This window comes from Syngnathus acus, chromosome 16 (genome assembly GCF_901709675.1).
Source record: "Syngnathus acus chromosome 16, fSynAcu1.2, whole genome shotgun sequence".
Classification (NCBI taxonomy): domain Eukaryota; kingdom Metazoa; phylum Chordata; class Actinopteri; order Syngnathiformes; family Syngnathidae; genus Syngnathus; species Syngnathus acus.
Window position 1 is genome coordinate 961,156 of NC_051101.1, and position 56,670 is coordinate 1,017,825.

Genomic DNA, 56,670 nt, shown 5'->3' on the forward strand with positions numbered 1-56,670 from the left:
ATAAAGTTATAAAAACCTTTGTCATTACCACCTATCAAAAATGTCTATGTCTTATTTATTGATTTGGTGTGTACGTATAATTATATGCTTAAAATGTTTCTTTTATTGATTTAATATGTGAATATAATTGTCTGCTTATGTACTTTATTCAATGAGGCTTGAGCATATCTGTTTTTGTAGCTAGGCAGGACTTTTTGTATTTCTACCCCATTCCTTCAGCCTCCATCTGCACCGACTTCATCCTCCTCCTAGCAGGCACGCTAAACGCTCCCTTACACAAGACCACTCTTTTCGTCAGTTAATTTCACTCCCTTGCTGATTATGATGGCTTTTATTTCAGCGCCGATGCGCTTTTGGCACACTGATAATTGACCATAACAAAAATGAAGATTAAGCGCACTAACAGTCCAGAGAGGGTCATGTAATAGAAGGAGGGGAAAGCACCAAAAGTCCATAATTGTGAAATATTTCCCCCTGCAGGGTCAACAGACTGCTGAGGATTCTTGCTAATCTAAAACAAACACCAAGCAAGTGTCAGTTTGAGCTATCGCCGACTACACGCACACGCGCCCACACACGTGCGCCCACACATGCTCGCACACACTCAGCCTGTATTGACTGCAATTTAACTGTCTGACAGTTTATATGGCAACTGTTAGTGCCTGTGAGCCAGACTGTCCTCTTAAGAAAGCAGCTCTGATTGGTTCATCACACATTTTCTTTTGAGAGGGGCATTATACTTAGGGTGTATTCAGACCAGAAAAGTCCTTTAGTCCGCTTTTTTGGTACGGACCAAACAAGCGGACTAAAGGACTTTTCTGGTCTGAATACACCCTTAGTTGACCCCCAGATGACACTGTGAAGGTTGCTTAATGACGTCACATCTGAAGGGTTTCTGACTCGCATTCCCTAGTCCAGTAGAGTCACCTATGGTAAAATGTTTAAATTTTGTCCTGTGCTTGTGGGAGAAGGTACAGCTGCCCAACTACACCCCCTCCCCCCCAAACAAAATTTTGTGTGCGTGTGTATGCGTGTGTGTGTGTGCGTGTGTAGAGACTACAACTTCACGCTGTCTACAAACTAGCAACTCGAAAACTGAAGCCAGTATTTCACTGTATTTATTTGGCCTGGAGGCAGCTCAGAATTTAGAGTGAAAGTGGTACATGTTATTTAGTTATTTTCTTCCTCAACCACAAAACATATTGCAGATGACAAAGAGGGCACTTGAACGTGTTTTGGACGCTATCTCCACTCGAAGGTATGACATTGTATGGCCGCTGGATGTCGCTGTTCTTGATGCTTCATTATGCAGCTACAAACCGCGTCACGTTGCCCCCATACAGTTACCCAATCAGAGAGTACGTTGTCTTGTTGGACGTAAACTAAGCGGAAGTGAACGAACCACCGGGAAGGCGACACAACAGGATTGTTATCAACACAAGGTAACACCTGTGTTATTTTTAAGAATTTTATGGTGACTTTTATGCTTTCACACCTTTGTTAAGTCACATACAAAGTTGTTTACATTAATTCTTCTCTGCGAAGAGGCTTAGAATAAACCATGGCCTAGCGTTTCGTGGTCGTTGTGCACGCTAATGTGCTAGCCTGACATGCCGAGCTTTAGTCGCACAAATAATAAAACACAGGTGAGGTGGGTAAATGATCAGTCTTTAAGACTTTAGTGAATGGAAAACACTATTATAGGATAGGGAATCCTTATAGCCGAGGAGGCAAGGGACACGCAGGACATGAAATTTCTAGTACAATTTACTTCCAGAGTAAATGAAGTAACGAATAAATAATGTGGTACCAAATGTCAAAGTTGGCGATTATTTATATTTAACTACGTTTTAGAACGCAGGCATCTTGTTTTAGTGTTATACACAATTAAAACATTTAGCTGTGAAAACTCTGCTACCATTTTGAGTTGGCTTGATTGAAATGTATTAACGTCGATGTACACGCTTCAAGGTGAAGCATTTATCATTCCCAAATTGAGTAACACTTCTCTTAAGCCATATACTGTTTCAATGTGTCTCAAACTTGCTTGTCAACCACCCAAATTATCAAGATTGAAATTACCCAAATGTCAAAACTACACAAAGGTTTTACTCCTAAAAGGTGTCCTTATAAAATAAAATAATAATAATGTAAGCCACTGTGGCGTTATGCACAATTTGAACCTGAATGAAGAACTAAAACCCATTTTTTAAAGCAAGCATACGTCGTATATGGCAAATCGATACAAAACATGCTGCTTCGATTAATACTGCGCTCATGGAAGAAGAATTCAAATGTATTAATTCATCAACATATATAGCTATATATAGCTTTTGTGCATGTGTGGATATTGTGATGTAGATTTGCTAAACCTAATTCCCTTAAACAAAGCAGGCAGGAACAGGCCGATAGCCATCAAATGATGGCAAGTTGTTTTCTGCACGCAAAACAACAATAAGGCTCTAGTCATCTGCCTCGTCTTGAGTCTGTAAGTTTCCTAATGACAAGGTGCGACTCGGCCAGAGTTCGCCGTATCGAGGATGCTATTTGCTCGTTTTTCTTCCTCCTAATAGCATCAAAGCATCTTATTTAAACTCCAGCTCATCAGGAAAATGGCTAGTTCTTGTTTACAATTGCGAAAAACGTGACAAAAGTCATTACATTATAAGCGCTTTAGCGGCAGCCTTTAATTTCCGCACAACTCAAGTAAAAATGACAGGTGGTGATCTTGAGTTATCACTTATTGCCTGCAGGACTTTTTATTTTGTTTGCCTTAATTGAGTGCGGCCCCGGTTAGGTTGTATTCTTGTGTAAGTTGCAGAACTCCGGTTCAAACCGACCGGACCTTTTTTCCCCCATCCAGACACTTGCAATAATAACAGTTAAGGCAACAAATAAACCGTAGGCCGCAGTGATAAAAGTGCAAGCTGAATGATTGTGCTCTCTGGGAGGAAGCTCTTATAATAGCTGATCCGAGTCCATTGCACATGATGCTGCTTTGTTCTTTCACTTTTAATTGGACGAGTTCAATCATCCTTCTTTTTTTGCTGTTCCCGAGTTATCCATAATGGTATGCTTGTGGCCAAAATGCCCTCGAGTACACCCATACGGGGACCCTTGGATACCGGTATCGACCGCCGTCCGTCGTGAGTACCGATTAGGGTTGTCAAGATACCAAAATTTCAGTAGTTGGTACCAATACCTGTGATTTTCCACGATTCTCGATACTAATTCGGTACCACGATTAAAAACAACAGAATCCACTTATTTTTAAAATCACTAATCCATCTGCTATAGCCAAGAAGGCTTGCGCGCACACCCTCAACATGTGACCAAATGTAATTTTGCATATTTTAGCCTTTGTCTGCGCACTTTGTCTATGTGTTTGACATTAAATACATTTGGTAACCTTATCGCCCCAGCTGACTCATGCCGAAATGACGGCACGTAGGCTTATTCGGGTTAACGTATTTATAATGTAACGTGGCACAACAGTGATAGTAAACTGAAAATCACTCACCTTGAATTCCCTGAACAAGTCTTTAAGGTGTTTGGCCATGTTGGACGTGTTTCCACCTTTGGTGTGGAAACCTCTCAAGAATTTTGTGCACGTTGGCTTGTTCGAATCTATAATTGCTCCGGTTGCATCCGCCTCGAATACAAAATATTTCCACACACGACTCTTTGAGCGACCTGGCTTCTCAACAAGCCGGCGTGTTGGACTTCCACTCCCACTTGCTGAAGCCATTGTTATGAAAGACCGAAAGTTTTCTTCTTCTTCAGCGCCGCTGACGGCTGCTCCGTGCTGCTCGCGTGCACATACGCCCCCATTCAGTTCTGGTAAGGATTGACACAGCTCGCCGAGTGAAAAGTTAAATATTCAGTTCCGACGGTACCACAAAAAAAAAAACTGGTATTGATGGGTTTTTTTGCCTGTTGGTACCGAATTGGTACTGGAAGTGTCTGTTCTTGTGACGACCCGAGTACCGATACCTTAAAATAAGGCTGGTATCGGTACGTGCCCATTCCTCATGAAATGTGTGTTCATGACATGGATGGTTTTGAAAATGCCTGCAGCTCAAGCAGAGGGAGTCCCCAAAAGTCTGTTCTGTGGCATTGAGCGCCGGCGGTTAGAAAGCTATTCCTTGAATGCGCGGCCGACACCTTAAGTGGCCGTTGGCGTCTCTCTTTTCTTGTAGATGGAGGCGGAGCAGATCCTGTCTCTGTCCGGCTCAGCGCTGGCCCAGGCCGTCAGCTCTCTGCTGGAGACCCCCGGCCTCTACGTCTTCTCCAACATCCTGGAGCTGCCTAACGTCCGAGAGGTAAGCGCCCCGCTCGGGCGATGCCGCCTGAGCAAAATGGGCTTTGGATCATTCGAGGCGCTGCCGTGTGCTCGGCGCATGGGCGACCTATCGGTCGCTAACCAAAGACAAAATGTGAGGATCAGCTGTAGGCCACGTGGATCCACTGGCCAACTCGGGTCCATTGTTAAATTGGCAAGTTAACGCTGAGCATTATTCGGAGTGCTAATAATGATCCACATGGTGGCAATTAAAATGATCTTTTTTTTAGGCAATTACCAATCCAGCACTCATTAGATGGTGTAGATGTACGTATCTTGCGAAGTGTGCATGATGAACGTCAAGCGGCTCCCTTTCTAATGTTTGCAAAGTGAAATGGCCCCGCGCAGTGGCTTTGTACTAATATGCATATTCATCTTGCGTGCCCGAGCAGCTAATTTGCAAGTACGCTTCTTTACTTTAAGCAAGATTTATTCCAAATCCCATCTCTCGGCTCATTCCCGTTTTTTTTCCTGTTCTGTCTTCTGAACGCCCGAAGTTGCCTGGATTGTGGAATTCATGACAAGAAACAAAAAACACCCAGCAAAAATGCACAATAGTGCCAATGGAAGGCGTCCTTGTTTGCGATTGGCCAATCCCACGTTGACCGCGAGCAAGCGGATGACTCGGGCCTTCAACAAATGGCCAAACCTCCAACGACTTGACACCCCGCTCCAAAAAGGTTGAAAAATGGACCTCTGACAATATGGGCAGGGGGGCGCCAAAGTGCTGCTATTGTATCCGGCAGGGCTTTGGATTGAAACTCCTCTCTCTCGGTTGGCATCAAAGCACTTTTCTATTTGATGGGGCTTTGGCGCCATCTTATGGCATTTTAAAGCAATTTCAGAAAGAACCCCAAACGTTTTTTATCGTCGTGGCAGATGGGCAAATATTTCTCTACTCAGCCGCTCTTGTTCCTCATTTCCTGCAATCTGGTCTTGGTTTTATCTTTGGCCAGCTGGAGAACGGCCCTCACGCCCCAATGTACCAGCTCCTCAATCTCTTTGCCTACGGAACCTACTGCGACTACAAAGGTACGATGCCACACGCGAATGACGAGCGCGTATCTCCCTTACATTTTATCACAGGGTTGTATTTTGTGGCTGCGAAGTGGGCGCCCAGACTCGCAGGTATGAAATAAACATGGTCTCGGGAGGGGCCGCGGGCAGCTTCTCACAAGCTAATTACTGTACTCCTTTCAGACAGACTCGTTGCTGTCTGTGTCAAAACAAGACGCACAAAAACACGACACTAACCTTCATGTCCCTCCTCATTATTCGTGGCCACATCGGGCATTTTCCATGAAGCTTGTTTGTCTAATTCTTGAACTGCAGATGATATGTGGCATCATATTTTCTGTTTTCCCGCCGAGCCTTGTTTGCGAAGCCTTACAGACTTTCTCGTTTAACATCAGGGAGGGTCTGCTCAGAGTTTATGGCTACTTACATTTTTTTTAATGACAGCATCTTAGCGGCACCACTTGTTTTGATAACACGAGAGGACTGCGGCAAAGAGGCGCACATTGGAGGCGCCTGCTTTTTCAAGTCCTCTGGTGCAATGCATCGCTGAGCAATTGTCATTCTTTCCCAGAGCGAGCGGCGTCCCTCCCGGAGCTGACGCCCGCTCAGCAGAACAAACTTCGCCATCTGTCCATCATCAGCCTGGCCTCCAACCTCAAGGTACGCGCACCAATGACCTATTCGCTAAAAAATTAAAACGTGGGTTATTTTGAACGAATCATCGGCGCTTTTACACGCGTGCTTAAAGCCCTATTCGGACGGGATTAGTTTTACAGGGGTATGCAGAGTAATCACCGTTTGAAATGTTCAATTCGGACGGGACTAGAAATCTCTGTAATGTTACTAAGCATGGGTGGAGTAAATGTGTTTACGCCCTGCCATTACCCCTTGTCAGCATGTGCATGCTCTTGTTTTAATAATTAAATAATAGTGATTAAATTTAAATAATTAATAATTAGTATGTGAAATACTGCCTTATCTAGTAGAATAGGTTATTGGGATCTAGTAGAATAGGTTATTGGAAGGATTTACATTACCTAAAGCAATAAGAAGTTTTGTGCTTCTGATAACTGTTGTGGACCTTTGAAGCCTTTTCATTGGTCTTCGGCATGTGCGTTCAGAACGTATGGTAAAGAATGTCGGGGAATTTTGACTGTCCGTAAAACTGAGTGCGTCTTCAAGCCCCTCCATGTTCTTAAAAGTGCGGCTAACTATTTTAAAACAGGATGTGATATTACATAAATATTTACTGAGTGTAGAGGAAACGTTGTCAATAGGGAGGTGGTTAGCTTGACTGTATTCGTGTGGTTCAAATTTTCATCTTACTGAAGCTCAGGGCGCCGACCAGAGGGCAAAATGGTGGAATAAGCAGGAGACAGGAGATTGACTTTTCCACTTTATCCAACATTCAAATAAAAAAACAAACAGAACTCCAAATAAGGCTGAAAAGGGGGTGTCTACACTGTTTTGATGGTGGCCAGTAGTATCCGATGTCCAATCAGGTGAGTTATGGGTTGACGCGTTTACCTGTGTGGGGCGCCAGGCAGGTATGGATGGGTCTTTGGATGTTATGTGGGATTAATTTATAGAATTATGAGTGTGGTTTCTGGAGCAGAGAACAACAGCACGTCATCCACCATTAAGGGTTGATACAAGGCACTTAAACGGGTGAAATTGAGCTAAATAACACACAGTTGTATAATGCGGCGTGAGCTACCCTTAGCGTGAGCACACACAAATGCCAGTAGAAAACTCAACAGGCACTGATAGAAAGATAATAAACACATCGAATGGCGACATCACGTACCTCACACGGACGCACACTCGATGGATGCACGGAGGAAGGCACAAACGCAACTTCAAAGACAAACTCGAATCTTACTCGCTGTAACTGCCCGACAGACGGCTCAACTCATTGGCAACTAGCGTTTTGGCTCGCGCTTGCCGTATGCGCCGCGAAAGCCAAAACGGACCGGAAACGTGAAATACATGAGTCTTTTTTACACTGGGGGTCGCATTCGGACGGGATTAACATTACCTACGGTAGTTTCACCGGACCGTATTATAGAAGGTAAAAGTCACTGTAATGTTCACTGACATGTCACGTTTGGACGAGACTAAATTTCCACTAAGAATACCACATGAAACTAATCCCATCCCAATAGGGTTTAAGAATAAAATTGCAGCCACGATGATGTACTTGACCAGCCTGAGTGTGATTTTGCCTCATTATTGCCTCATTTCATCCTATCTGACGTCCCGCCACGGTTCTTTCCTTGCTGTGTTCTGCCACATTTAATCTCACGACTCTCGACGAGCCTGGCAGACCGTTCCCAGCTTCCTCCTTAGCCATTTCAGCAAATGCACCATTTCCTCGAGAGGACGCCACGTGACGCGCTGCGCGTTGCTTTGTCCCCCTCAGTGCCTGCCGTACTCGCTGCTCCTGCAGCAGCTGGAGCTGAAGAACGTGCGCGAGCTGGAGGACCTGCTGATCGAGGCAGTGTACTGCGACATCATCCGGGGCAAACTGGACCAGCGCAACCAGCAGGTAGAGGTGGACTGCAGTGTGGGCCGCGACCTGGGCCCCGACGAGCTGCCCAACATCGTCAACACTCTGCAGGAGTGGTCAGTGACGTGACGGTCTCGTCGCCTGGCTCGGCCCCTCCTGGCCCCCCTCCTCCATGGCCGCACTTATGCTCTCCTCACAGGTGCGCGGGCTGCGAGGCGGTGCTGTGCGGCATCGAAGAGCAAGTCTCCCGGGCCAATCAATACCGTGAGAGCCAGCTGAAAGTCAAAGTTCAAGTGGAAACGGAGGTCAGTGGCGTCGCCGCCGCTGCCAGCCCTTTCCTCTATAGGCGACCCGTGATATTTCAGAAGAAATCCCCAAGTAGACTTTTTTTTTCCTGGCTCAAGTGCTTCAAGTGACGGGCAGTCCCCCATCCCTCTCTTACCAAAGTCATTTCTCCGACTTGAGCATCTTCCGTGTGATAAAGCGACGTGATGAAATGTCACTGTGACCGCAAACGACATGAGACTTGAGAAAACGACAGCACATTTTGTATTTTCAGCCACTAACGAGTGAACTTTCAAATTTGAGCTACTTTTCTTGTTTTAGGCTGCACACATTTGTACATTTTATGTCATGGGTAAAAATATGGAAAGAATGTCCATTTCAAATTGTTGGCCACGCAACGATAGTCAATTAACAGTTGAGGCCGCAGGCTATTATTGGCTCGAGGTTTTTTTCCGTCCTCTACTTGTGGCCCAAACGTCTGTGGTGACCCGCTGGTGACTCTTCCTCAGGTGTTAAACCTGCAGAAAACCCTGAAGGCCAGCGCGGCCTCACCTTCGTCGGGTCCCGCCCCCGCCGGCGCGGCGTCCAATCAGGATGCCGACCAGCCGGCCGAACCACGGGACCCTGCCTCCTCTCAGGAACTGCGACAACCGGGAAAAAAAAGTTCCAAGGTGAAAGGGTGAGTACCATCGAAACGTTTTCATTTGGTTGGTGACGCAATTGAGTGTCCTTCGTTCGTTTCCCTCCAAAAGCTTTAAAAGGCCAACGCGTCATATTTATGACATTTTATTGTTTGTGGTGAAGCGCTTTGGCCTTGGGAACACGTGCTTTCCAAATATGTATTGGCTAAGCATCTCCTCCAACATGAAATGAACGCCATGAGAGCAACGTTAATATATTGGTAAGTTTTTATCAAGAAACACTCAAAAGATAGCTGTCGGGCTCGTTCGCCTCTGCCGCCAGCTTCCGACCACTCATCTGTCCCGGATTGTAAAATGTCAGCACACCGTCCACACCCTTTGAGATGTCGCCATCTATGACTAATCTCTTTATTCATTCGTTTGTTTCAACGTGGTGGTGGCGGCTTGCGCAACTTAGGCTGAGGCCCCCAAGTTTCACTCCATGTTTTGAAATCCCCGTTAATGATAGCTTAACCTCAATCCCGTAATTAAAGCTAGTGAAGACGCCCGCTGGAAGGACTTTTTTTTTTCACCATTTAAAGCAGTTGCCAGGTGTCTCAATCAAAGTAGTAGCAAAGTTGTAGACAATCAATGACAAAGTCGGTTCTCCATAACGCCGACGTAGCGCAATGGCTAGGTGTATTCCTTTGTTTTTCTTGAAGACATTTGGCGTTCAAACCAAAAGCTGATTTGAGAACAAGGTGATAATTCCGCCTTTGATATCAAAGTACTGACACCTCCGGGTGTTCAGGAGAGAGGACCCTTACCCTTGAGGAAACTGGTCAACGAGGGGTGTCGCTCGTTGCTCATTGTAGCGCGCTTGCTCAACATTGTGCTCGTTTTAGCCGTCGGGTGACTATGATTTTGCCGACATTCGGACAGCAATTTGGAATGTCTCCTGTAATCCTTGCGACGGTCCGCTTAAGAATGCTGCATGACAGCCAACCAAAATGAGCAGAGCAATTGACAAATGAATATCAGCGCTTCTACCCTCCCTCTTATTTGTTCAAACAAAAACACAAAATCACCCAAATAACCCTTGGCCTTATTCTCTACTCGCCAGACTGCGAGGCAGCGGCAAGATCTGGTCCAAGTCCAACTGAAGATGTGACAAACGGCACCACCCATCGGCACGCTCACGGGACAAAAACAGAAGCGTTCAAACACAGTGATGGGCGAGGCCCTCGCCACCGCCGCTCCCACGGGGAACGTTTAGTTTTTTGTTTAGTCACCTAATGTCATCTGGATGGGATTGCGCCAACGACGGCGTCCTCTTTCCTGACTTTTCTTCTTTTTTTTTTTCTTTTTTTTTTAAAAGCATGAACAAGAGTGGATAGTCAGTCGCCTCGGCCCAAAAGCGGGAGCTTCTCTCATGCGTTTTTGTCATTTTTAATGCTTTCAACGCGCTCCCTTTGACTTGGGCTCCTTTTTGCCGTTTCCCCTCCCCGCTCAGTTGAGAATAAATTGTTGGGAAATAAAAAGAAAAAAAGACTAGATCTCATTCATGTCACTGTCACCTCTTTTAATACGTGCGCATCTCCAAAGGGGGCTGGCGCTAAATGTTAGCTCACCGAAGGGGGGCCGCCTTTAGACGGTCAAGCCGTTAATTAGGGCACGTCTCCGGAGATGCCCGGGCATCGCAAGCGCCAAGGCGTCGTGCCCATTTCATCGCGCAACAAGAAATTCAGGAAAAAATGCATTTACACCATCAAAAGATGATACGGGTACATATCACGGGCAATGTCATTTATTTCAATTTAGATCGCTACACTACACACAGTCAAATACTTCATTTCTTAAAATAATTGTAAAAACAACAGCATTTCACCATTTTAAGAAATGAGAATACCCCCCAAAAAAGCCAGTTTTTAAAAGACAAAGTATTGTAAAATCGTCAAGTCAATCGACGGCTACTTGTTCATGAGGTGAGTGGGCCACTTTGATTTGTTTGTGATAATCCGCTGCCATTCGGTCCTATCTGAACCGTCATAACTAATTCCCCCCTCCCCCCCACACACACAACCTGTCTGGTCTCTCAATTAGCTATTTGAGCCAAACATCAAGAACAACAGTGATCCCATTCTGTTACCGTGCATCTTGTCCTCCATGTTTATGAATAGGGCCGTTAATTTCACCCACTGTGATTGGGAAACAGAAATGACGCGGTTGAAAACACCAGCGTTATCTTACTTGAACTCGCATGGTACAGCAAGGCGATATCGTCCTACGGGTGTCGGACTAAAAACCACAAGACAAGAAAATAAATAAATAAATAAAATGTCGCCTTTTTGCAACCGTCCTTGGCTCTCGCCATAGATTTGTCTCTGTTGTCAAGTGAAGACATATTTTGCTGATGAATATTTGGAAGCTCGTTTGTGATTCAGTCATCGGCGCACACCCGGTGTGAGCAAAGAGCCATCCAAATGCCAGACAATTAAGGAACGCAATCATGAGGAAAAGACTTTGCATTTTCCAAGGCTTGAGGTGCTTTTGGAGCGTGACATGTTCATCACAGGGGCGGCTCGGTGGCACACTGGTTAGCACGTCCGCCTCACAGATAGGAGGGTGCCGGTTCGATTCCAACTCCGACGCTCCCTGTGTAGAGTTTACATGTTCTCCCCGTGCCCGCGTGGGTTTTCGCCGGGCACTCCGGTTTCCTCCCACATCCCCAAAACATGCTTGGTAGGCCAATTGAGCACTCCAAATTGCCCCTGAGTGTGAGGGCAAATGGTTTTGTCTGCGATCGGCTGGCAACCGGTTCAGGGTGTCCCCCGCCTACTGCCGATGACTGCTGGGACTGCACGCCCGTGACCCCCGTGGGGAGAAGTGGGATGGATGGATGGATGGATGGATGGATGGATGGATGGATGGATGGATGGATGGATGGATGGATGTTCATCACATTACCTGTTGGCCAAACGGATTTGTCAGATACACCACGCCTTGTTTGTAGATGCTCATGCTTGATGGCAGGGGGTAGTTAAAGTTAACGTAAATTAATGGGGCGTCCAACGCTGCGTGTTCGCTTCGGGGGGTGGATGATTATGCGCTGGATAGATTTCTTGTGCGCTGAGAACGTGCGGGCAGTGCGCGATTGCGCACGCGCGCAGCTTAGAGGGAACATTGGCTGCCACGACACTTTGCTGAGGCTCATGGGAGTCTGCGAGCTGAGGCTAATGGGAGTTTGCGGGTTGCTAATGCTATAATGATAGCTGCTATACACACGAGGCTAAGGGAAACATAAGTAAGCAGTACCAAGGTGTTAGATCGAACTTTAGTCAGTTCCGATCATTTTATAGGAGATAGTTTGAGAAACGCGATTGTTTACAGAGGGCTCATTGGCTAGTGCAGGGGTGTCCAAACTTTTTGCAAGGAGGGCCAGATTTGATAAAGTGAAGGGGCCCGGGGGCCAATAGTTTTTTCGGACATTTTTTAACTACAAAAATGTCATGCAAATACACACTGTTATAAAACAAATTTCATTGTCACAATTGTCTTTATTTTTCAAATGACAAAATAACCAAATATGAGTCACTCAGGCAGATGTGAACAACTCTAAAAACACAAATTCTGCCTTTCATTCATATCTGAAGAGTCAGATAACATTGAACAAACTGTATGAAATACCTTAAATTTACATGAGTTTAAAATTACTTTTGCCTCATGAACATTTTAAACGGGAGTTATAAGTAATGCAAAGTTGTCTGTTATTATTAAAACTTAAAACTAGTGAATTTTGCTCTTGTCATTTACATTATCTTTCAGAAAATAATAGTTTGTGTCAGGTCTACAGGTCCATAACATCAACAGTCTTAACATGGCCACTTCGTAGCTTGCTTTAGTAATATTTATTTTTGACTCACAGTCCCGTGTGAAGAATCGCTGTTGTGATGCCAGTTCAGCTTGGAGCTGCTTCACTTTATCAGCGCGGTCACTCCCTGTTAGTTGGTCGTTTGTGTTCGCATGTTTAGTCTGATAGTGTCTCTTTAAGTTGAAATCCTTAAACAAGGCAACCGTCTCTTTACAAACTAACCTTTAGGACAATGTAGTATTGCTCCAAATGTTCGTTTAATTTCCTTTAGAGGTCCGTTTGCGCGTGTTAGCACGATCGTGAATTAGCATATTTCCGCTAACTCGTTAGCCTGCCCAGTACTTCTTCTTTGCTGCGGGCCAATAAAAACTGGCGGCCCGCGGGCCGTAGTTTGGACACCCCTGGGCTAGTGGATGCATACCGCAACCCTCGTCAACCTCAGTTTGTTGCAGTATAGCTTTGAGTTTATGCGCCTTTTAATCCGGTGCCCCCTATATATGAAATCATTTCGAAATTAAAAATTCAATGAGGGTGCGCCTTATAATCCAGTGCGCCTTATGGTGCGAAAAATACGGTATTTCCGGACTGCAAGTTTGAAATAATATCCTGTTTTTGATTAAAGGGGTGGGAATTGAAATGAATTAATTCATCCCAAAAATGATTCTTCATCATTATCGTCAGTTGCGGCCCTATTTTGCAGTGAGTCCTTTACATCTATTGTGCGAAATCTATTGAAAATTAATTAATCAATAAGTGTCGGTTCATTGCGCTTGAATAGAATGTAATTACGCACAGTGGTGCCTTGATAAAAAATTAATTGGTTCTGCAACCGCGCTCTCCCCATTCCCCATTGGAATGAATTGAAAGCAACATAACCGTGAGAGTGTCCCCTCCACAAAACCACGGCTGTTGTATCAAAGCGCAGGGGCGTTTGTCCGCCTGTCCGAAACTTGCATGTTCCCACCGTCATAACAGCCCAACCAAGATGTGGCACCTGACCAAAATGCCTGACACCCACAATTTACCGTATTTTTCAGAGTATAAGTCGCTTTTTTTTTTAAATTATTCACAAATTTTCAAAATTCAAAAATCCGCGATGTAGCGAAACCGCGATAAACGAACTGCGACGTAGCGAGGGATTACTCGCTAATTTGAACTGCAACTGACGACGTCAGCGGCGCACACGTGGCGTTGTTTACATAAAGGACGAAGAATTTGATCGATGGATTTAATGATTTGGAGTGACACAGATGGTTTGATAAAATGGTTCTTTATATTATAGCTATTTGATATATATACGTATGTTATAGTTATTTGGATAACTGTTAATGTTACGTCAGGCCCGTTCTCAGCTCCTCGTTTGTGTTTGTCACGTTAGCATTCCGTATCGTTTAGCCTGTTGTTGCTGGTTCATGTCTGTTCTTGGTGTTGGATTTTGTCAAATAAATTTCCCCCACTATGCGACTTAAACTCCGGTGCGACTTATATGTTTTTTTCCTCTTTATTGTGCATTTTATGGCTGATTCGGCTTGTACTCAGAGCGACTTTTAGTCCGAAAAATACGGTACATGCACAAAAACTTTCTTTTTTTGGGGGGAGGGGGTGTACATGTGTGACTGGAAGCGCAGAGATGGAAATTGGGATGCTGCACAGCTATTAAATTGTTTGTTTGTGGATTTGTCACAGCAGCTCTGCGTTTGGCACAGCTCGGAGCCGTGCACAGGAAATTTACGCCGAACGTGTGGGGAAAGAAGGGAGGGAGGGAGGCGTGATGAATTTAGGTTTAAGACCTCAGGGAAGTAGAGGGGCTTCTGCGGCGGTCCAATAACTGCGGTCCCTCCGCGTATTTCACACTTTGGGAGAAAATGAAAAATGCTGCTGCAGGCGGGAAGAAAAAACAAATTCTGGAGGCTCCGTCGAAGTGGAAAAAGAGAAGCCTTACAGGTTCACCACCGGGATCCTGACACAGCAAGAGACAAAACAAGAAAAGGTGTTGAAAAAACCAATGGTAGTCTGAAGCCAGGTTGAGCGCAGCTGAAAGCACTCAAGCTGCATCCCGAGGGACTGAGAAGGAGTGCAGCACTATTGTTATCCTTATTGAGATTAACTCCAAATACTCTTGAACACAATCGTTCCGCGTCCCCCCCCCCCCTCCCCCCAGAGTGACTCATCAGAAACAAGACTGAATAGTTGTCAACACTCCTGGCCTGCAAGCTCCTCGGAGAACAAACGCTGCTCACTTTTATTAAGCGAGTTGTTACCTCTCCCGGTCGGAGAAGGAGGTGCTGTGCAGCGTCTGCTGGCTCTCCTCAGACGCCAGCGAGCACGGGAGTGCGCGAGAGAGGGGCAGGGCCACGCCGCGAGATAGCGGCGGCGGATGCTGCGAACAGCTGCGATCAGAACTGGAGGGAGGTGAAGAAAGTAGAATGTGGCCTTGAGTGTGGACCCAACCCACCTCTTAATACCTCAACAACTATCATTATTATACAGAAAAAAGAAAAAACAACAGCACACAACTCTTACTGTCATGAGAGCAGTACAGAATTGATACGTCGCAACTCACGTGATCAAAACAGAACAAAAATAAACACGTCACACTCGGCAGCAACGCTGATCATTTAACGTGTGTTGGGTACGCCAAAATTGGGTTGCTCTGAGCTACCAATCGGATGATGGAAAAATGCTGATGTCGTCAAATTTTAAATCTGCCGGAAACATTGCTCATATTCTAGATGGATACAGGCACAAAAGCGATTGGACCAAAGACCCAACACGTAGAGAGCCAGAATTTTGTATCCCAAAAAGTATTTTCAAAAAAGTTAATCATCCTGCTCGTAGTTTAAGTTTGGCTAACACGATCGATTGGGAAGGCCCTCTTCAGATTTGATTGACATGGCAATGCAGAGGCTAAAATCTGTCAAACATGCGCATGCTGGAAGAGAAAAAGACTGTTGGGGCGAAATGAAAACAATTCGGTGGATCAAACATGAGAATTACGGATGTAAACGCAGCTCAGTGCCCAGCATGAGAAACGAGAAAGCTTGTCGAGAACGGCGCAGTCGTTTTCACATCGACAAACGCATTAACGCTGCTAAAAACATTTCATGATGCTAATGTGAAACTGGCTGCTGGTGCTGGATTCACAAAAGCTTGAAAGGTGAGCTGTTCTACACGCAACCAAAACTCTCGTCTGTCGGAGACCCGCAATTTTGAATCAAGCCGTGTTGGCACCTGCATAACGACATTGGACTACGACAGCGGCGCCTCGCTTGTTCACAGTCGAAATGCTGCCTTGTGTTTCACAGCCAACATGTCACAAATTCGACTGAACTCCACCGGAGTCATCCTCAAAGGAGGAAGCTGCTCGGTTTTGATGCTCTCGGCAGAGCGTGTTGTTACGTCGACTGAAGTCAAATCAGTTCGCTACAAAGGGATGGATAGTTTTTTTGGGAGGGGGGGTTGTGTCGATCAAAAATATGAACTTGGTTCTCACTTTGTTGTTTGCCGCTGATGTATTGATAGATTTAGACATGCTCAGATTAAAGCTGTCAAAAAAGTGTCGCTACTAAAAACAAATCATTATCTCCGATGTTGATGTTGCGAGCATCTTCTGCTTCATACTTGCAAACGTTTTCTCTCCTGCGCAGTGACTTTTGGAATGCTAATGCAGATTCTTGAGGTCCCAACACCACAATAACAAAATCCGTAGTGCTAACCCAGTGCCGCCATGTACTACCAAACCTGGCATGTCCACATCTTCTTCCCAAGGGCTTCTGACCACCCCGCTGCATGTTTTCCTCGTTTCTTTCCAACACATTTGATTGAAGTGATCAGGATCTTTATCGGGCTACAGCGGCGCTCGCCGATCATTTGATTTGCGTTCGTCGGCAGAGGGAAAAATGCAACCCCTCAAGGGCTGGATTTGGACATTATCCCAACCCAGACCGTGAACAAAATTGTAGATTGGTTTTCGAGTGATTTCATTTGGTTGTGAAAATATCAGATGACACACAGGCAGTTTGGATTTTTGAAAAATTCATAAATGACTCGAAATTGGACAGACAAGGTTTCTGCCCATGGTGACAATGCAGAAACCAACGTGATTTGTAAAAATGCCAGAGGATTCCTTGCAGAATCCAAAAACAAGAACAGCAAATCTGTTCTTATCTGACCTGAGAAACGCCTGTCCTGTCCTGTCCTGTCCTGTCCTGTCCTGGGCCTTTCTTCAAGCTTGATGTGATCAGCCTGATGATTTTAGCACACCTCGACACACATATGCAGCTCTGGACGGTGGCTACAATCCACTATACGCGATCCTACAAATTCTGCGGGGGTCACGGGCCGACAATGAAGTGCTAATTCACACCACACTACATTCCTTAGCTAATCAGCGTTGCTACAGACACAATCTCCCCTCCCTTTAATGTAGCAACGCCTCTGTAACCAGGGCAACCAAAACATTAAATAGAGGAGCACGTGAAGTAAGGACTCAGAATTGATGGAGATTGTAACTGAGTTTCCTCTCTATCGTTCTCCTCGCGAGTAAACCTGTTCTGGTTGTCTGCTCCTCTTCCTTCCAGCGTGTGGTTTAATGTCTGATGGTATTTAGACCTAACAAACCTCAAGTGGAATAATACTGTTCAAGTGAAAAGTTAGGAATGGCAGTAAAGAGACGAAGAACAAAGGCACCAATAAGTGACATAAAAGAGCTCAAAAACGCGTCAGAGGAAGATGCGGGAAAACGAGGCGCAGAAGACAAATCAACTGGACTTGATTGACTCGATCTGCAAAGTGCAGAAGTGCGCGCTAGATCATCTGGATGAGTCCCCCGTTTGCCTCTAATGGCCACGCAAGCTCCGCCGCAGTAATAAATAAGCAACATCCGCCATCCCGGCACTCATATGACAGGTGCGAGCTTGCCATGGTTCAAAACTGAAAGCAAATCTTTAAAGACATTACCTGTACAAATATGAACAAATGAGCGGTCGAGCGGCGTCACGTCTCGTCATTGTTGAAAATCAGTTGAAAAATGTAGGAATTAGAAGGGAAGAATGAAATTTTGGAGAATTTGGCGTGAATTTCAAAATTGAAAAGTTTGAATTTTTGGTAAGTGGGAAGTTGTGGAATAGGTAGGCAAAAGAAGTTGGAATGGGTTGAATCGGTTGAAAAATGTAGAAATTAGGAGTGACAAACGAAATTAATTAAAATTTTGCAGAAATTTTAAACGTGAAAACTTGAAATTTTTGAATATGTATATATATTTTTGGAATATGTCGAAATTGGAATGGAGTGAATTGGATGAATTATGTTGAACGAGTAGCAGGACAAAAAGTGAGGAGAATAAAATAGAAGAAGAAGCGGAAGAATAAAGTGAATAGTGTAGAATAATAATAATCGCCTTCACATTAATGAGGCAGCAGTCTCAGTGGGCCACCAAGGTCAAAACGCGCAGACAGGCTGATGGCAGCTGGGATCCAAGCTGGTGTGGTGATGCCTTAGCCTCCTCCACAGAAGAGCTCCTGGGTTCATTACAGGGCCACCAAGGCCTTGACAGCTTGGTTCCTCCCTATGCTGGCGCTGGCTAGCGCTGACGCTGGCCTGGCTTGGCTGCGGCGACATGGGCCTCCAAACACGTGGACATTTGAAAGAGCTTGCTCAGCTGCCGCCGCCCTGCGCCAGCGGGAGGCTTCAAATTCAGCGTACCTGCTTTTTGCTTGGCAAGCCAACTGAGAGCATACACGATATATTGATGACCTATGCCAGCGACATTCTAAACGGAGAACGCCAACGATTTGAAATAATGCAACTTGAGTCGTGAGGAATCTGTTGTGCCACTTCATGTCACTTCATCCTCTATCAGCAATGAAATTGTTTCTCGAACCGATCCCATATCAAGTTTGTTCGCATAGAACCACAGCGCTGTCAGTATTTTTCTGTCCCCTAATTGATCAGAGCAATACATTCACTAATCGATATCTAGTACAGTATTTTCAATCCATATTTTTGTCCCGTTCTCAAGCGCTTGTGATGATGCATGCGTATGACACACTTGGGATTTTGTAGCATGTTTTCTATGACTGTGGCGTAACGCTAGAAGACGGGCCGCGGGTAGCAAATATCTAGCCCAACGCTGCGTGATCGTAAATAAGAGGAGGAAGTTCCTACCAGAGTTTTGCCGTGATGATGATTGCGGTGAGGATGAGCAGCGTGGAGATGGTCACAGTGACGTAGAACTGAGGGTCCACTGTAACACACATGCACGCGCACGCTGTTACGATTCTCCAAGCGTGACCGTGCATAATTGCGCAAGAACAGAAGTAGAAATCAATGAGGGCAGCTTATTATGAAATTGGATGTGTAAAAAGAGTCTGGCCTCCGACCGAAACGGCCATTGCACCACGTCTTCTGCATGCAGGTGAGCAGGCCCATGGCGAGCAGGCCCATGGCGAGCAGGCCCATGGCGAGCAGGCCCATGGCGAGCAGGCCCATGGCGATCAGGCCGATTACTCGACGTCTTTGATGTCAACTTTATAAGGCTTTCCAGATGCAGTCGGCGGATGGGGGCGGAGCATCAGCCTTCACCAACGTGACAATTAATTCCCAGGAGCATTCTTGGCAATGCGGCACGTCATTCCCCGCTGTACCCACCTTCCTCCAGCTCGGCCTCCTCCGCCGCCCCCCCGTCCTCCACCCCCTCTTGGTTCCGGGACTTCGGGGGCACTTCCTCTTTGGGATGCGCGCTGACGTCGGGGTACAGCCAGTCCTCGGAGGACGCGGCGACGGTGTTGGCCTCCCTCTGACTCCCATGCCCGCGCAGCTGCTCCGTTTCCTGGCTGAAGAGGAGGTGGTAGGTCTCATCCTCCAGCGGCTGCGTGGGCCCCCAGACCACCGCCCAAAGCGGGGTGGGCGTCACCTGGGTGGTGACGGACAGCTGGACGGCTGGGGCCTCCACCCGCTTCTCGTCGTCCCGGTGACAGGTGGAGGGCTGCGTCACCAGGGCGACTAGGACGAGGGAGACGAGGGCGCTCAGTCGTGCGACGGGAGCGATGGAACTGGAGGAGAAGACAAAGGTTAATGAGGGGCCACAAGTTGCCTGGTTTTTCCCTTTGCCATCTTACCATCTCTCCATCGCTTCTCTGTGTTCACTCACGCAGCGGCACGCCTATCATCTCTGAGACAAAACGAGCAAAAGAGAGGAAAACAAAGGGGGAGTGTCCCGATTTTCTCTCTATCCAGGATCTGCACTGTGATCGGATTGGCTCTCTAATCGATTGGAAACATACACGCTTCTCGCGGGCCATTTAAAGTTTTAACGCACCGCACGCCCAATGGCTAAAAAAGTAGCTGGCGATCACGCTTTCGCGGCCAAGCCAATCAATCATCGTCGGTGACGGCATGCACGTCGTGCGCGCGCGCGGCCAATACTCCCCGATGACTATTTGGGCCAACTCGACTACTTCTTGACCACCCAAATTCCAAACAAATGTCACCCGCGACGCAAAGCGGTGCCTACCTCTGGCGAGGGGAGAGAGGGAATGAGGCGGAGAAAAGTGGAGACACGAGCGCAAAGGGGGAGCAAAAAAAAAAAGCATCGGTTGCCTTAGCGACCGAGACACGTCGAGTCCGCTGGAGAGAGGGAGGGAGGCAGAGAGAGAGACGGCGAGAGAGAGTGAGAGAGACAGCGAGAGAGGCAAAGAGACAGAGAGAGGCTTGCTTCAGTCGCGCTGTGTATGTGTTTTTAACAAATGGGTTCAAATTAAAATGAACGGATTTGACGCGGCAAACAAATGATACAAAAAGCTGTTCCGAAGCTCCTTTTATAGGAAGGAGAAGGAGCAATAAAGAAAAAAAATCAATTATAAAAACTGCCCGGACACTTTAGAGGGAAAACAAACCAGGGCGGGAGGGCGAGAGATTTAAGTATAATTGAATTCACATTCATATACATAGGTCACACCCACGCCGCGCTGGGATAAGCCGAAATTCCGTCGGAGCCGGGTGGCGTCGGCGTTAAATTTTTTTTGCAAATTTGGGTTGTGACAGATTTATTGCAACTAATATTCACAGAGGATACAATCGCTCACAAACACACACGCAGGCCGCAATTGTCAAATTGCGACCGAATGCCAAGATAATTATGTTGCCTGACGTGGTATTTTTCAAACGAGGCATTGACAAGAATCCAATTATTCAATCAATTTGTCCGGCCATTTTTTGTCAATGGGTTTTTAGAATAATAGCTTAAAAAAAATGATGAGAAATAAACTGCGTTTCATGGTAAGGTCGTATCTATGTAATGACTACTGTCCATGAAGGGGCGTGGCCTAGAGAGTGACATCATGAGCTGCAGTTGAATCCGGTTGGCCGTTTTGTCTGTGAGCGAGCGTCTGGGCGTGAGCTGCGGCCAACAGAAGGTCATTGCGAGTGTTTTCATGTTGTATTTGTGTGTTTGCCCTGCAGTAATCCTATTCAAGTGAGAGATTAGAGGAACTGAAATGCTCCATTTTGCCTTCTTTTCAAGGACTGATGATGCAAATCCATTTGCAGATATCCCAGAGATCAACACGTTTTGAACAGACCCAAAAAAAAGGTGACATGTGCCACTTGAGCCACACAATGTAAATGCAGCCTTGGTCTCGCTCCTCTTTCTCGGCCGTGACTCCTCACTGGAGGACACAACGTAACCACGAACCGGCGGGCTCCGCGTCATCTTCATCTCTTCCTGCGTCGTCATCTTCAAGGTGTTCTAATTTTAACAAGGAAACCGCAGGGATTTGTCACCATGCATGTCATCTAAAATTATCACTCAAATCTGCGAGAAGCTTTTACCGTCTGTCTCGTCGTCTTCCGTGTCACCCTCGGACTCCGGCGGCAATTCTAAACGGACGTCTCTCTTCACCGTGATGTCGCTCCTGTTGCATTTAGTTCAAGTCACTTTGCCGTTACCGTGACGCCCATCGAGCGGGAATCCGGCAAGAAAGCAAAGTACTGCCCTGCCGGGAGCTCGCCGAAGATATGGGTGAGTCGCCGATGTGGCGCAATTTACTATTGTGCACTTTTGAAGACTTGTTTTTGTGTGTTGGCATGTAGGTCGAGGCCGTGCGGAGCTCCTCGCTTCCCAACGGTCTCCAACGGCACACAATAAATTAGTTTGTGAAGTGACGTGGGAATACGTGCAAAAAGAAAGGTATGCGCCGTTGGTTCCATTTCCACTTTTGCATTTAATTTCTTGACTATGGTGTCAATCATGGCACAAGAGTACGTAACCACCCATATTCAAGATAGAGACCAATTAGTGTTATTTTCCCTATTCTGACATGGCCGCCACAAGATGCCAAAGCATAATAGGCACATCTCCGACCGAAATGCTGAGAGAAGTTTGAATTGGCAAAAGAGGAGATGCAAATGAGGGAATGTCATCGAGCGGGCGCCCACCTCCCCTACCTTCGCTTCCCGGTGACGGGGAGCTGCTCCCACACAACGAGGTCGCGCCCGCCGCTGACCCACCGGTGGGCACCGCTCCCCGTAGTCCAGGTGGCGAAGCAAAGCATTCTGGAGGCTCGCGGCCATCTCAGGGAGGCCAGGTAGCGGCAGCGAGGCAGCGAAAATACTGCAGGGAGACCAAGAACAGTTTATAACGTCTCGGCCAGCCGGATGTGCGCCTGGAAGCAACGCACTCACAGTTGAGGCCGCTGTCGCCGTCGGCCGCATCGTAGCGGGAGGCGATGAGGAGACCGCCCGTCTGGTGCACGCAGTCAGTCACCCCGGTCACACTCCCGTGATTGTTCAGTCTGGACAGCGCCCCTGCGGTGCGTGATCCGACACGTGAGCTGAGATGTACGAGAAAGACATCTTGCTTCTGCGGCTTTCCTCTTGACTATCATTCATTTTTCCTCATTTTAGCAAAGAACCAAGCACCAGGAAATTGCCTATGTCATGCAAACTTCCAACGGCAACACAATCAAGTCATGTTTGTTGTAGTCTGCCCGAAAATATCGGCTTTGTCCTCTTGCCCTCATTATCGGCGCTCTACCCCCCACCCCTCATAGTTTAATGACTTGAGTCTCTGAGATTTCTTTTCTCATTTTATTTGTATCAATAGTGCAAAATTATTCTCATCTTTCTTTTTTCTTGTACTGTTTCCATTTTGTTCTTCCAAAATGACATTTTCCAGTCATAATATTCCAACTTTATTCACATCAATTTGGATTTTTTTGTGCTGACTTGTCTTTTTTTCCTCGACTGCATTTGGATGAATTTACGACTTTTCCTCGCAACACGCTTCTTGTTTTTCCTGTCGATTTCTGCTCGGTTCAATTTTCTTTTTTTCCATTCACTCTTCATTATGAGGTGAGCCCCACTCACCCGTGGTCCAGTCCAGAATCTTGATCCACGGCCGTCCGTCTGCGAGTAGTACTTTGTCCCCCCGGGGGCTGAGGGCCAGGGCGCCCGTGCAGCCAGTCACCTGACCGCTCCAGTGACACAGCAGACTCAGGGGCTCTCGCTCGCCGCCACCGCGCGTCTCCCATACGGACACCCCTCCATCGGAGGAGCTACTGAACACCAGCGGACCCTGGCGCTACATGCGGATGGTTGTCATGGTGACGCGCGCGGATGTTGTCGAGGCCCGGTTGTTTAAGAAGGGTGGCTAAGCTAGCCAAGATGAACAATGACGACAAGGTGTTACGCTTGAACGCCTTGGCCAGATTGCAAATTGAGCAAAAACAGCTCCGGATTTCAATCATCAATAAAAAAGGCTCTTGCGGCACATTTTGCCAGCTTGCACGTCAACAAAAGCCATTTGGAAGCAATAAAAGGGCTTGGCTAAGACACAGCGGCAAGATTTACCAAAGGCTTTTCTACAAACACGCGACTGGAGAGGGAGGAACATTTGTTGTCATGTTTTTCCATGTTTTCGGCAAGCAACTTAAAAAAATAAGCTCATGCGGAAGGCGGATAGCCGCGCATAAAGCGTTTCTTTGGCAAATCCCCCCGGGAAAGGATGGCGCCAAACGCTTTGGAAAACGGCAGACTGACTCGGAAGGTGATGGGACCAATCCATTGCATGCATTGAGGGTCAAAGAAAAGAAAAGCACTCAATATTGTGTCCACGAATAACATTGTGTGTCTCAGTTAGTTGTACTAGGTTCATCTTGTTTTTTCTTTTTCAATTACTTCACTGGTTCTTCTATATCAAACAATTTTCTTTAGGTTCATTTACCTGACATGTTTCGGCGGGTTCTTCCGCAGGCGGAAGAACCCGCCGAAACATGTCAGGTAAATGAACCTAAAGAAAATTGTTTGATATAGAAGAACCAGTGAAGTAATTGTGTGTCTCACTTTAAAGTTCACAACCTGAAAGTATTAAGTAAAATGGCCAAACGTGGACACTGGTCTCTGCCGCTGTCACGAGTCAGCAGTACTAAGCGGAACTAAGTTCTATAGCACAAGCCGTATCGGTACTCGGCTTTCCCTTGTCCTGGTGGCCGAGCTGCTCACACCAGGAGGAGCAACATGATGGCCATTGAAATGAAAATTCTTGACATCAATTTGAAAGATTACCACCAGCATATGTCATCATGCTGTCTTTTGGTCAGATCGAATGTAAGACACAACTCTGCGGAGGTCATTTAAGGTCTGTTGCCATGCCAATAGAGCCACTTACCTGGATGGAGGTGACCGCTTGTTGGTGCGCATTGATTGATTGGCAGTTATCCAAAGAGCACCAGCGCCAGGCTTGAACCTTGCCTCCGTCTGCGGAGCGGAGGTGTGACAGAGTGCCGGGTTAGCACTTGGCGACAGTCACGCGGCGCCCATTACTGTCAGTCGCCGCTGATGCACCTGACCCCCCCCCCCCCCGACCGTAATCGTGTAATGTAATCGTCACATTCATCTTCATGCTTATAGATGCAACTTGATAGCACCTTGATTTGTCCGTGATCTTTTTTAGTTCCACACACAAATATGGATCTCACACACGCACATGGACACACACACACAGACACACACACACGTGCGCGGGCACACGCACGTGCATGTGCACACGCATGTGCATACACACACACACACACACACACACACACACACACACACACACCTGATCCAGTGACGATGTAGGCGTCGCCCTCGGGCACAAAGCAGAGCGCCGTCACAGCGTTGAACGTGTAGATAGACTTCACGCACTGGCCTGCGTAGGAGGAATGGGGGGAGGTGGGGATACGAGCTTAATTGCCAGCCACAACACGGACCACTGTTCACACACACACATGCACGCACACACACGCACGCGCATGCACACGCACGCACGCGCGCACGCACGCACGCACGCACGCACACACACATCAAAGTCATGAGACAAAGGCAATTTTGAGCAGCGTACAGTTGAGCTGGCTTTTGCTTAAGAAGAGGAAATGCTGAGCAGTGTGCGGGCATGCGGGCGTGCGCGCGCGCGCCATAGGCTGACGAAATATTAAAAAAGATAACCTTCTGGGACTTGAATTGAATTCAATTTTGTAATTTTAATCCTTTTGTTTAATAATACACTTCTTTCCGATGAGGCCCTAATTGTCGTTTTCAGCATGTACGCTCGGTGATTGACATGAATAGTTGCTCCAGAAAAACGGCGCTGACGTCGGCATGGCTAAAAGCCGATCACGTCTTTGTCTACGGCTTACCGATGCTCAGGGTCCAGATCTTGACGTTGGAATCCGCCGAGCCACTCAAAACGAACCTCTCGTCATCTGACAGCGACAGCAACCGAGCTGCGGAGGAGGGGTCAATGAAGGAGGGAGAGCAAGAGGGGATTACATAACGGTAAATAAGGACTTTGTTTCTGCTTCTGTTGGAACCGGGCAATGGAGCAGACGGGTGGAGTGCACGAGTTCAAGTGTTCTCAGACAGGCAGAGTCTCATGTCTCTGCGGACCTGATGTGATGAAATGCTTCAATAATGAACACGCCGCAAAGTGCATACTCACTGGCACACACTTGCACACAAGTGCGTGCATGCGTTTACACCCAAGCCTTGTTCCAGACAAGCTCGAGTTGGGTGACAAAAGGTGACAAAACACCAAGGACAGACTCTGGCCCCCAAAAGCTTCAAGAATGAGCCGTGTGAGTGTAAACGGCAAACTCAACGAATTCCGTGAAAAGCCTTAAAATGGCTTCAAAAGCCCAACGAGCGCAAAGGCAAGACTGCGTCCTCACCCAACTTTGTGCAGGACTCGGCGGGAGGGGCAGACAGGCAGGTGACCCCGGCGGTGTGACCCCCCAGGTTCTTGTGCTCAGTTGCCGTGGGAACGTGCCACACCTTGACCGTCGTATCGCGGCTTGAGGGGTGGGGGGAGAGAAAGAGAGAGAGAGCGAGCGAGAGTTCAAAGTTAGGTTAAGTGGCAGCGAGATGTGAGGCCAGCAATCAGACTTGCTCAATGGCATAATTTCAAAATACACAAACGCTGAGTGATGCAATAAAGCCTTCAATAGGCTCTCACACTTCAAACTTTTTTTTTTACCTGCCAGAAATGACCAGGTTGTCAACAGCCAGCACGCAGGTGATGATGTCATTGTGACCCTCCAACACTCTCAAGCGGAACTTTGCCTTCTGCCAACACGTTTCCAGTTCTGCATCTGAAGAAAAAGCAACACCTTCAGGTAGGATTTATGCTTCCGTTCATGTTTGAGTCTGCCCACCTTCTGGCGCGTCTCGGCCTTGGCGTGACCCCAGCGTGACATTCGGCGCCCTCCGCGTGGCAGGCGGCGCCGTGCCAGCCTCCTCCGGGCCCCTCAGGATCTTAGAGGCCGGGGGCGCTTGTGATGAACGGACCTCTGGGGCGTCCTCTCTGTGCAAAAACAAGGGCCGAATGAATAAGTAGCAAGGAGAGAAGAGGTGGCCATGTCTTTTCAGGTCAACATTGCATTCTGGGAAATATTTGCTCCAATGTAAAATGTGCACTGATAAGATAAGATAAGATAGTCCTTTATTATTCCCTCAATGGGGAAACTCCTGTGTAAGCAGCAGTACACTTAACATACACGCACACATGCATGCAGGGAAGGGGGTAAAAGATTTTAAAAAAAAGATATATGTAATTAAAAGAAATATGGACAGTATGTACACAATACACTTTTACACAGTATACACAATATACAGTGGAGATAAGAAATTATTAGATAAAAAAATAAATAAATAAATAAATAAAATGGAGTCAAAGTGAGCCAAAGGACCCCAAACAAGTCAGTGAGCCATCCTACCTGTTGCCCCCCCACTCCCCGCTCATCAAAAGAACACCATCTGTGCCTTTTAGTCAGTTTGATTTAACAAACCAACATTCCTTCATTTCTCCACCTTGACAGGCTTTTGTAGCACAGACTAAGCAGGAGAAAGTTCACTTATGTTCTTAAAGGCAGGCAGCATTTGACCTCCCCTGTGTTTGGAACCCCTAACACACGCACGCACACGCATGCACCCCCCCCACACACACGCGCCTCTCTCCATCTGCCTCTGGCTTGCTTACGCCGCTCTTTTCATGTCGCCCTGTGGGCTCCCGGGGGCTCGCTGCAGGCCGCAGAGCTGCTGTAGCTGAAGCTCTGCCAATCTGTGCCGCAGCTCCTCCTTCCTGGAGATCTGAGAAGGGAAATTGGCTGTCAAACAAGTGCAAGCGAGCGCCTCCACAGCTTGTTTGTATTTGACACGTCTGGCTTGAATAAAGTGTCAACAAGCTACCTGCGAATGTCTGAATTAAGGCCAGTGACTTTGCATTAAGCATCTCTGTGCTGAGTTGGACGAGCACTCTGTCCAAGACGCGACAAAGGGACAAAGAAAGGCAAGTCAGGAGAAGAGCTGCACATAAATCTGCTCTGATAAATTCATATCGCGAGGTTCGCAACTGCACTCAAAAGCCTTTCTGATAGTTCATCTGGAGAAGAAAAATAGGACAAATTACCCTCCTCACCCATGAAAATTCATTCCAATGCCTAATTGTTAGTATAAAATACAATGATTCCAGTTTGACTTATTCAAATTATATTTGGACAATATGAATGTCATGCATCATTTGAATCTCGATTTATGTGGAATTATGCCACACACACAGCAAGTCTGCTGCCCACTAGAACAGCTGAACTTTATTTTGAGTTCATGGAAAGCACTTGAAATAATCACAGGTGCGCACTGACGTGCATTTGACATGAGCTCGAACGGCATCGCTTTATTCTGAACACAGCTGCAGCCCCGCCCAGTTGTAAGAGGGTGTGCGACCACTATCTCAGTTGTTTATTTAGACTTTTATTAGCCTTTTCTGATCAACCCTATTGATTCTTAATTGTAATAGTTTCAACAATTAAGGTAAGAAATTGCGCATTGTACTTTTGATGTGTCAGAACACTTAATGGGGAGTCCTTATTAGGCATGTTTACATGCGCTGTGGTGTCTTCCATTTTTGAAAAGTTGCAAAGAAACAAGCGGTGCTAAAGTGTCGGCTGAACGCAACAGAATAGCTTTATGTTCTGACTTCCAATTAGGAGGTGCCAGGTAAATTGCATGGGCACATATGTAACTCGTATGATACTCGTTCCCAGTGAGGGTTGGACTCCGCCAAGGCTGCCCTTTGTCAGTGATTCTGTTCATAACTTTTATGGACAGAATTTCTAGGCGCAGCTGAGACATTGAGGGTGTCTGGTTTTGGGACCTCAGCATTGCATCTCTGCTTTTTGCAGACGACGTGATGCTGTTGGCTTCTTCAAGCCGTGATCTCCAGCTCTCACTGGAGCGGTTCGCAGCTGAGTGTGAAGCGGTCGGAATGAAGGTCATCACCTCCAAATCTGAGACCATGGTCCTCAGTCGGAAAAGGGTGGAATGCCCTCTCCGGATCGGGGATGAGATCCTGCCCCAAGTGGAGGACTTCAAGTATCTTGGGGTCTTGTTCACGAGCGAGAGCATGGAGCGTGAGATCGCCAGGCGGATCGGTGCAGCGTCGGCCGTGATGCAGACTCTGTACCGGTCCATCGCAGTGAAGAGAGAGCTGAGCCAAAAGGCAAAGCTCTCAATTTACCGGTCGATCTACGCTCCTACCCTCACCTATGGTCACGAGCTATGCGTCATGACCGAAAGAACAAGATCCCGGATACAAGCGGCCGAAATGAGTTTCCTCCGAGTTTCCTCTGTCTCTCAGCTGGCCTGGGAACGCCTTGGGATCCCCTGGGATGAGCTGGACGAAGTGGCTGGGGAGAGGAAAGTCTGGGCGTCCCTCCTAAAGCTGCTGCCCCTGACCCAACCCTGGATAAGCGGAAGAAGATCGATGGATGATCCTCAACACCAGACTGCAGTGATGCATGGTGCAAACAGCAACAATCATTTTCGCGCTTCTTCAGCAGGAATTGAATGACGTGAGTTTGAATGTGATGGGTTATTTCCAAACACAGCTCCATCCCGTTACAAGGTGTGCCCAATTATGCAACCATGGGTGTAGGTTATTTTCCCCTTCCTCATGAAAGTATTTTTTGCTTTCAGTTGAGTTGTAAAGGTTATAGTTCACATTGATGGCGAACACTTTTTGAAACAACTTGCCCGAATCTATTTTTCCACACCTAAAGTGGGTGTGTGGACTTTTCAGATACATTGTTCAGGTCTTGTGGATTAAGGTTGTGAATGCTTTTATTTTTAAAATACATTTGCAAATGTATACTCGCTGTCGTTCTTATGGGATCCGTGAATTTTAAAGCCAAGTTAGAAAGAAGGCTTGATCGTAAAATGTGGAGAAAGTGAAGCAGAATGAACATTAGCACAGGCAGAGCAGCTATTTTGTTTTTTTCATGATTTACTTCTGTAAATATGTGATCAGCGTGGCCTCAAAACTACCAGAAAATAGGTCATATGCGCGTTCGTATACCTTGAATCTCTCTTCAGCGTTGAGACTGATTTTTATCTCCAGATTCTCAATCTGCCTCAGTTTCTTCTGCAGCTTCCTTACCTCCCCCATTTGAGCCTCAAACCCCCTCTACTTGTATGACTAACAGACTTATTCTCCCAGATTGGAAGGGAGAAAAGCGCGTAGGTTTGTCACTCAAAAAATAAAAAGCGCTAAACGGATTCAAGGGCGGCGCTGTGGGAATAGAGACCGACCGGGGAAACGTGTTGCAGGATGTTGCTGTGGAAGACGGGATGACGTCTGCTCCTGCAGCGACGCCATGTGGACAGTGTTGGAGTTACACGGACGACCACTCACTCCATACTTTAATTTTAAGTTATATCAAGAAGCCCATAATATATCAAGCTCATCCAACATATGGAGCTCATCCAAGCTGACTCTGGGCAGTCGGTAGCAATCACCACACAGGAACATCGGAGCCGGAATCGAATCCACAACGTTCGCACTGTGAGAAGTGCTGACCACCATGGCCTGTAAGATGCGTTGCGTTAATTCACCCCTTTCCACACCTAAAGTGGGTAGAGTATTTTATTTTATGTAAATAGTTGGTAGTCAGTTATCATTTTTAATTAATTATGAAACGGGTTGATAAACTACTAGGCGTGTTTTTGTGATTGTTGAAGTGATTATAATTATAACGTGTGCGAAGGCAACATCAATTGGATCCGAAGCCGAAATAATAACGCTGTAAAAAAGCGTCAAAAATTCACATTTTCTAAATTGAAAAACACCTAAAAGTTAAAGAGTATATATAAATATATATAAATTGTTTGCAATTTTATTTTTCATTAAGAACTATTGCCGGACGTGACGTCATTACGCCAGTCTCCCTTTTGTCTGACGACTTCATCCGGAGGAAGTGAAGCGCCAGGCGAGGCAGCCACCATCCGAGGAAGAAAAAAAACTTTGAAAAAAACTGCACCTCCTTTTTTTTTTTTTTTTTTTTTTTTTTTTAAATTTATTAAATCCACACATTTGGGAATTATATCCAATTGGAAACGGGTGAACGAGTTGACGGTACGGGTTAAAAAAACTTGTTCATGTGTCCATGCGATTGCTTGCTAATTGCTTGCTAATTTTTCATGACTGTGTCCTTGTGTATGCTCACGCGCATGTGGACGCGCTTGTCTCCCCCCCCCCCCCCCCCCCCTCTCTCTCTCTCTCTCTCTCTCTCTCTGTCGTTGTCATCCATTTCTATTTTTTCCTCCCCCTTTTTTGCTCTTTATTTGTTGCTAGCACATTGACAGCCGTGCTAGCGCTCGTTGCTAACATGCTAATCAGCACACATTGGGCCTGTTTAGATAATCTCGGTGTGAAATTGATGAAAGACGCACAATTGGGCCTTAAAAACATGATCAATTTTACTTTAGGGTGATATTAGTCATATGGTATTGTTTTTTTTAATGTCTCATACTTCCTCCTTGTCGTTACTTAACACTTTTGTGGTTATGCGTCTTTTACTTTTGATGTGCTGTACATAACTCTGTGACAAATGACAGAAAAGTGAATGTCGGGTTAGAGGTGTAGGAGTGGCAACTCCCGGCCAATCAAGATGGATAGTTGATCTTTTTTCTTACATTTTACTGCAGTTTCATTCTTCCATTTCTCAAAACGCTGCGACTCAGCCATCAAATATGAAAACAGTTTAAACGTTGCACCACATCAAAAGAGATTGGAATTTGATTTATTGAAAAGGTTGGATTTATACAACCAAAATATTTTTGCACAGCTATATTCTAGGGATTGACATCTCATTTAGATTGACTTACATATTACAATATGCATTTTTAATGCCATACACAACATGTAAAATGATAGCAGTTGAGCTTTTTGAATACAGTACTGTGTCTGCTAATAATATCTTAACGTAAGCCGGGAAGTCTAACTAAAGGGCTGTTGTTTTGGAGGGTGTAATTTTGCTCGTGCAGCCTTTGACCAAATCGTACTATGTATTGAAGCAGTGTGAAGCCCATCAAAACAGAAAAACTTGTCAATTGGCGAGCCCTGGGCCTTTTGTCACATCACATCATTACGTCACGATATGACACAATTGGGACATTTTGACCCGTTTGGCACAGTTGATGAACTTGTTGTCTCACTTGCAGGAATAATGGAGGATTCTCATTTTAACTCCTCCTATTTCTGGTCCCCCATTCCCACTATGCCGGGACAGGTAAGACACGCTCATTTGAATTACCGTATTTTCCGCCCTAAAAGGCGCACCGGGTTATAAGGCGCACCTTCAATGAACGGCCCATTTTAAAACTTTGTCCATATATAAGGCGCACCGGCTTATAAGGCGCATAAAATAGAAGCTATACTGCATCAAACTGAGGTTGACTAGGGTTGCGGTATGCATCCACTAGCCAATAACCAACGAGCCCTCTATAAACAATCGCGTTTCTCAAACGATCTCCTATAAAATGATCAGAACTGACTAAAGTTCGATCTAACGCATTGGTACTACTTACCTATGTTTCCCTTCCATATCGATCCGTAGATTTACTCGAAACATTAACAGAGCAGCCTATTTTGACATGAAATAGCCTGGTACGTATAGCAGCTATCGCAATAGCATTAGCCATCCGCAAAGTCTCACGAGCCTCAGCGAAGTGTAAACAATCGCGTTTCTCAAACGATCTCCTATAAAATGATCGGAACTGACTAAAGTTCGATCCAACGCATTGGTACTACTTACCTATGTTTCCCTTCCATATCGATCCGTAGATTTACTCGAAACATTAACAGAGCAGCCTATTTTGACATGAAATAGCCTGGTACGTATAGCAGCTATCGCAATAGCATTAGCCATCCGCAAAGTCTCACGAGCCTCACCTCGCAATCTCCCATGAGCCTCAGCAAAGTGTAAACAATCGCGTTTCTCAAACGATCTCCTATAAAATGATCGGAACTGACTAAAGTTCGATCCAACGCATTGGTACTACTTACCTATGTTTCCCTTCCATATCGATCCGTAGATTTACTCGAAACATTAACAGAGCAGCCTATTTTGACATGAAATAGCCTGGTACGTATAGCAGCTATCGCAATAGCATTAGCCATCCGCAAAGTCTCACGAGCCTCACCTCGCAATCTCCCATGAGCCTCAGCAAAGTGTAAACAATCGCGTTTCTCAAACGATCTCCTATAAAATGATCGGAACTGACTAAAGTTCGATCTAACGCATTGGTACTACTTACCTATGTTTCCCTTCCATATCGATCCGTAGATTTACTCGAAACATTAACAGAGCAGCCTATTTTGACATGAAATAGCCTGGTACGTATAGCAGCTATCGCAATAGCATTAGCCATCCGCAAAGTCTCACGAGCCTCACCTCGCAATCTCCCATGAGCCTCAGCAAAGTGTAAACAATCGCGTTTCTCAAACGATCTCCTATAAAATGATCGGAACTGACTAAAGTTCGATCCAACGCATTTGTACTACTTACCTATGTTTCCCTTCCATATCGATCCGTAGATTTACTCGAAACATTAACAGAGCAGCCTATTTTGACATGAAATAGCCTGGTACGTATAGCAGCTATCGCAATAGCATTAGCCATCCGCAAAGTCTCACGAGCCTCACCTCGCAATCTCCCATGAGCCTCAGCAAAGTGTAAACAATCGCGTTTCTCAAACGATCTCCTATAAAATGATCGGAACTGACTAAAGTTCGATCCAACGCATTTGTACTACTTACCTATGTTTCCCTTCCATATCGATCCGTAGATTTACTCGAAACATTAACAGAGCAGCCTATTTTGACATGAAATAGCCTGGTACGTATAGCAGCTATCGCAATAGCATTAGCCATCCGCAAAGTCTCACGAGCCTCACCTCGCAATCTCCCATGAGCCTCAGCAAAGTGTAAACAATCGCGTTTCTCAAACGATCTCCTATAAAATGATCGGAACTGACTAAAGTTCGATCTAACGCATTGGTACTACTTACCTATGTTTCCCTTCCATATCGATCCGTAGATTTACTCGAAACATTAACAGAGCAGCCTATTTTGACAGGAAATAGCCTCGCGGGTACAACAGCTATTCGGTGACGCCCCCTGACTACAGTTGCCGTAATGCTGGGAAGCGATGCGACCTTGTAATTTATTAGTCGTACTAAAACGTACTGAAACATTTTGGCAGAGCACTGTGTACAACCAGTATGGATCAACAAATTCATCAGTTGATCCATATATAAGGCGCACTGGCCTATAAGGCGCACTGTCGGCTTTTGAGAAAATTTTAGGTTTTTAGGTGCGCCTTTTAGGGCGGAAAATACGGTACTCGTTTAAATGTACCATGCTGTTGGTTTCACCACACCAAAAGTCTCACTTTGCACAAATACCTCAAATATGATTCTGAAATAATGTCATCATGAAAACTGGAAACTTTATAAGATGATGGCAGTTGCAAAAAGCAAGTGCCTTTGGTCCGAGGAGCTCCGCGGCGCCTTCAGGGCATCAGAAGCTCGCACTGAGATTGAGAGTTGTGAGTTTTTGGCCCGACAGCATAAACGGGGGCCTGGCCCGTTATTGGGGCAAATTCAAATTCACAAACGTTGTGTCAGATGTAGTCGAAGCATGGCGATTGTCTTGATGTGTGATCCCGGCCTTAGAATGGATGCAATGTCTGCGCTTGCAGCTGGAGAATGCCGTGTTCCTGAACAAAGTGAAAGAGCAGCAGGAAAAGAGCGCCTCCTTCCCGCCGCACTCGGCGCCCCACTATCAAACGACGTTGCTCGGCATCCCGACGCCGGGGGGCAAGACGGCGGATGGTGGCGGGCAGCCTGCTGGCGCCGCCCATCTGCACCCGCCGCACAGCAGCCAGAATATCACCGTGCTGCCAGTCCCCTCCACGGGCATCATGACGGCAGGTGGGTCGCTTTTCCCGCCATCTCGTTAAGACCAACCAAATATTTACTGTGGGAAGAGTGTGAAGAGCCTCAATTTGGTGAACATAAGAAGTGACTCCATCATTGGCTTTCTCGCTCCTTCTCATTAAAGCCTTCACATCGAGCAACCTTCTTTTTCTTGTCTGTTTGTGTGCGTGCTGTGCAGCGGGACTGGTCATCACAACTCCCCAAGGAACCTTGGTGTCTCCCACATCCTCGCCGTCCTTTGTGTCCGCACACCCTACCACCACCATGATCGTCTCCGCCGTTCATTCTCAGGGTACGCCCGACTGACTGAAAGCGCCACTGCCACCTAGTGGAGCGGATCTGCAATCATACATATGGAGAGAAAAAATGTTCAATCACTAGTTCATACCGGGTCAACTGTCAAATGTTGTCAATGAAATACTTTGAGTACCGTAATTTTCGGACTATAAGTTGCTGCGGAGTACAAGTCGCATCAGCCATAAAATGCCCAAAAAAGTGAAAATAAACATATATAAGTCGCTCCGGAGTATAAGTCGCATTTTGGGGGGCAATTTATTCGACAAAATCCAACACCAAGAACAGTCATGAACGAGCAACAACAGGCTAAACGATAGGTATGCTAACGTGACATAAACACAAACGAAGAGCTGAGAACGGCCCTGACGTAACATTCAGTTATTTAAAAAAAACTATTACATAAATAACACGTTTATAAAACCATCTGTGTCACTCTAATTCATTAAATCCATCGATCGTCCTTTGTCAACAATGTGTGCGCGCCGCTGACGGCGGTTGCACTTCAAAATATTCCACAGGCCCATATAACGATATATAAATTAGAAATCAAATAACTATTATATAAGCAATAATATTATCAAACCATCTGTGCACTCTAAATAATTAAATCCATCGATCAAATTCCTCGTCCTTTGTCAACAACGCCGCGCGTGAGCCCTGACGTCAGCCTCGTCGTTATTCCACAGATCTAGTATATAACTATATTGTAGCCTTAACAAAGTACAAGGAAAGACGTGGGTTTGGTAAACGGCTCTTTATTTAACAAAACAAACTTCCAGGCGTGTGGCGGCGTGGACTTCCAGCCATGGAAGTGGAAGAGAGATCCATAGAATAGGACCGGGCGTGCGTAAAAGCCATGACCGAGCCCCATCCACCGTCCCCGGACAGCCACCCGGCCGAGCGCCGGCCCTCGACTTCCATCCACGGAGGTGAAAGAGAGCTCCCGAGAGTAGGACCGGGCGTGCGTAAAAGCCATGTCCGAGCCCCATCCACCGTCCCTGGACAGCCACCCGGCCGAGCGCCGGCCCCCGACTTCAATCCACGGAGGTGAAAGAGAGCTCCTTAGAGTAGGACCGGGCGTGGGTAAAAGCCATAATAGTTTTTCAAACCTTCTGTGTCACTCCAAATCCTTAAATCCTTCAAACTCTTCGTCCGCCGTGTCACTTTGAAACAAAGCCGCTAATGATGCCGGTAGTACGTGGGGCCCTTCGTCATCTTTGTCATCCCGTGATCAATCTTTGTCCTTTATGTAAACAACCGCCGCGTCGCGCTGCTGACGTCACTTGAAATTCAAATTACAGTAATCCCTTGCTACATCGCGGTTCGTTTATCGCGGTTTCACTTTTTTTTTTTTTTTGGGAAGATTTTTGAAAAAAAACATATAAGTCGCGCCTTATTATAAGTCGCCCCCCCACCCGAACTATGAAAAAAAACGCGACTTATAGTCCGAAAATTACGGTAATCGTTGGGTTTCCAACTTACTCCGTTGTTTCAACCTTCCGAAGACAAAAAAGATGACTGCACGTCCCACGTGGTGGTGGTGCCGGCGCCATCTAAGCGAGGCCGCAAGAAGAAGAGCATGGCGGAATCGGGCAGCGAAACCGTCATACTGGCTCAGCTCAGCGCCGGCGGACAGGTGTGGTGCCCGACCGAAAATGCAGGCGAGCAAAGACAGTAATACCTAACTTTTTATTTTTTGACACTTGAGGTGACAGCTTTGCATCATCACACCCGAGATCCATACGATTTGTCCAACGAGGACGGGGACCCTGGGCTGAAAGACAGCACCAAGACTTACAGGTATGAGAGTGGGGGGGGGGGCATCCCGGCCTTCTTGCTCGACTCGCTCCTTAAGTAGATGCTCCCGCACGTGGCGCCGCAGCCGAGGCGCAAGCCCGTTCTGCTTCATGCGTGTGACCCCCGCATCCTGGCATACTTTGCATCGCATAGTCTGCGCTTTGAGTGGAGCGAGCTTTCCCCTCTTCTGCTTTCACTGATCTCTCCCTTGACATCTTTCCCTCATTTGATCATCCCTTTTCTTCACGTCTGCGGTTCATCCTCCCCTTCTCTCCTCTCCTCTGCTTCCATCGTCTCGCATCTCCTTTCCATGTGCGTCCGCCTCTCCCTTCTCTCCCCCCATTTCTGTGTCTCTCCCGCCCGTAGGTGCCGGATGTGCGCAGCAACCTTCTTCAGTAAGTCTGACATGCAGCTCCACTCCAAGTCGCACACAGAGGCCAAACCTCACAAGTGTCCACACTGCGCCAAGTCGTTCGCCAACTCCAGCTACCTGGCGCAGCACATCCGCATCCACAGCGGGGCCAAGCCTTACACCTGCTCCTACTGCCAGAAATCGTTCAGGCAGCTCAGTCACTTACAGCAGCACACACGGTACTGCAGACACCCCTCTCGTGACCCTCACACAAGTACACGCTTGCAGCGCACTTGCCTCGCATAGGGGAGACCCTCCTTCCATAAGCCTTTTTCCAAGATGGGATACCTGTTTTTGCTCCATAGTGTCTCGAGAGCAGCTTTTTTGTTTTTGTCACGTGAACGACGATACTAAAGCGCTGAATTGGGCATGGTGCCCTGCATTGGCAACGTAGTCAAGTGGAAACGCGACATGGCGCTTCATCATTCATCAACGATAATAATGTCAAATGATGATTGATTTAATGTCATCAAGGAAGTGTAGTTAAATGCCCGTTGTCCCAAATTCCCGGCCGGTCGCATTTTGTCTCAGAATGAAAGTCCTTCATTGTCAACACGTCTGTCTCCTTTTTCCATCCTTGTGCTGCCCGCTTCTGTGTCCCTGCCTGACTGCTTGGCATTTCCTCTTTGCCCTGCAGAATTAGTTTCACCCTTCCCACTATTCATCTCTTGTTGAATGATGTCGCACCATCACAACTCATCTGCCCTGCTCGGCTTTTTGCGCCTCTCATTCATCCTCCCGCTGCCAGAAGGCATTTGGATTCCCTCTGCGTTTGCACAAGCCCAATCATGCATGCGCATTCTTTACATATGCTATGTGAAGCTGTGTACACACATGCCCCCCCCTCCACGTGAGTCATGTGACTGCAAAATACAATTTGCTTGATTTTGCTGCTTCAGTGTGTGCATGTTTGCCATTCCTGCCACGAGGCTTGATTTGGAATAAAATGAAAAAGATTACAAATGCAATGAATTGATTTTAATATGATCTTTTTTGTCACGTAAAAGTCTTTAAAATGTGCCATTTAATTTTCTGAATTGACCAAGAACCATAGGAAAATATTTAAAAATGCAGAAGCAGCAAAGTTAGTAAAACCAAATGGTCCCGAGAGTCATCCCTCAGCTTTTGCGGGTCCGCACCTTTTGATCAGTCATTGTTGTGTGTTTAGCGCTTATTTTCATGTTGAGCACTTTCCTTGATATGCTCCCAACCTCTAAGCTGCCACGACCTTGCTGACAATTGTTGATCATGTCTGACATTTCAAAAGTGGAACGTGACCTCTAACAAGAACCGTGACATCTGCTCACCAGTAACCACACGGAGTCAAAGCCTCACAAGTGTCCACATTGCACCAAGTCGTTTGCCAACTCCAGCTACCTGGCCCAGCACATCCGCATCCACACGGGCGTTAAGCCTTACACATGCTCCTACTGTGAGAAGTCATTCAGACAGCTCAGTCACCTTCAGCAGCACAACAGGTCAAACACCGTTTTGTTTTCTTACTCTTTGGCTCTTTGCACTCGCTCAATAACTGCCGTTGTGCTTTTCGACCAGGATTCATACTGGAGATCGGCCATACAAGTGTACGAATCCTGGATGTGAGAAATCCTTTACGCAGCTCTCCAATCTACAGGTGGGGCAAATTTATTTACCATTGTCAGCTTTCAATGCAATCTAATGAATTCTGATCAAATTTGAATAACAGTCATTGGAAAGTAAAGTATTCCCCCCCAAATTGTTTGAACACAGATGTAACCATCACCATGTATTATTGTATTGTATACCCATTAATGTTTGTGTTATACTGTCCTCTGTTGGCCAAGATGCAGAAGCAGTTGCTCGATAGAGCGATCTTTTTTTCTTTACATGCCTTTTTGTTATGTTCTTTCTGTATATTTTCATCAAGCATTTTCCATCGGGTAATATTGGCTTTTTTTTTAATTCATCTTTTTGAACAACAACATTTTATAGAATTCTGAGAAAGTTAATGAATCCAAAATCTCACTGTGCTGTTAACACCTGTCCCAATCAAGTCCCATCGACGTCAGCACAACAAAGACAAACCTTACAAGTGCCCCAACTGCAACAAAGGCTACGTGGACGCTGCCAGCCTGGAGGTGCACATGTCCAAACACACGGTCAAGCACGCCCGAATCTACTCGTGCGGCCTTTGCAACCGCACGTACACCTCAGTAAGACCCATATGCATTTGTGAAGAGAATTCCCAGTGGTCTCGGTGGCCCCACACGCCTGCCGGCTACGTTACTCCGTGTAGTCATGTGTCCGCTGTCTCCCCTCTACCTTCACCCCAGGAGACGTATCTTGTGAAACACATGGAGAAACACGGCCAAGAGCAGTTGAACGCCTCCGACGGCGTGGCGGCGGCACAGCACAGCCAAGGCCAGGCGGCTCGCGCTCAGCCCAGAGCTCGTAGCCGGGCCGAAGGCTCGGAAGGCGTGGAGGGCAGAGCCGGGCGCGGTCAAGGCGGCTATGGCCAGCCGAACGCCATTCCCTGTCCTTTTGACCTTCACCAGTACAAGACGGTGTCGACGGGAGATATCCAGTACAAACCCATCGGCGTGTCGGACGTTGTTCCCCACAAGGACCTCTGCCTAACCGTGACGTCTTCCGGCATTCAAGTGGAGCACCTCAACTCATAGAGACGCAGGCGGATGAAAACGCATCCAAGGACATCAAAGCAATACTAAAACAAAACGAGAACATTTGGAACTGTGCCTGCAAATGTTTTCTTGTTTCTCTGACGGGTGTGGTTTTTATTTTGCTGGAGTGTCCTCGTGGAAGAGAAATGTGAGCCAATGAAAAGATTTACAGTCCATCACAGTGATGGTTTAAAAATGAAGCTGGAGGAAGCGAGAGATTGAGTGCTTGTCTTGTCCTTTTATCACCTGCTCTTCTGTACAAATACAGCGGGTGGCTCATAACCATGTTATGCTCTGCAGACTATTTGGAATGACTTTTTACATCAGTGTTATGAACTTTTACTGCGTGGCAGACTTTGTTAAAGGCACAGAGGTTGTTTACTTTTCAGGAAAGTCAAAAAGAATTGTATTTGTAGATACATTGTGTACTACTCTCTGATAACGTGTATCGTGTGGATAAGTATGTATAATGTACACTCCAATGCAGGCTCTTGCTCGCATTGTAATGCCATCATTCTGCTCTGTGTATGTCGATTGGTGTGTCTTGCTATGAAATATGCTCAGCATAATGTTTGCTGAGTGAGGGACGCACTTGCACATCTGACTTTTTAAGAGAGGATATTGAACAATAAACACCTTTATCACTGATTTGTTTATGGACATTCATCACATTCGGTTGTATTCAATGTGTCTGAAATCTACTTTGATTTAAAAAAACATTGTAAAAAAAACCTCGAAATGGTAATTTTTATTTGTGTAAATATTAATAAATGTTTTGGAACATTTATCACTGGGTTGTTTATGCACATTGATCATATAATGCTACATGATATGCAAAAAAAAAAAATTCTGTCTGAAATGTACTTTAGTGGCAGAAGGGAGGAACACGTCTTTATTCCATGACTGTCTGCCATCAACTGCGGCAAGAGACAAATTTATTTTTTTATGTCACACACGTTCACATCGTCAGCCGCTGGGATCGAAGTAACGGTTACGGCACAAAAGACAGGGAATTGTACCCCTACAACTCATTTTTTTCGCGGGCCGCATTGTAGTCATAGCTTCTTTCAGAGGGCCATTATGACTGTCAACCCAAATAAATGTATGAGCACCTCATATTATATACGGTAAAAGCTGTTAGGGTGGGAAAACCCTGACAAAAGCTACAAAACAAACTGACAAATAACTCGTTTTCAAATCAGACGAGTAAAAACTGGTCAAATATTTAAAAAAAATGTTATTAAAAGTGAAGACAATTTGCAATTCTCGTAATGACACACAAATTTGATGCACAATATGTCTTCGCGGGCCACATAAAATGATGTGGCGGGCCGTATCTGGCCCCCGGGCCTTGAGTTTGACATCGGTGCCCTACAGCCTACAGCAGGTATGGGCAAACTACGCCCCGCGGGCCACATCGGCCCACGGGACCGTTTAATCCGGCCCGCCAACCCTGAATAAATTGTATTATTAAACATTTTTTTGGGTCATTTTGCCTGCAATGACTGCATTTCCCCAGTAGATGGGGAACCGCTCGCCTGCGCATTTACTACCGGAAGCCGTGTCAGAAAGCTCGGTGCACACTCACAAATGCGTATACGTACTCAGTAGTACGGACATGGCGCACTCGCGCTCTATTTGTATCAGTGCCGAATTTAGAGCGTGGGCTGTGACGACAGCATTCTTGTAATTCGCGCGCTGAGCTTTCAGATACAGTTTTACGCTGAAGCCACCCACAAACCTTCCCCTGGAATCCTTCCATTAAAATGAGTCGCCCAAGGAAAAGCAAAGTGGACACTGAGTGCCGAGTGTTTAAAAAAGAGTGGCCAATTTGGCTCGACGTACGCGACGTGACGTTCAGCCACATGAACATCAACATCAACCCGTCACAGATCTAGGTAAACGGACCAACACCTCGGATCTCTCCTAAGAATTGCCACAACAAATTTTACTCCAGACTATGACGCACTAGCAAAAAAGGGAGACCAACAACACTGTTCCCACTGAAAATGAAGGGGGGGCTCTCAAGTTTGTTGTAAAAAAATGCATTTTGAATATCCATCCATCTTCTGTACCGCTTAGTCCCCACGGGAGTCGCGGGGGTGCTGGAGCCTATCCCAGCCGTCATCGGGCAGCAGGCGGGGGACACCCTGAACCGGTTGCCAGCCAATCGCAGGGCACACAGAGACAAACAACCATTCGCACTCACACCTAGGGACAATTTGGAGTGCTCAATCGGCCTACCAAGCATGTTTTTGGGATGTGGGGGGAAACCGGAGTGCCCGGAGAAAACCCACGCGGGCCCGGGGAGAACATGCAAACTCCACACAGGGAGAGCCGGAGGTGGAATCGAACCCGCACCCTCCTAACTGTGAGGCGGACGTGCTACCCAGAGCATCACCGAGCCGCCCCCATTTTGAATATGATTTGTACAAATAGCAGGGATTGAAACTAGTGACCATTCTCATTTTCAAACAATGCAGGATGCTCAAGGACATTGATGCACCACTTGTTTGCGACTAATCTTAACAAGTTCTTAAGGCTTACCGTATTTTCCGGACTATAAGGCGCACCTAAAAACCTAAAATTTTCTCAAAAGCCGACAGTGCGCCTTATAGTCCAGTGCGCCTTGTATATGGATCAATTGATGAATTTGTTGATCCATACTGGTTGTACACAGTGCTCTGCCAAAATGTTTCAGTACGTTTTAGTACGACTAGTAAATTACAAGGTCGCATCGCTTCCCAACATTACGGCAACTGTAGTCAGGGGGCGTCACCGAATAGCTGTTGTACCCGCGAGGCTATTTCATTTCAAAATAGGCTGCTCCGTTAATGTTTCGAGTAAATTTACGGATTGATATGGAAGGGAAACATAGGTAAGCAGTACCAATGTGTTAGATCGAACTTTAGTCAGTTCCGATCATTTTATAGGAGATCGTTTGAGAAACGCGATTGTTTACACTTTGCTGAGGCTCATGGGAGATTGCGAGCTGAGGCTCATGGGACTTTGCGGATGGCTAATGCTATAACGATAGCTGCTATACGTACCAGGCTATTTTATGTCAAAATAGGCTGCTCTGTTAATGTTTCGAGTAAATCTACGGATCGATATGGAAGGGAAACATAGGTAAGTAGTACCAATGCGTTAGATCGAACTTTAATCAGTTCCGATCATTTTATAGGAGATCGTTTGAGAAACGCGATTGTTTACACTTTGCTGAGGCTCATGGGAGATTGCGAGCTGAGGCTCGTGGGACTTTGCGGATGGCTAATGCTATAACGATAGCTGCTATACGTACCAGGCTATTTCATGTCAAAATAGGCTGCTCTGTTAATGTTTCGAGTAAATCTACGGATCGATATGGAAGGGAAACATAGGTAAGTAGTACCAATGCGTTAGATCGAACTTTAGTCAGTTCCGATCATTTTATAGGAGATCGTTTGAGAAACGCGATTGTTTACACTTTGCTGAGGCTCATGGGAGATTGCGAGCTGAGGCTCGTGGGACTTTGCGGATGGCTAATGCTATAACGATAGCTGCTATACGTACCAGGCTATTTCATGTCAAAATAGGCTGCTCTGTTAATGTTTCGAGTAAATCTACGGATCGATATGGAAGGGAAACATAGGTAAGTAGTACCAATGCGTTAGATCGAACTTTAGTCAGTTCCGATCATTTTATAGGAGATCGTTTGAGAAACGCGATTGTTTACACTTTGCTGAGGCTCATGGGAGTCTGCGAGCTGAGGCTCATGGGAGTTTGCGGGTGGCTAATGCTATAATGATAGCTGCTATACGCACGAGGCTATTTCATGTCAAAATAGGCTGCTCTGTTAATGTTTCGATTAAATCTACGGATCGATATGGAAGGGAAACATAGGTAAGTAGTACCAATGCGTTAGATCGAACTTTAGTCAGTTCCGATCATTTTATAGGCGATCGTTTGAGAAACGCGATTGTTTACAGAGGGCTCGTTGGTTATTGGCTAGTGGATGCATACCGCAACCCTAGTCAACCTCAGTTTGTTGCAGTATAGCTTCTATTTTATGCGCCTTATAATCCGGTGCGCCTTATATATGGACAAAGTTTTAAAATGGGCCGTTCATTGAAGGTGCGCCTTATAATCCGGTGCGCCTTTTAGTGCGGAAAATACGGTACTTTAAGGAAGTGTTTCCCGTTTCCTCACCTCTGTTACCAGGTGTTTGTGAGTTGAAACTTTGCTCTGATTTTCAGATACCCCTCACCGTGTTGCCGTTTTGATTACTTTATTTGGATGTATGCTTTCACTGATTCTTCAAGATGATATATTTGGTCAGAATGTTTGCCGTTTGATGTGATCTCATAAGATAAACATCTTTCATTAATCTGACCTGCAGGCACTGAAGTGATGGAGACTGTTATTCATAATAACAGTGTCGTATTTTATGAGAATCACTGATAGCAGTTTTTTAGTGAATTTTTTTTTTTAATGCTTTTAATAAATGCATTTGTTTTCAAAAAACTTTTTTTGAATATCCATGATTTACTACCTACTAAAGGCCAAAACCTTTTATGAAATGACCTTTACAGGTCGTTTATATTACTTCACACAAACACTACATCCATGGTTCGGCACTACTACCCTGGTTCGGCCCTCCGGTCCAAATTTAGAACCCAGTTCGGCCCGCAAGTCAAAAGGTTTGCCCACCCCTGGCCTACAGCGACTCCCGTGGCGAGAGACGATTCATCAAAGATACAAAAAGAGCATGCATCACAAAACTCTACCCGTACCTGTAGGCCTGCTGGGTGCAAGGCCTGATACTGAGGTCTGCCACACTTTAACCAATTCCTAAATTAAATGGAAAATATGTAATTTGTAATAATTCTTGAATAAACCATGAATAGAAATCTAAAATTAAATTGACTAATCATTGTCACCGTACATACACCGCAATTAACTTATCGTTTTAAAAAAAATCGCACCGCACTTGAACGCAGCATCATGAAGTTTTTACAAAATTGGACGAAACTAACAGACCTCATTGTCTGGGGGAATACAATCAGTCACAGTTAGCATTTCAGTCGCGTTTGGTTATTTAAATGTAAAAAAAGTGGTGTCAGTACGGCAATTTTTTTCTGTGGAAATTGACGTGTAATATAATTCACGCAAAAATAAATTATTCTAATCTCCTCTCGCTCGGTAAGTGAACATCGCAATGGTTTCGGCCGACATTCTCTGCAGTCTGCAGTAAAACATGGCGTCACTGGAAAGTGGTCAGAGTCGAGAAACTTCGTGGCTGTGAAACAGTTCATGAAACCAGGCGGCTCACGACGACGTCTTCATCACAACCTATACCCGCTATCTTTCAAAAACATGCCTCGGAAAAAGCCATTCAGCAACAAGCAAAAGAAGAAGCAGCTGCAAGACAAACGGGAGCGAAAGCGAGGTATGGAAAAAAAAATAGCCCCCTGGCATGAAGCGTTACCTTGTTAGCATTAGCTGTTATTCAATTAAAGTTTCAGGTAATGCTACTCTTGCCATCATCGTGGCGGCACGTTTGATAAAGTTAATTGCTAGTTTCTTTGTAGGCCGTTGTTGTCATTGTAAGCTGTAAGATAATGTCCCATACACTGTTTTTGTCTACACTATCAAAGTCTTTTGTCAATCTAGACAAAAAGACAATTACGCGTTGAGCATTTTAAAACCTTGAAACACCTTTGAGTCTGCTATCTTAATGCTCTTTGGGAAACAACATCGAGGGATTAAAGAATATTCTCAATGTGGCATTATCATCAAACAGTGGTGATTTGAACACCATCAACATCGACTTGCAAGCATATATTCCTGATCTTCTTTTGAAATAAAAAGGGTAAATTGTACCGCAGCTTATTTACGGTCGTCAGCGTGTTTAGTGATGGTATTTGATGTGTTTCTGGACACATGAATGTTTAAGCAAGGGAACAGAAGAATTTGGTCCTTAATGTGCTGCATACTGACTGACTTGACTGCTTTGAAAACCCAGGTGACATAGGCTCGGGACCAAGTAGCCGCAATGCCAGCGTGGAGCGGGAGGCGGACCGACAGTCGGACACGTCAGACAGCGAGACCACTGACATCCGCAGGATCAACCAGCAGCCCTTCGGCCGAGAGGGAAGACACGATCCTAATAGGTGTCTGCCCCTTTCGCTCTGTTTCCATCCAGTTTTCCTCATCAAATGCATGCCAGCTTCACAAGCAGGAAAAGTAACAGATTAGCTTCCATATGAGCAATACCGCCACGCGTCCTGCTCGATTTGACCGTGCCACACGTTGCCCGTCGAGCAGACACGGCCCCCGTAAAGCTGAAGTTTGCAGTGACGCCAAATGCTTGTGTTTCCTCTCTGGAGGTTTCGTCTTCACTTTGAAAAGGAGAGCAAAGAGGAAGTAGAGAAGCGAAAGAAGATGGCCCAGGAGAAGATCCTGCTGCCCGTCTCCGACAAACAACTGGAAATCGGCGTCGAGGACATCTACCCGCCAGAAAGAGGTGGCTTTTTTTCTTTGAAAAATTCTCTGCATGACGTTCCTTTTAAATAGAAGAGTGCTTAATGGGATGGGACGAATGAGCGTTTGATGCCACGAAACAGGCCTGGGTTTCCCACGACGGCCACCCTGGAACTATGAGATGAGCCGAGCCGACTTGCTGAGGAAAGAGGAGAAGTCATACAAGCGGTACCTGGACGACCTGCGGTCCAGAAACCCGCTCGGATCCCTCAGCCATTTTGAGCACAACCTGGAGGTAAAATAAGAAGCCAAACGGCTTTGCCAGCGTTTCACAGAGTGAGTCACAGCCACCTCAATGAAAGTTTCCTTGATTTTCAGTTGCGTTCGCTAGAGCAGTGTTTCCCAACCACTGTGCCGCGGCACACTGGTGTGCCGTGAGGGATATTCGGCTGTGCCGTGGGAAATTGTCTAATAATAGTCATGGAGCACATTGTAAAAAGGATTGCCAAATCACTGGTCAGTTAGCGCAAGGCCTGGTCATCCACTTACTAATCGCGCATGCATGGCTAATCGGAGACTCTTGAGATTTCATTTTGTGTCGGTCTAATTGTTCTGCATTGGCACATATTTAGTTTGCTGTTGTGTGCATGTGATAACAGTGACGCTCTGATGACCGTGGTGCATTTGTTTACTGATGGAAATCCCAGCATGTAGTTCAACCAGAGAACCTGGATTGTTCATTTTCACCAACATAAAATACTCAGTCAAGTCGTGACACCTTGACTGTGATCATCACTCAGCTGCCATGCCAGAACAGTAGTGTCTTTAAACGTGACTTTGATCTTATCGTCGCAATATTTATAGGGCTAGTCTAAAACAGTTCAAGTCAAGTTGATTATTTTGGATTTTAATCACAATCACTTTCAATACTTTATTCCTTACGCTGTCTAAAACCTTTTTAAAAAAATCACTTTTGTTAAAAAAATACAATTTAAAAATCTAGTGTATTTATTTATTTGTATTCAATTATTCCACTTTCTCTATATATACATACATAGGAATAGGACTTTATTTATATAGCACGTTCACAACGTCTTTCGTAATATAACACATTTTACTATAGAAGCTGGTGTAATGCCAAACAGATATTTACGGAGATATTTGTTGGTGGTGTGCCTCGAGATTTTTTTCCAATGAAAAGGTGTGCCGTGGATGAAAAAAGGTTGGGAAACACTGCGCTAGAGCAGTGTTTCCCAACCACTGTGCCGCGGCACACTGGTGTGCCGTGAGAGATGTTCAGTTGTGCCGTGGGATTGTCCACTATTAATTACGGAGCGCATTGTAAACAGGATCGCCAAACCACTGGTCAGTTCGCGCAAGGCCTGGTCAGCCACTTGCTAATCGTGCATGCATGGAGAATCGGAGAATCTTGAAATGTTATGCTCTGTCGGTCTGATTGTGCTGCATTGGCACATATTCAGTTTATGTGTGTGTTGCTGTGTGATTTTGCTAACAGTGACAGACACTATGACGGTTGTGGTGCGTTTGTGGTCCAATGGAAATCAGAGCATGCAGTTCAACCGGAGAACCTGGATTGGTTATTTTTCACATACATAAAATAAACAGTCAAGTCGAGACACCTCGACTGTGATAGCCACTCAGCTGCTGTCAGAACAGCAGAGCGTCATTAAAAGTGACTTTGTTCTTATTGTTGCAATATTTATAGACCTAGTCTAAAACAGTAAACAAAATCACGTTGATTCTTTTATTTTAATCACAATCACTTTAAATAGATCCAAGATGGCGGCGCCCCAGTTGGCCGCGGCCGCTACGGGTCTCAACAATCGACGAGGATTTTCACAAAATATGTCGCCTAGGACACTACAAACAACACAAAGTTTAGTTTATCCATCCAGTAGATTAGTGTATGATCGCCAGCGCCTGCTGGAGGTACGGTCATCAAGTGTTTTCGGACTCGTAGCCACAACTACCCTAGTCTGTTTGCGTAGCCTCGGAGTGCTTAGGGCGCTAGCCCCAGAAGCTCACGACGCAGCGGGCTCGCCGGGCAGCACACGCCGGAGGAGGAGTAAGCGTAGGCGGTGTGACCGGCGGCGAAAGCGCGGCTGTCGAGGTGGGCTAACGGCTAAGTTTAGAGCTAACCCCTACAAACCGCCGCTTCCATCCATCTTCCTCTCCAACGTCCGCTCACTGGATAATAAAATGGACCATCTAAAACTGGAACTCTCTTCAAAGAGGGAAGTTAGAAACTGCTGCGCTCTCATCCTGACGGAGACATGGCTGAACTCATCAATGCCGGACAACGCCGTTAGCCTGGAGGGGCTCGCTACATTCCGCGCCGACAGAAACAGCGAGCTAAGCGGTAAATCCCGAGGAGGTGGGCTGTGTGTCTACATCAACAACAACTGGTGCAAAAATGCTAGATCTGTCGCCAGCTTCTGCTCTTCGGACATCGAGCTTTTGACTGTTAACTGCAGACCCTTCTACCTGCCCAGAGAGTTTACTGTTGTTAGCATCACGGCTGTGTACGTGCCTCCTAGCGCTAACACTAAAGAGGCCATGAGGGTTCTCTATCGGACAATCAGTGAGCTGCAATCCACGCACACAGAGGGGGTTTTCATCATTGCTGGGGACTTCAACCAGGCAAGACTATTCTCCCTCATTTTTACCAACACGTGGATTTTCCAACTCGGGGAGAGAACACTCTGGACTTGGTTTACACCAATATAAAGGATGCATTCAGAGCAGCCCCCCGCCCCCACCTCGGCTCTTCAGACCACCTATCTGTTATGCTAATCCCTGCATACAGGCCCCTGCTGATCAGAGCAAAACTAGAGATGCACCGATCCGATATCTGGATCGGATATCGGCCCCGATATCAACAAAATTGATGGATCGGGTATCGGAAAATGCAGCCGATCTGTGAGCCGATCCTTTCCTTAATCTATTGGGACGCGGGCTACGTCATACGTCAGCAGCACGTGTGCCGCGGGACGCGGCTACGTCATACGTCAGCAGCACGTGTGCCGCATCCACGAGAGTTTTCTAAACAAACGCAAACATGGAGCGAACGAAAGAGTCAGCTGTGTGGAGGTACTTCAAACTGAACACGCCAACTAGCTCGACGGCAGTTTGTAATGTCCGCAAAGCTAATGTTGCCAGGGGTGGTGGTAGTACTGCCAGTTATAGTACTAGTACTAAGCGGAGCTTGTTTTCAGGGAGCACTTCTCATTGCTGCTTAAATGAGCATTTAGAGCATCAACAGGTCATGAGTGATGTGGAACGGCACCTAATGTTTACATGTTTACTATTTATTTTAATATTTGGTTACTGTGTGCTTGATCACCCTTTCTATATTTGCCCAGTGCAGTTTCAGCTGCAACATTTGTATTTTTTTTTTTAAGAAGTTTGTATCCTAATTTACCGTAATTTTCGGACTATAAGTCGCACCGGAGTATAAGTCGCACCAGCCATAAAATGCCCAAAAAAGTGAAAAAACCCCATATATATGTATATAAATCGCTCCTGAGTATAAGTCGCCCCCCCACCCAAACTATGAAAAAAAACCGCGACTTATAGTCCGAAAATTACGGTACTTGAATTTAAATGCTGATACACTTTATTGCTGCTGTTGCACAATTTTTGTTACAAATAAATAGTTCATTGCATGAATCTGCTTTATCTTGTTACATTTTGTCTTAGGAATGAACTGTGTAGTCATGCCTGATGCCATTGCCTTTAGTCTTTTCTGTTCCACATGTAGAGTTATGTAGCTTGTTAAGTCAACCATAATATCGGATCGGTATCGGGTATCGACTGATACGCAAAGCCTCGGTATCGGTATCGAAACTGAAAAAGTCGGATCGGTGCATCTCTAAGCAAAACCCACAGTGAAGCAGGTGAGGGTGTGGTCTGAGGGGGCCATGGAGGCACTCCAGGACTGCTTTGAGTGCTCTGACTGGGACATGTTCAAATCAGCAGCAACATATGACAATCAGATCGACATTGATGAGTACGCCATGACTGTGTCAGCCTACATCAACAAATGCTCCGAGGACGTCAGCACCACTAAGAACATCATCACCCGAGCCAACCAACGACCCTGGATGACTGAGGATGTACGTCATACGCTACGAGCACGGAACTCAGCCTTCAAGTCTGGCGACAAGGAGGCACTGAGGACAGCGAGAGCCAACTTGAACCGTGCCATCAGGCTAGCGAAGCGAAGCCACAGTCGGAAAATTCAGGATTTTTTCCACGACGCCAATAACACCAGGAGTATGTGGCAAGGCATACGGGCGATCACGGACTACAACTTACCCTCCCCCCCGGTGGGTGAGGTTGATGCTGACTTCCTAAATGGTCTAGATAACTTCTTTGGGCGTTTTGAGGCACTAAACAGCACTCCTGCAGTTAAAACTGTTCCCCACCAGGAAGAGGAGGCCCTCTGCCTTGACTCAGCCGACGTGTGGAAGACTGAGAAGAGTCAACCCACGTAAGGCCCCAGGCCCCGACAACATACCTGGGCGGGTGTTCAAGGAATGTGCAGGCCAGCTGGCTGGTGTCATCACAGACATTTTTAACATCTCGCTGGACCAAGCCAAAGTGCCAGTGTGCTTCAAGGCTGCCTCCATCATTCCGGTGCCGAAGAAACCTCAAATCACCTCATGGAATGACTACAGACCTGTGGCACTGACTCCCATCATGATGAAGTGCTTCGAAAGGCTGCTCAAAGATCACATCGTCTCCAGACTCCCCCCAACATTCGATCCGTTCCAGTTTGCCTACCGGCAGAACCGCTCCACTGAGGATGCCATCTCCTCCGTTCTTCACCTGAGCCTGGCTCACCTGGAGGAGAGGAACACCCACGTGCGGTTGCTGTTCCTGGACTTCAGCTCAGCGTTTAACACCATCATTCCACAACATCTGGTGGAAAAACTGGAACACCTGGGCTTCAGCACCCCCCTTCGGAACTGGCTGCTAGACTTCCTCACCAACAGACCTCAGTCAGTCCGGGTCGGACAGAACACCTCAGATGTCATCACCCTCAGCACAGGCTCCCCTCAGGGCTGCGTCCTGAGCCCCCTGCTGTTCACCCTGATGACACACGACTGCGCCCCCAGGTTCACCACCAATCACATCGTGAAGTTTGCAGACGACACAACGGTGGTGGGCCTCATCAGGGACAACAACGACCTGGACTACAGAGAGGAGGTGGAGCAGTTGGTGGTCTGGTGCAGAGAAAATAGCCTGATCCTGAATGTGGAAAAGACGAAGGAGATCATCGTCGACTTCAGGAAGAACCAGCCTCATCACGCTCCACTGATCATCAACAGCTCAGCTGTGGAGGTGGTCAGCAGCACTAAATTCCTGGGAGTCCACATCACAGACGACCTCACCTGGACTGTGAACACCACAACACTGGTCAAGAGGGCACAGAAGCGCTTGTACTTCCTGCGGAGGATGAGGAGAGCCCACCTGCCCCCACCCATCATGAGGACGTTCTACCGAAGCACCATAGAGAGCATTCTGACAAGCTGTCTCTCGGTGTGGTGTGGAGGTTGCAGCGCCTCCGATTGGAAGAACCTGAGGAGAGTGGTAAGGACAGCAGAGAGGATCATCGGGGCTCCTCTTCCCTCCATTCAGGACTTGTCATCCCAGCGCTGCGTGTCCCGAGCCCGTAATATTATCAGTGACCCATCACACCCCCACCATGGACTGTTCTCCCTGCTGCCCTCTGGGAAGAGGTTTCGCAGCATCCGCTGCAGGTCCACCAGGTTTTGCAATAGTTTTTTCCCTGCTGTCGTCAGACTGTTGAACATTCAAACGTAGCATTCCTCTGCACACTTGTAAATACTGCTTTTGTCTCCTGCACTGTTTACATACTTTATCACTGCTCCACTTTGTACTTTATAATTATCTTATTTCATATTTTTATATAGAATGTCACTTTTTTTTAACCAGCCGAAATACCACTACATTGTTGAAAGCCGTATGCAACGAAATTTCGTTTTGTACACACCTAGTGTTGACAAAATGACAATAAAGTTCTGTCTAAGTCTCTAAGTCTAAGTCTAGTTTATTTTTTTACACCGTCTAAAACCTTTTTAAAAAACAGTCACTTTTATTTAAAAAAAAGGAATACAATTTAAAGAATATTTAGTATTTATTTCTATTAAATTATTCGACTCTCCATACATCTATATATAGGAATAGGACTTTACGTCTTTCGTTGTAATATAACTGATTTTAATATAGGAGCATAACAGATTTTTGTTGGCGGTGTGCCGCGAGATTTTTTCCAATGAAAAGGTGTGCCGTGAATGAAAAAAGGTTGGGAAACACTGCGCTAGAGCATGGCTCCCTGATCAGTTTGGCACCAGGCCGCCACAGAGAAAAAAAAAAAAAAAACATCGGAGCATATAGATCACTGCCCTCATGTGGCTGTGGAGATCATGTAAAAAAATTTTTCCCAACAGACATGGAGGCAGCTGTGGCGAGTGTTAGAGATGTCAGATGTCGTCCTGCTCATTGTGGACATCCGGCACCCGGTAGGTTAAAATTGAAAACAGTTTAGTTTGATTGTTTCTCTGTTTATTTTTGCTCTCGCTCGACTTTCAAGTGTTCTTTTCCCCTCACGTATTTATGAAAGATGTATCTCCCAGGTTCTGCAGTTCCCCCCCGAGGTGTACCGCTACATCACCGGCGAGCTGAAGAAGCACATGGTATTGGTTCTGAACAAAGTGGACTTGTGTCCGCCCCCCCTGGCGATCGCTTGGAAGCATTATATGACGTCGCAGTTCCCACAGCTGCGCGTTGTCTGCTTCACCTCCCACCGCGGGCAGGCCTACAGCACAGGTGAGCAAGGCTGCCACACTTTTTGTCTTCATGTTACCAAAACAGCACCACACCAAAATGTCCCCAAACCGCACGTCACTGTTCTCCAAAGAGGATGCAAGGCCAGCTTGCTTCAAGTTGTTTATCCGACGCTCCGAGTTAGAAGTTAATGGAAATTGCATATTCTGCACGGCAGAGCCGACAAATCTCTCTTGGCGCGATTGGGGGAACGTTTGCGCTTGTTGCCGATCTAATGGTGGCCCGCCTGGCTGTTTGCCGGCTCACAGTGCTCCAGAAGAAACGGATGAAGCGCAAGACCGACTGGAGCCACGGCGGTGGTCCTGCGGAGATCCTGAAGTCCTGTCAAGAGATCACGGCAGGCCGAGGTAAAGCGGTCCAACCGCTTGACTTTGGTCCTTTGACGCGACTCTTCGCACATCGGCATTAAAAATGTCACTTTCGTGCCGCGCAGTCGACCTGTCCAACTGGGAGTGCAAGATCCAGGCCGACATCGTTGCCGAGCAACAGGGAGAGGAGGGGCCGGACGAGCAGGTCGAGTCGGTGCTGGTCGAGCATCAGAGCGATAGTGCCCTGGAGATGAGTAACCCGGCGCAGGAGCTGTACAAGGATGGCGTCCTCACCCTGGGTTGCATCGGTCAGTGTTTGGTGGAACACAAACTGTTTGGCTCCTTTCCAAGTTTGAATTAATAATGCGTAGCAATGAATCTAAATTAATCCATTCCAGTCGCACCTTTTGTTAACTGCGGCCACAATGCTTTAAGTAAAGTACTACTTTTGTCTAAACGTATGTAGCTCCTCATCTCAAAGCAAGTCACCTCAAAAACAAGTTTGAGCGCTCACTCCTTTCATTTTTAGGATTCCCAAATGTTGGCAAGTCGTCCGTCATCAACAGCCTGGTTGGCCGGAAGGTGGTGAGCGTGTCACGCACCCCGGGCCACACCAAATATTTCCAGACCTATTACCTCACCTCCACCGTCAAACTCTGCGACTGCCCAGGCCTCATCTTCCCCTCCCGTGTCGATAAACAGTTGCAGGCACGAGCAAGTCGTGTGTGTGTGCGTGCATGCGTGCCACGAGAGAGCTCCCTCGTAACGTAGTTTGTTTCCTTAGATTCTGGCCGGCATCTACCCGGTGTCGCAGTTGCAGGAGCCGTACAGCTCGGTGGGTTATCTGTGCGAGAGGACCCCCTTCCTCTCCGTGCTGAAGCTCAAGCATCCAAACTTGGAAGAAGGCGACAGCCGGCAAGGAGAGCGCCTTTCGGATGAGGAGCCCTGGACTGCCTGGGATGTTTGCGAGGGTACGCGCCTCTCCTTGCAAGAAGGGAAGCAGCCAATTTTATTTTGCTTGACTCTCGCTACGAGTTGCATTGGCTGTGGAAAAAAATACATGTATTCTGCTATGATTAGGAACGTTTTCTGTGGGATTGCCACTTTGTAGTAATCAATGCGCCATCAATTAGCATTCTGATTTATCAATTTTCCCAAAAGTTCACATGGCTTCACTTTTGGAGCTTACACTGTGCCGATGCTCCTCTCGATCCCCAGCATGGGCTGAGCGGAGAGGATACAAGACGGCAAAAGCGGCCCGAAACGATGTATACCGGGCGGCCAACAGCCTCCTGAGGTTAGCCACTGATGGCCGCCTTTGCCTGTGCTTCCGACCGCGCGGCTACAGCTGCCTGAGAGGTGAGCCCAATCGGCAATATGCTTCGTGTCCCAAACCATATGGCAGGGGCGTGGAAACTCGACCGAGATCTCGATTGCGGGGCAAAATCTGATGTTCTCTTTGCCGGCAACGCTCAGAGCATTGGGAAAGCCACACTGACATCCCGAAGATTCTGGCCTTGCAAGGACGGACGTCGGAGGAGGACACCGCGGGCAAGAGGGACGACGAAGAGGACAGCGAATCTAGCACCGAGCCCGAGGAAGAGAGAGATCGGGACGCGGACGACGACGAAGAAGACGAAGACGAGGGCTTTAGGCGGCTCGGGTCAAAGCGGCGGACCGTTTCCGGCTTGGCGGGCAACAAGTTTCATGTTCTCCAATGTGAGTGAAGGGAAGGAGCTTGGGGGACTTCTTTGGCTCTGGTGTCTTCCTCACTGGCCGCTCGAGGCGCGTTCCGTCTTGTGTGTCATGACCCTCTTCAATGCAGACGTTTGTGCAAAGCACAAAGCCGCCACGATCATTGTCTTTTCGGCAGGATTGTCGGCCGAGGACGCTAGTTGGCTTGCTCGCTGAGGAGGCTAGTTAGCGTGCCCGCTGAGGACACTAGTTAGCGTGCCCGCTGAGGACGCTAGTTAGCCTGCCCGCTGACGACGCAACGCGGACTCCGTTCCTGTACTCCGACAAAGCCACTAGATAACAGAAGGTACTGAACAAAATCACCTCTGGGCTTCTTGCCTCTTTCATTTGTTACTTGCCAGAGCTCTGTCAATCAAATTGAGAGTTAGCTTCATTTCCTGATATTTGCACACCGGCGCCCCTGATTGATGGAGAAAATATTTTTCTACTCCATGCTGTGCCTCACCTCTGCTTGTTAATGCACAAAGCTTCTCCTCCTGATGTCGGGCAGTCGTGTGGCTTGTGTTTTTTTAGGTGTGTTCTCACAGCAGGGAACAAAACTTTTGTCTGTCCGGCTCAGCAATGGCGCTTGTCTCAAAAAGGTTTAAGTGAAATGGCGAGCGCTCCTTGGCCGCAGTCGACAGATTCGTTATTATAATTGCAGGGTGTTCTAAAGTGTGAAGGCCAGTTGTCTGTTTTGATGCTTGGAACGGTCCTTTCTTGGTTCCAGAATCTCTTCAATGGACCGCTTTCTGCAATAAACCGGGAGTGTCCGAAACCTTCTCGATGTTGTCGCATCTGTAAACAGGCTTCAAACTACTCCGGAGGGCGCCATGGGAGCGACTCGAGTCACGTACTCGCTTCACATGGCCAATTTTTGACCTTGAGAGTTGCTTCGCATGGGAGGATTTTTAAAAAAGTTTGCATTTTCAAGATGGCGTGCAAAGGTTAGCTGATGTGCTGTGCTGAGGCTGCAAGTATGGAGGGCGCTCATGTTAGGATTCAATGATTTTTTGGTAACAAATTGGGGCAAAAGATTGACAAGGATAAGCGCCACAACAATGACATCTAACTTCACTGTCACTACCCAAAAATTATAAAACTGAACATAAGCAGTACAGATGCAAATGTACTGCAAAGTTGAACGATACCCAACAGCGCCCCCATATGGTAGTACTTTTTTACTTGAAGCGAATGGAAAATGCGCAATTTCATTTAGTGATTTTTTTGCTGGCCACTCGAGAGAGCCAGCATGCCTAACTCCCACTCTTTGCAGACGGCCAACCTTCCGAGAAGGCGTGTAATGGCTAAGCAAATCTGGGATAACTTCTTTGGATGTCTCCCTAATTGCCGTTGATCGTCTCGACGCATAACTCATGTCAACATATCCGAGACGTAATTTTGGATCGCTCTGCTTGTCAATGTGGCCTGACGTTTATTCCGCCCCACCCTGACAGCGTTCACGCGGGAGACGGTGACCGGCGATAATCGGCGAACGCCACCATAAACTATTTACTTTCGGGAAGAGGCTGGAAAGTCCCAAGTCTTTCTTTTTTTTTTTCTTGCCGGTGCATCGTCGCGACGACTTCCCAGCTCGTATGGATCTCATACGCGGCTGACGAGATCATCTCCTGCCATCTGGAATTGTTTTGAGA

General features: G+C 46.6%; 5 protein-coding genes across 13 annotated transcripts; 3 read left to right on the forward strand and 2 right to left on the reverse strand.

Moving 5' to 3' along the window:
- The first annotated feature begins 1,351 nt into the window (after nucleotides 1–1,351).
- cops7a (COP9 constitutive photomorphogenic homolog subunit 7A) lies at nucleotides 1,352–10,334 on the forward strand. 2 transcript variants are annotated; one of them, XM_037275002.1, is made up of 8 exons: nucleotides 1,352–1,442; nucleotides 4,200–4,322; nucleotides 5,299–5,374; nucleotides 5,931–6,019; nucleotides 7,782–7,984; nucleotides 8,068–8,173; nucleotides 8,663–8,832; nucleotides 9,897–10,334. In XM_037275002.1, the coding sequence occupies exons 2-8, from the start codon at nucleotides 4,200–4,202 to the stop codon at nucleotides 9,934–9,936; spliced, it is 807 nt and encodes a 268-aa protein (XP_037130897.1). In that variant the 5' UTR covers nucleotides 1,352–1,442; the 3' UTR covers nucleotides 9,937–10,334. The 2 variants fall into 2 exon arrangements, with proteins under 2 accessions (XP_037130897.1, XP_037130896.1); XM_037275001.1 differs by having other exon boundaries at nucleotides 1,372–1,441; nucleotides 4,167–4,322.
- A 3,917-nt stretch (nucleotides 10,335–14,251) lies between these two features.
- On the reverse strand, nucleotides 14,252–20,232 carry LOC119136466 (PILR alpha associated neural protein). 2 transcript variants are annotated; one of them, XM_037275013.1, is made up of 6 exons: nucleotides 20,158–20,232; nucleotides 19,763–19,815; nucleotides 19,293–19,696; nucleotides 18,810–18,888; nucleotides 14,906–15,046; nucleotides 14,252–14,604 (listed from the first exon to the last, which is right to left on the reverse strand). In XM_037275013.1, exons 2-6 carry the CDS (start codon nucleotides 19,771–19,773, stop codon nucleotides 14,583–14,585), a joined length of 657 nt encoding a protein of 218 aa, XP_037130908.1. In that variant the 5' UTR covers nucleotides 19,774–19,815; nucleotides 20,158–20,232; the 3' UTR covers nucleotides 14,252–14,582. The 2 variants fall into 2 exon arrangements, with proteins under 2 accessions (XP_037130908.1, XP_037130909.1); XM_037275014.1 differs by lacking the exon at nucleotides 14,906–15,046.
- A 181-nt stretch (nucleotides 20,233–20,413) lies between these two features.
- Nucleotides 20,414–29,783, reverse strand: si:ch211-154o6.3 (uncharacterized protein LOC563854 homolog). Of its 2 annotated transcripts, none has more exons than XM_037274966.1 (13): nucleotides 29,530–29,783; nucleotides 27,157–27,266; nucleotides 26,333–26,481; nucleotides 26,155–26,287; nucleotides 25,850–25,971; nucleotides 25,319–25,405; nucleotides 24,742–24,831; nucleotides 24,310–24,398; nucleotides 23,010–23,223; nucleotides 22,326–22,448; nucleotides 22,089–22,254; nucleotides 21,474–21,556; nucleotides 20,414–21,390 (listed from the first exon to the last, which is right to left on the reverse strand). In XM_037274966.1, exons 1-13 carry the CDS (start codon nucleotides 29,617–29,619, stop codon nucleotides 21,308–21,310), a joined length of 1,539 nt encoding a protein of 512 aa, XP_037130861.1. In that variant the 5' UTR covers nucleotides 29,620–29,783; the 3' UTR covers nucleotides 20,414–21,307. The 2 variants fall into 2 exon arrangements, with proteins under 2 accessions (XP_037130861.1, XP_037130862.1); XM_037274967.1 differs by having other exon boundaries at nucleotides 20,415–21,390; nucleotides 26,155–26,269.
- Nucleotides 29,784–29,867: 84 nt separating this feature from the next.
- On the forward strand, nucleotides 29,868–40,404 carry znf384b (zinc finger protein 384 b). 4 transcript variants are annotated; one of them, XM_037274948.1, is made up of 10 exons: nucleotides 29,868–30,082; nucleotides 31,674–31,741; nucleotides 34,214–34,445; nucleotides 34,630–34,743; nucleotides 36,254–36,384; nucleotides 36,457–36,548; nucleotides 36,912–37,136; nucleotides 38,268–38,435; nucleotides 38,512–38,590; nucleotides 38,991–40,404. In XM_037274948.1, the coding sequence occupies exons 2-10, from the start codon at nucleotides 31,679–31,681 to the stop codon at nucleotides 39,615–39,617; spliced, it is 1,731 nt and encodes a 576-aa protein (XP_037130843.1). In that variant the 5' UTR covers nucleotides 29,868–30,082; nucleotides 31,674–31,678; the 3' UTR covers nucleotides 39,618–40,404. The 4 variants fall into 4 exon arrangements, with proteins under 4 accessions (XP_037130843.1, XP_037130842.1, XP_037130844.1 ...); XM_037274947.1 differs by lacking the exon at nucleotides 29,868–30,082 and adding an exon at nucleotides 30,469–30,585; XM_037274949.1 differs by lacking the exon at nucleotides 29,868–30,082 and having other exon boundaries at nucleotides 38,991–39,149; nucleotides 39,270–40,404.
- Nucleotides 40,405–44,827: 4,423 nt separating this feature from the next.
- Nucleotides 44,828–55,796, forward strand: gnl1 (guanine nucleotide binding protein-like 1). Of its 3 annotated transcripts, XM_037274939.1 has the most exons (13): nucleotides 44,828–45,045; nucleotides 45,622–45,769; nucleotides 45,986–46,122; nucleotides 46,223–46,374; nucleotides 52,577–52,648; nucleotides 52,763–52,955; nucleotides 53,222–53,320; nucleotides 53,407–53,589; nucleotides 53,811–53,989; nucleotides 54,066–54,252; nucleotides 54,500–54,640; nucleotides 54,758–55,000; nucleotides 55,155–55,796. In XM_037274939.1, coding segments are annotated over exons 1-13 (1,872 nt in total). In that variant the 5' UTR covers nucleotides 44,828–44,909; the 3' UTR covers nucleotides 55,157–55,796. The 3 variants fall into 3 exon arrangements, with proteins under 3 accessions (XP_037130834.1, XP_037130833.1, XP_037130835.1); XM_037274938.1 differs by having other exon boundaries at nucleotides 54,758–55,796; XM_037274940.1 differs by having other exon boundaries at nucleotides 46,008–46,122; nucleotides 54,758–55,796.
- Nucleotides 55,797–56,670: the final 874 nt, after the last annotated feature.

What these genes read in the sequence shown, in the direction of transcription:
- cops7a (XM_037275002.1), top strand. Translation starts at nt 4,200, where the DNA reads ATGGAGGCGGAGCAGATCCTGTCTCTGTCCGGCTCAGCGCTGGCCCAG. An exon ending in AGCTGCCTAACGTCCGAGAG is followed by an intron (nt 4,323 to 5,298) that starts GTAAGCGCCCCG and finishes ATCTTTGGCCAG; the next exon opens with CTGGAGAACGGCCCTCACGC. An exon ending in AAGTTCAAGTGGAAACGGAG is followed by an intron (nt 8,174 to 8,662) that starts GTCAGTGGCGTC and finishes ACTCTTCCTCAG; the next exon opens with GTGTTAAACCTGCAGAAAAC.
- LOC119136466 (XM_037275013.1), bottom strand. An exon ending in GGAGGCCGAGCTGGAGGAAG is followed by an intron (nt 18,889 to 19,292) that starts GTGGGTACAGCG and finishes TGTGTGTTACAG; the next exon opens with TGGACCCTCAGTTCTACGTC. An exon ending in ATCATCACGGCAAAACTCTG is followed by an intron (nt 15,047 to 18,809) that starts GTAGGAACTTCC and finishes ACCTCCCTCCAG; the next exon opens with TTCTGATCGCAGCTGTTCGC.
- si:ch211-154o6.3 (XM_037274966.1), bottom strand. Translation starts at nt 29,619, where the DNA reads ATGGGGGAGGTAAGGAAGCTGCAGAAGAAACTGAGGCAGATTGAGAAT. An exon ending in CTACATCGTCACTGGATCAG is followed by an intron (nt 24,399 to 24,741) that starts GTGTGTGTGTGT and finishes TCCGCTCCGCAG; the next exon opens with ACGGAGGCAAGGTTCAAGCC. An exon ending in GATTCTGGACTGGACCACGG is followed by an intron (nt 22,449 to 23,009) that starts GTGAGTGGGGCT and finishes CACGCACCGCAG; the next exon opens with GGGCGCTGTCCAGACTGAAC.
- znf384b (XM_037274948.1), top strand. Translation starts at nt 31,679, where the DNA reads ATGGAGGATTCTCATTTTAACTCCTCCTATTTCTGGTCCCCCATTCCC. An exon ending in GACAGCACCAAGACTTACAG is followed by an intron (nt 36,549 to 36,911) that starts GTATGAGAGTGG and finishes TCCCGCCCGTAG; the next exon opens with GTGCCGGATGTGCGCAGCAA. An exon ending in CACTTACAGCAGCACACACG is followed by an intron (nt 37,137 to 38,267) that starts GTACTGCAGACA and finishes TCTGCTCACCAG; the next exon opens with TAACCACACGGAGTCAAAGC.
- gnl1 (XM_037274938.1), top strand. Translation starts at nt 44,910, where the DNA reads ATGAAACCAGGCGGCTCACGACGACGTCTTCATCACAACCTATACCCG. An exon ending in AGAGATCACGGCAGGCCGAG is followed by an intron (nt 53,321 to 53,406) that starts GTAAAGCGGTCC and finishes CGTGCCGCGCAG; the next exon opens with TCGACCTGTCCAACTGGGAG. An exon ending in TGCCTGGGATGTTTGCGAGG is followed by an intron (nt 54,253 to 54,499) that starts GTACGCGCCTCT and finishes CTCGATCCCCAG; the next exon opens with CATGGGCTGAGCGGAGAGGA.